Consider the following 72,089-nt stretch of genomic DNA (forward strand, 5'->3'; position numbering starts at 1 on the left):
GCACTGGGATCCAGGATCAGCTAAGCAAGCATCCTGTTGGAGAGGAGAGGGCAAGGGGTCCTTCTCCAGTGCAAAAATTCAGTTTGTAAATATTAAATCTTTAAATGACCTACTTGCACCTTTTGGTTACTTTCTGGTAACTTCATCTCACATTACTAATTAAAAGCCACTTTTTTCACACTGGAATTCCTTCCTGGTAAAGAGAGGTTTCTCTGCCAACCTTAAACCAGCACTATACCAGTGTGTGATCACAGCCAACTTAGACACCATCCTGGCTGTTCAGCAGCTCAGTGGGGTGAGTCACAGGTCTCATTCTTAAGGAGGGATAGTTTATCCCATAATAATCTCTAAAATAGGCATGTGATGTTTAGCAGAAGGCAAATAATATCACCAAAAAACTACTGTCACATGCACTCACTTTGTATCCAATAGTGATGTCCTCTTGTAAAATTATTTTATGAATAGAAAGAGTTTCTCATCAAGTGGAACAGAGCTAGTGGGAGTATCTCCTGATAAAAATCATGCTGTTATCCAGTCTCTATACGTGAATGTAAACATGTCAGCCATCTAGCCGAATAAAGAGTTGGATGATGTATTGCAATAGATGACTGGTGTAACATCTGTGGTTCTATTCAGCAACAACAGGAGATGTGCCAAAAATTATGCACAGATGTTTGCAAGACAACTCAGTGTTTTTTGTAGTATGAGAAAAATACTTCATTTATTCAGCTATTTACTCTCAAGACCACTATGACCACAAATTCTCTTTGTGAGTTTATACAACCTTTCTAAGCATGTCCTCAAACATTAAAGTTTGAGGAAGTGCAACTGATGGATCTGCTTGGTTGTATATTTAGTGCCGTTGTACTAAATGTGCATTACAATTAATGCATGTGCTAACTTTAGTTAACATGCTATGTACAAAGGACTTCAACATTGGGGGAAAAAATGCACTGTTTAGTTAATATGCCAGCACAATGTAAGTTAACACCCATGTGACTGAAAATCTTAATTTACTGCTGAGATAGACAGGACACTACCCCTTGAAAGTTTAGGATACAATGTTATAGTCACTCATGTATGAGCTGATTAGGGAGGTAAGTGGGAGGAAAGGGGATCAAGTTGAAGGGAACAGTCATGAATGGGTGAGGAGAAAGAGGAAAGTAGCAGAAGAGTGTGAGATGAGAATGAGATGAGCAAAGAAAATAAGCCGTGGAGAGAGCCTGCTCCAGTAATATGCACATTGAGAACAGAAAATAGAAATGCTAAAGAAATGTGAAGAAGAAAGGAAAAGATATTTTAAAAGAGAAAAAAAGAGACAGAGGAAATTAAAAGAAGACCAAGAGCAAGCAAAGCAGAGAAGAGAAATCAAATTATAGACAAAAAGGCTGGAAAACACTTTCATGAAGATTTCCATGCTTAGCTGGTCTGCATCTAGTACATAGGGCAGCCAGTATCTACATTTCTCCTCCAGCCCTGTGGTCACTGGGATAAATAAGTTTTGGGGGTTTTTTTTGGATAGACAGAATGGGGGAAGAGCCTGCAATATCCTAGGCCAGTGGTTCTCAAACCTGTCCTGGGGAAACCTCAGCCAGTCAGGTTTTCAGGATATATACACAATGAATATGCAAGAGATAGATTTACATACACTGCCTCCATAGCATGCAAATTTGATCTCATGAATATTCACTGTAGATATCCTGAAAACCTGAATGGCTGGGGTCCCCCGGGGCAGGTTTGGGAACCTCTGCCCTAGGATATAAATTGCTTCTTTTTGGCAGCTTTGTATTGTAAAGGGGGCAAGGGCCCTTTTATAATTAATACACTTGTGAAAGAATATTTTACAGCAGTGAAGGGTCAGAGAGATGAATTTTAAAAGGCATTCCACAGTATAAGTCATTATTCTTAAGCTTTTCATTATTCATAAGTATTATATTGCAAGACAAAAGTGGCATGAAAAGAATTCTAGAAAACAACTAGTGCATCATGGAAAGTTACTGCAATTTGTGAAAGCATACCAAAGACCAATGCCAACATTCCAGCTTATCTGTATGTTCCTCTTATACGCTGATAGCATTTGCATACTGAAAAGATAAGGAATTTACATTTAGCCAATTAGAGAAATTGTTTCCATATAGTAACCAGTTAAAAGACATGTTTTGCTAACTAATAAATGTTATTGGTGTTTAGGTTAGAGGTGGCGACCTATTTAGACACTGGTATCAGTAAGTGATCTTTGAGAGAGCCTTTCCTGTTCCATTGCATGGGTAATCTGTTGTTCTCTCTCACAAGATATATCTTATTATTTTATTATTTGCTGTGCTGAATAAAAGGATTTTTCTCCTCATGCTGTTGGTTCTAAGCATTTATTTCCACCCACAACAGCAAGTGTGACCAGAAATGATTAGACTCAACCAAAATAGTGCATTATTTTGGTTTTAAGATGTTAGAAAAGTACTTACATTATTTATTACTGTTACTATAGCCTGTCAGCCATTCTGAAAACTGTTTACAAAAGATTTATAAACTTATATGTCATATGAAAACTTTTGGAGGGGAAACTGTATTAGTCTGTAGCAGGAAAATCAACAAAGGAATATGTTGAAAAATCATATCCTAACCATTATTCTGGTATTTAGCCCGATGCCAAGGCTGAGGCAGCTGCACTCCAAACTTGTAAATAATGTGGGAAAATCATGGTTAAATTCATTAAAAAAAACATCAAATATAAGCCTGATTGCTACCACAACCTTGGAAAAAAACACAAACAAATGGGCAGGGTTTATTATTGGAATCTAGAATTGCATTTTTTAATTTATTTACTGTATATCTAATAAAGAACCTGATAAAGAGGACTTGCCGACTTCTATGAAGCTGGCAGGTATTATGGTAATCCCTAAGGAGGGTAAAGACTATAGACCAGCATCATTACTTATTATTGACATTAGGCTCTTAGCAAAAATACTAGCAAATAGACTAGCATGACTTTCATCTAGTTTGGTATATGAAGATCAATTGGGATTTTGCATGCTATCGATGCTGAGAAGCACTACTTCTAACACACACTCCAGGCATGCTGTAAATCTATGCAAATACAAATACAAAACCAACACCAAAGCCTTATATCAATAAATATAGTGAGACACAATTCCTCAAATCTTGCACCTCAACAGCCGAAACCGCTGTGGGGAAACACTTTCATCACTGAAATTGTATCATTAAAGTCCCATCAGTTTTATATTATTTTTTTTATTGCAAGTAAAACATTTTTATTTTCAAGTCTTCTTTTATATAATAAAAATTCCTTAGCTTATATAAGCGAAGAATACAGTCAACACCCAACTGCTCTCTGCTTCAGGGGAGCTCGCCATCTTGTCCAATTAAATCCTTATTTCTACAATAGACGAGTATTGTAGCACATTTATTCACTGCTTCAGGGTTTCAAAACAACCAGAGTCACTATGGCCACAAGATGTCAATCAATCATATTGAACATCCAATCACACAATCCCCCATCACAAAGTGTCACACCAATCGATGCAGGGTTTTTGATTTAATTTAAAAATTAAATTGTTTTTTCACGGGGAAAGAATCTAAGGGATGCTTTGGTACATTCCATGTTAACTTCAAATGGTCAATGTGAAGAAATAGTGGGGCATTCAGTATGTGGCATGTGAGATTTTGCAGTACATACAGCGTTGACTGGTATTCAGTTATATATTGAAAAAGTTAACATCACAAATGAAAGACGTTTCAATAGTAATTGTCATACTGCATTTGCCATTTATATGATTAAATGCCCATGCGATCTTTTGTATATTGGTCACACCACTTGACCTGTGAAAAAATGTTTAATGGAACATAAGAGCCACATTAATACTGAAAAAATGACTGTTCCTTTAGTGGCTCATTTTTTAAATTTTAAACATACATTTCAGCAAATTACTTGGACTATTATTGATCATGTTCCAAAGTCTGTAGGGTGATCGGGAAAAAAGATTAGCCCTAAAAGAACAGATGTGGATTTTTAAATTAAATTCAAAACCCCCCCATGATTTAAATTAAGACCGATTGATGTGACACTTTGTGATGTGGGATTGGATGTTCAGTATGGTTGATTGACATCTTGTGGCCATGGTGACTCTGATTAGTTGTTTTGAAACCCTGAAGCAGTGAATAAATGTGCTACAATATTCATCTATTGCAGAAACAAGGATTTAATTGGACAAGATGGCGAGTTCCCCTGAAGCAGAGAGCAGTTGGGTGTCGACTGTATTCTTTGCTTATATAAGCTAAGTAACGTTTATTATATAAAAGAAGAACTGAGGAATTGAAAATCATTTTTTACTTGTAACAAAAAAATAATATAAAAATGATGGGACTTTAATGATGCAATTCCAGTGATGATAGTGTTTCCCTGCAGTGGTTTCTTTCTTTCTTTTTTTTTTGTTTAATCTTTTTATTGGAATTTTTTCAACTGTGATACATATGAACCGAACCATATACGTATACATATATTGTCCACAGTATAACCATTAGCCAAGACAACTTTTTGATAAAGCATATTGTATATAATGGGTAAACAGCTCATGTAACCTTTGATAAGAGGAATCACAATAAACACCATAAAACAAGAACCGACCCAGAGTCATTTCTACCCGCAGCGGTTTTGGCTGTTGAGGTGCAAGGTTTGAGGAATTGTCTCACTATATTTATTGATATAAGACTTTGGTGCTGGTTTTGTATTTGCATCGATGCTGGGAAGGCATTAGATAAGTAATTTCGATGTTGGCTTATGGATTGGTCTTGTAAGAAGACAGTACGTGGCTGCTAGTGGAGGTAGAGGAGCCATCATTGTAACAGATTTTGGGTATGCTTAGGACAGATGTGGAGGGCAGTGGTAGGAAAAGGACTGCAAGCTCAGGCAAAAGAAAAAAGGATGAGTTGGTGTTGGATTGTATATGGGAATTTATAAGTACATCTACCCAAGGTGGACAAATCGTAACGGGACAGACTAGATGGACCATTTTGGTCTTTATCTGATGTCATTTACTATGTAAGAACAGAACTCAAGTTTTGTATTCTTCTTTTACTGGGAAGTAACTTCAGTGACTTAGGAACTGATTTGTCAAAATCTTTTCCCATAAACACAGAACTGGGAGAAAACTCTTAGTGAATCTGGACCTTATTGTGCAAAGAAAGTGATTTTAAAATGGGCTGGAAATCACAGTAATGATACATAGGGTATCCATAGATGCCATTTTTGTGCCATAACTTTTATCACCCCTGAGGGATATTTTAATACCTCGGGTACCTTTTCCTGTAATCTCTCCTAGGTTTGGCTGAATATCAGACACAAGGTTATGGTAAAAGGTAGATGTGCAGTGTTAGGAAAGAGAGAGGTCTCATATTCAATCAGAGCAGAGTCAAAAAAAAAATATATTCTCTTCCTTTCTCTTTAAAATTAACAAACCTCACATAGGTAATTAGTTTTGTCATACTGAAAACCAAAATATTTCTTTAAAAAAAAAAACAAAACAACAACAACAAACGAAACTTGCTTTTGTACATTTCAACGCTGCCTGTAGAAACACATTGCCAGCAAGCAAATAGCAGCATTAATCAGAAAGCCTGAAGACACCCAGGGAGAACTTGCTTCTCAGGCCGTTTGCTGAAGTCAGAGCAGTTCATTTACAGGTCTCTGTACGTCTTGGAGAAAATTGTTTGCTGACAAAACCAAACTGATGTCCAAGTGTCTCCCACTCCTCTGTCACACTTCACTACATTCCTCTCTTGCTTGATCTGTGCATGCACGAGAAAAAGAGAGGCACCTTAAATGTGTCCCTTGTACACTGCTAACTGGAGTGAATCCCCACATCGGGGCAGTGCATGTGGTCAGCTACCCGTGGACTTGGGACATGTGTGGAAGGAGACGCAGGTGGGTCGGGAATATTTCTCCCGAGGAAGTTTTTTCCGTGTTCTTTTGCGTCTGTGGATGATGAGGACCACCAGGAGCAGGCTGAGTGTGAACAGGAGGCAGAAGCCAGAGAAGATCAGAGGTTTCTTCTGCACCAGGAATAAGCAGATGGTGCACTGCACCTTTTCTTCCAGCAAGCGGCAGGAGGAAGCAGCATTGTCTGCTGGGAAGCCGTTCCTGGCAATCAGCGCGTTGTAAGCCTCTACAGAGGACTTGGCAGTAGAGCTGTACAACGGAGAATTGAAGAAGCCATACTGGGGTTTGTAGTGGTCACTTAGTTTAAAGGCATAGTAACCTTTAATGTTGATTTTATCAAGCTGAAATGCTGGAAGGAAAAAATTAACATCAATTAGCAAAGAGCAAGGCACTTCTTTTACAGTGCAGCAGACAGTCTGAAAGCAGGATTATTTTACAAAATATGCATGAGTCTACTTTTTTTTTTTAATTCCACTTTTTTTGCACTTTTTTTTCAGTACTTCAAAGTGGATTATTTTGTCTATTTCAGTCAGGGCCTGATTTAGGATTTGGTCGCTCATAGGCAGGGTTGGAGAATTGGGGGGGTTAGGAAATGCTGGAGATCAAATAGTGGGTGAAGTCTGTCTACCTCCTTTCCCCTCCAGAGTGCTACAGCAGTGCCCATTTGAAGTGGATTGCTAGAGCAGGCTCCTCCTTGGCACAGTTGCATTCCTCTTTAGCCTGAGTATTGGGTGCCTTCAAAATGTGGCACCCTAGGCAATTGCCTATGCTACTTATGCCTAAATCTTGGCATGATTTCAACATATCTAACTCTGAGCAGATTACAAAAACAAACTGTATAAAAAGAACTTCTGCTTTTCTTGTGTGTTGAGATATTACTGTTTCAAAAACAGCCTCCTATGTTAAGGGCAGCAGATCCAGTACTTTGGGTGCTTCTGATGTAAAACTACATTTATTTTGGGTGGCCAGAAATAACTGCATTTGGCAAAGATGTAATTTCTGTTACGTTGTTCCTATTCTGTCCATGTCTGCCATGAGATGTTGATGCCAACATGCAGCAGCTCCCAGCAGAAGCTAACTTGCAGCTCCAAGCTAGATAGGACCCTCCCACCACCCAGAGGGAAGGATGTGAAACATGCCCCTCTTCACTTTAGGCAAGAACATCACTTTCAACACGTCAGTCCCCTGACAGTCAAACAGCAGGTACCAGGCCTAGACATGCTCCTCCGAAATCTGAAAATATATATAAGCCACATACCAAAAACTTGGCTTTTGTCCAGCTAACTCCAAAAAGTTAAACCACCAAAGCATTTGAATATTAGCTTCTTAGATTTTATAATCTGTTTCTTTGTATTTAGCATGCAGTCTATATTTTAATATTATTTTGACCTATACTGTTTTATATTTTATCCTATCACTATTGTTGTCCACATTGAGGAAGTTTACTTGAAAAGGCACAATATAAACTTAATAAAATAATATTTTATTTTGAATTCTGTTACTGTTTTTGCCTCCACAGGGAGGTTGTTCCATGTATTTTCCACCCTTTGTATGAAAATAAGGAAGATCGGAGTAAGATACAAATAAGAAACACCAGGTATATCACTAGGCTGAGTTTTTTTATATGGTTTGTCTGATGTTTGTTCTGTTTTTGAGTATTTATTTTTAATCTTATATTTTATTTGACCTATTGTACTTTTACTGCTTTTAATAACTAACTTATTTCATACTTTTAACAGAGTTAGTTATTACTATTTATAAATGTATTGTATTTATTATATGTTTTATTCTCTGTAAACCGTTGTGAAGGCATGTCTGATGCGACGGTATAGAAATACAATAAACTAAACTAAACTAAACTATTATATTACTTCCAGCTGTGGGTTTATCTGGGATGCTTCACTTCTCAGTGAGCTTTTTGGAAACTACAAAACTTTTATCACTGATTAATTTACTATTTTTCGTTTTATTTACAAAAACATCTTCTTTTGGCCATTTTGCACAGTGTTTGTGCTATGTGCCGAGCAGTTTCCCTGCATCAGAGCACAAACATCTTCTCATCATTATTTCTGGTCACAGCAAAAGTAAATTACTCACCCTTGTAAACTTCATGGGTATATTTTTCCAAATAATATTTGCGAAGCTCATCATTGCTGGAAGATTTGTCCTCTACCCCATTTGCTGTGATATAAATTGCTACGTCCCCATAGTTGCTCTGAATCCAGTTGAGAACCTGGCGTATGCCCCGGGGAACCACTGCCAGTCCTGAGGGTGAACTCAGGCAAGTAATGTCTGACAGCAAGTGGCTGTCTCGGTCTGAATCATACCCGCTCCTGTTTTTGGCTTCATGGACCACAAGCCTGGTAGAAAAATGATTCAGGGCAAAAAAATCTGCCGCTCCTTTCACCAGGATCCTCTCTTCTGGAGTGAAGTGAGGCAAAAAGGAGTTGGAGAGGCCTTTTTGTTTTTTAGAGGCAATGTATTCTCTTAACGTTGCTGGATAGTCCCCATTCCCATAGATTGGGTCTGCCAACCAGGCAATTTCAAACTGGAGAAACCTTTCGGCGGCTTTCAGGTGAGAAGGAGAGTAGGGGTTGGCAGCCTCAGCCCAGTCTGCATGCAGAGATAAGCTTACGAGGCCACCCTGCCAGGACCGATAACGCTCATCATAAGCTCTCCAGGCCAACGCGTGCGCGATCAGCAGATTGTGTGCCGCCCGGTAGGTGGCATTGCTACTCTTGTCGTAAGAATGACTCAGTCTATTCGGCTCATTTATGGTGATCCACAGTTTAACAAAGTCGCCGAGTTGTTGAAAACATAACTTTGCATAGTCTCGGAAGGCCCCAGCAGTGGACTGATTTAGCCACCCTCCGGCGTCTATCAGTGGCTTGGGCAGACCTATGCAGGCATGAGTTGGATAATACAGAGTGACCATGGAGTGAATGCCGAACTTTAGTGCCTCGCTGATCATGCATCGGTAATATCGGAGCACTTCCCTGTTGATGACTGACAGATCCCCATTAGGGAGAATTAAAGACCAGTTGAGGGCAAATTTGTAGTGTGTCACTTTCATTTTTTGCAGTAGTACCAGTTGTTTTTTAATGCTGACAAAGTCTGTGCATTGAGCTGGTCGGGTTTTTAGCTTCACTCCTGGGACGGGATACAATGTGCCATCTCCAGTGATGTTCCATATATATAGATGAGGGTCAATAAACTGAGGAGAGGATGGTACCACTTCTGCCTTGGTGGGAAAAAACAAAACAAAAAGATATTAGGAAATTAATTACAATTCACTTCCCTTTAGATACCCATCTAGTGACATGGAGGAGGAGGGTTCCCGGGGACTCTCGGGCATCCTCTCTCAAATTATTTTATACAAATTCTAAAGTCTTACTGAGCCGGCAAGACCCTTGATAAGACCCTTGATAAGAAATGTACAGTATATTCCTGTTATTTACCTGCTCTGTGTGCGAAGGAATATATATTTTCTTTCTTCCAGCAGCTATCTCAGATCAAATTCCCACTTCCTATATTTGCATGCAAGATCCACTCTTAAGGCCTCATTTTTAAAAAGCATTTACACACTTAAAATTAGATTTTACATATGCAAATGCACTTTACTCAAGTAAATGTCTTTTGAAAATTGCTACAATAGTATGTTACATTTACATGTGTAACTCCTTTTGAAATTATCTCCTTACTCTACACTAATCATAGGGCTGAAGAGCATTCCTGGGAAAGGTCACACAGACTGAGAGAGACTCGGGTTTGTTCAATGCCTCAATCTGGAGGCAAAAGTCAAATCAGCCACAAGTTAGAGGACAGCATGTCAGGGTGCAGAACCCTGCTGAGCAGTCTCTTTATTTCCATCTGAAATGTAACTGCATTATTAGAATCGGTTCCTACGATTCCTGTGCCCTGCCCTGTCCTCCAGCTTATGGCAGATTTTAATTTTGCCACAAGCAGAAAGAAACGCTGCCTTTAATTTCCTTTACTTGGGTATGCTTTCATTTTCATAAAATAAAGTGATTCCTTTCCCATGCAGAGCATTTTCCATTTAAAGGTACAATGACTATCAGTCTGGGCTTCAGAACTTGTGTCAGGCAAGCCTATCACAGGACTCTATCTGAAGACACCAAGTACATCTGGGTAGTAATTGGTGGGTCTGTGTCTGCACAAAATCAGATGAGCTCCCTGGTGCCTGGTTGATACAGACAGATGCCTGGTTTTGCCTATTCCTGTGTGGATGGAAAAAATGCACAGTCACCTGAGACAGGTGGATAAAGGTATTTCCCTGGAAGAAAGAATGAATCAGTAGACTTCCAGAGAATGTAATTGTACACATCGGTCACTTAAGTGTCACCATTTGGAGCAGTAAGAGTTGAGAAGGGTCAGGGTGCAGGATGGGGTTTGGTTAGAAGGGAAGAGTTTATTCAGACTTATCTGACATTGCTGCCACCATAAACTGAATCTAGCCAAGACAGAACTCCTTATGTTACACAAATTCACTTCCCCTCTTCTCCCTTTCCTTATTTCTGTGAATAACAAATTTATCCTCCCAGTTCCCTTAGCCTGAGTCCCCTTAGCCTGTAATCTTCAACTCCTGTCTTTTCTTCTCCACACACATCTAAAACACTGCTAAAATGTGTTTTTTTTTGTATAACACTACCAAAATCTGCCCCTTCCTTTCTGAACTCACTACCAAACCTTTTGTCCACTATCTCATCACATAGTGCTTAGACTACTGCAACCTGCTCCTCACAGGTTGTTAGGGTACTTTGAAAGGATTTGTCCCTATGAAGCTATTACTGTACTCTGAATATACATTAATGACATGCTGAAATGCTAACATGTAGGTCAAAGATCAAAACGTTATGAGCTTAGTTTTAAGTTTCATTTCTCTTGTTGCATTTCTAGCTCTGGGCTCAATTTACAAGAAATCACATGATTTAAAACAACCCTAGCTTCATTAAAATATAAGTGAGATAGAATTATAAAGCTCATAATGCTATCCTATCAAGGGGATGTTGTGTTAATGTTAACCAATTAGGAAAGTGTTATGAAAACAAACAAAAAGATTCATTGGCTTAAGAAATTAGAGGTGTGAAGCCTTTTGAATGTCTGGTAACAGTAATTCATTTCTGAGAGAACTGATCCTATTCTACTGTATGGCAACTTGTTGTTCTCTCCATAACATATACAGTATCTTATTATATTATAGGTTTGTGTTCAATAAAAGTTTCTCTCAGCTGCTGGCTCTAAGAATTTATTTAAACCACAACTTTCTCTTCTATAATCTATCCAAAATTCAACCACACAACTTATCTTTTGCCAGTGTTGCTACAACTATATAATCTCTCTTATAATCAATGGGACAGTGCAATACCAGGGTATAAAAGGGTATAAATTATATTGCAATGATAGGGAATATCAGCTTGGTGGTGGTGGTGGTGGTGGGGAGGGTGCTTTAACAGGATAAAGATCCTTCCAAAGACTAAATGCATAGTAGAATTTTTAAGGGTAGAAATCCCATGGGCCAGATTTTATAACATGCGCGCGGGCGTAGATTTGTTCGCGCAACCCGGCGCCTGATTTTATAATATGCGCGCGCAGCCACACGCATGTTATAAAATCCAGGGTCGGCACATGCAAGAGGGTGCACAATTGTGCAACTTGCACGTGCCGAGCTGAGCAGCCTTCCTCCGTTCCCTCCGAGGCCGCTCCGAATGGAACTTTCCTTCCGCCCCCCCCCACCTTCCCCTCCCTTCCCCTATCTAACCCGCCCCCCAGCCATAACTAACCCCCCCCTGACTTTTATCGAAGAAGTTACGCCTGCCTCTGGACAGGCGTAACTTGCGTGTGCCGGCTCTCCATCCCCCGGCCTGGTGGCTGTTCCGGAGGCCTCGGTCCTGCCCCCGGAACGCCCCCGGGCCAGTGCCCCGCCCACGGCCCCGCCCCCAGAATGCCCATTTTTTCAAGCCCCCGGGACTTACGCGCATCCTGGGGCTTGCGCGCGCCGCCGAGCCTATGCAAGATAGGCTCGGCGCGTGCCAGGGGAGGCAGGGGTAGGTTTTCGGGGGTTACTCGCGTAACCCTTTGAAAATCTACCCCCATGTGTCTTGGAGAAGAGTGTAACAATTGGAATATATTACTATCCACCTGCCAAAATGATAAGATGGATGATGAAATGCTAAGAAAAATTAGGGAAGCTAATTTGGCAGTGCAGTAATAATGGGAGATTTCAATTATCCCAATATTGACTGTGTAAATGTATCATCAAGACATGCTAGAGAAATAAAGTTCCTGGATGGAATAAATGACTGCTTCATGGAACAATTGTTTTAGGAAATAAACAACGAGAGAAGGTGCTATTTTAGATCTACTTCTTAATGAAACCCAGGATCTGGTGAGAGACGCAACAGTGGTTTGATCACTGGGCAATAGTGATTATAACATGAACAAATTTGATTTCATGACTGGAAGGTGGAAATAAGTAAATCTACAGCTCTAGCACTAAACTTTCAAAAGAGAAACTTTGATAAAATGAGGAAAATAGAAAAAAACCTGAAAGGTACTATTACAAAGGTTAAAGAGTACAACAGGTATGGACAATGCTTAAAAATACCAATCTTCAAAGCACAGACCAGATGTATTCCACACATTAAGGAAGGCCAAACAATTGGTGGCATGGTTAAAAGACAAGGTGAAAAACTATATTTTAGCCAATAGAACCTTCTTCTAAAACTGGAAGAAGGATCCATCTGAAATAAATAGGAAAAAGCATAAGCATTGGCAAGTAAAATGTAAAACAGTGATATGACAGGAGAAGAGAGAATTTGAAAAGAAGTTGGCTGTACAGGCAAAAACTAAAAAAAAAACATTTTAAAAATATATCTGGAGCAGGAAGCCCTCAGGTTAGTCAATTGGATCGTTAGATGATTGAGGGGTTAAAGGGGCATTTAGGGAAGATAAGCCAGCATGGAAAAACTAAATGAATTCTTTGCTTCAGTGTTTACTAATGAGGATGTTGGGAAGATACCTGTTTCAGAGATGGTTTGGATGAACTGAACCAAATCACGGTGAACCTAGAAGATGTAGTAGGCCAGACTGACAAACTGAAGCGTAGCAAATCACCTGGACCGAATGGTATACATGCCAGGGTTCTGAAAGAACTAAAAAATGAAATTTCAGACCTGTTACTAGTAATTTGTAACTATTGTACCTGAGGACTGGAGGGTGGCCAATGTAACTTTGATATTTAAAAAGGGCTCCAGGGGTGATCCGGGAAACTATAAACTGGCGAGCCTAACTTCAGTTCTGGGAAATATTGGAAACTAATCTAAAGATCAAAATCACAGAGCATATATATATATAGACATGGTTTAATGGGTCATAGCCAGCATGGATTTACCCAAGGGAAGTCTAACCTCACAATTCTGCTAGTTTTTTGAAGGGGTTAATAAACATACGGATAAAGGTGAACCAGTAGATGTAGTGTATTTGGAATTTCAGAAGACTTTGGCAAAGTCCCTCATGAGAGGCATCTAAGAAAACTAAAAAGTCATGGGATAGGAGGCAATATCCTTCTGTGGATTGTAAACTGGTTAAAAGACAGAAACATAGATATGATGGAAGAAAAGGACCAAATAGTCCATCCAGTCTTCCCAGCAAGCTTATGGTAGTAACTGCTGGCCATAATAGCCACCTTTATAATTATCAATTTCCCAGACTGTCAGTGTCAGGGCCTTGTTGGTCGCTGTTTGAGTCCAATTCCTAAATACTTCTTGCCACTGAAACAGAGAGCAATGAGGGAGATGCATCAATAGCATTAAGGCTTATTGATTAACCTTTTAGGTACCAATGTTCCACAAGTGGAACATTTTTTCATATACTTTTAATTTCTTGCAAATTATTTTATACCATATTTATTCCATATTTGGGTCTAGTTAACTAAGATATGTAAAAAGGGGCATCAGGAAATAATTCCTTCAATGAGCAGCATCTAAAAGGTTAAGCATATCAGCAATATACTCCCATGCTTGTTTTCCCAGACTGTGCAATTCAATGTCCTTGTTAGTTGCTGTCTGAATCTAATTCCCCTTTTCCCCCTGCCGTTGGCGCAGAGAGCAATTATGGTGTTGCATCAATAGCATAAAGGCTTATTGGTTCAGGGTAGTAACCACCACACCAGCAAGTTACTCCCATGCACTCTTTTCTTCATTTCCATCCTCTAGTTTTTAGGGATCCACAGTGTTTATCCCATGCCCCTTTGAAATCTTTTACTGTTTTTGTCTTCACCACTTCCTATGGAAAGGCATTCCAGGCATCAATCACCCTTTCTGGAAAGAAATATTTCCTGATATTGGTTCTGAGTCGTCCTCCCTGTGGTTTCATTTCGTGACCCCTGGTTCTACTGACTTTCCAACAGAAAAGGTTTGTTGATGATTGTGCATCATTCAAACCTTTCAGGTATCTGAAGTTTGTATCATATCTCCCCTGCACCTCCTCTTCTCCAGGGTATACATATTTAGTAGGGATGTGAATCGTTTTTGAACGATTAAAATTATCGTCAGATAATTTTAAAATCGTCCAAAATCGTTAGATACGCGATACAATACAAATGCCCCCAATTTATCGTCAGGGGCATTTGTATTGTATCGTTAAATAGGGCGCGGGAAAACCGGCACACCAAAAAAACCCTAAAACCCACCCGAACCTTTAAAACAAATCCCCCACCCTCCCGAACCCCCCCCCAAAATGTTTTAAATTACCTGGGGTCCAGTGGGGGGGTCCCGACGCGATCTCCTCCAGCTCTCTGGCCACCGCTGCGTTGAGAAATGGCGCCGGTGGCCCTTTGTCCTTATCATGTGACAGGGCAAAGGTAGCGCCGGTGCCATTTTGTTTCCTGGCTCCCGACGTCACGCGTGCGGGAGATCGCCCCCGGACCCCCGCTGGACCCCCAGGGACTTTTGGCCAGCTTGGGGGGGCCTCCTGACCCCCACAAGACTTGCCAAAAGTCCAGCGGGGGTCCGGGAGCGACCTCCTGCACGCGGGCCGTATTGCCAATCTTCAAAATGGCACCGGCGCTACCTTTGCCCTCACTATGTCATACGGGCAACCGTCGCCCGTATGACATAGTGAGGGCAAAGGTAGCGCCAGTGCCATTTTGAAGATTGGCAATACGCCGGCGCTACCTTTGCCCTCACTATGTCATACGGGCGACTGGTGCCTAGTAAGCCCCTCCCCCTCAAACCACAAAAGGACAATGTGGTGCCACCAGCCCTCTACTTCCTCAAAGTATCATTGCTGACTCAGCACTGATCCAGTTGATGTTATCTTTCAAAATGGCACCTACTGACCTTTTCCCCATAGGGCCAAAAAGCCGGTTGGCACCAGTTTGAAAGTTGGAGTCGAGGGGTGCTGGTGAGCACCAAGGAAGATGGCTACCTAGTTCCTTAGCTCCTCAGCTTTCCTCATTGAAATTCAGCCTATCATTGCTGTTCGGCTCCACTGCACTCCTACAAATACTTTGACAGTAAGGCAGAATGGCTGCGGCAAAACCCGGGAAGCTTGAGGTGGCTTTTGCTCTTGCAACGGGGACCAAACAAAGCAAGCACGATCTCCTTCACTGGAAAAATCCCCCATGGTAAAAAGGGCCATCAGCCTTGGATCTGATTCTTGCCGAATTACAACAGCTCAAGGACATGCTGCACCACAACACAGAAACAACCTGCACCATTAAATTGGAATTATCAGACCTGCCTGCCAGTGTGGCTGCTCTTCCACCTCATTTGGATTCCCTAGAAAATAAGATGTTGCGGGCTTGAGCTTAGCTACTGAAACAGCAGTAGCTAAGCTCAAGCCCGCAACATCGAAAGTCGGCGTGATCTTCCAGCATAACTTCGAAGATATGTCTAACCGCAATGGCACAATAACATCAGCATTGTCGGAGTACCCTAAGGTAGGGAGGGCTCTGATATCTTACCATTTCTCAGGCGACTGATTTCAGCGAGCCTGAACTTGCAATTTGAGCAACCTTTGGAGACTGAATGCACCCATTGCGTGCCGTCTAGGCCAACGCCCCAAGCCAGCACCCACGACCAATAATTCTAAAAATCCTACGTCACCATAAGGTCTTAACAATTTGGCGACAGCCAAAGCAGAATCATCGGTCTCTTATAATGCCATGTGACTTACATTTGGTTCCTGATTTGGCAAAGGCTACTGCTGCCTGAAGGAAAATATTTCTGGGCCTTCAATCGCAACTCAGAAAAGCCAGAGCGCAATAAGATCTGCTGTGTCTGCAAGGATGCGAGTAACATATAACTCTTCTCCCTCCTATGAAGCCCTGGAGGAGCTGACCACAAGACCATAGACCTCATTTCTTATAATTACTGGAGTAGAGGAATAGCTTAGTGGTTAGAGCAGCAGGCTATGAACCAGAGAAACCAGGGTTCAAATCCCACTGCCCCTCTTTATGATCTTGGGCAAGTGACTTTACCCTCTGTTGCCTCAGGTACAAACTTACAGGCTGATACAACCCGCGATTGGACGTGGGTTTTGGACGCATGTTCACAACCCCTTATACACCCCCCTCCCCCCATGAAACTAATAGTGCTCATCACATGCAAATGCACAATGATGAGACTATTAGCTATTCTCCCCAGATACAAAAAAAAAAAGTGCACCTGACCCACACATTTTTACGCTCAGAAATTAACGCCTGCTGCCCAGAGCAGGCAGCCCAAAAAAGTGTGTAGAAAAGCAGAAAATACTGCTTTTCTGTACATCCTACGACTTAATATCGTGGTGATATTAAATTGGAGGAACCAAAAGGTTAGGAAAAAAGGACGCTCAATTTTACAGGCGTCCGTTTTCTTAACCTGTGCATGGCCATGGATGCTCATTAATGACCGCTGGCACACTTTTTTTTTCCTAACCCGCTGACAGCCACTTCTCCTGGGCACCTGCTGCCAAGGAGGCACTAGGGGGCGCCATTTGTCCCCTCATTTAAATATTCTATCATGTGCTCAGGAGAGGTGGCTGGGCGCATGTTAGGAAAACTTAATGTGACCTGAAATATATGACATGAACACAATTTTCCTCTCATTCCCTCAACGGATCACGCTCTCTTCCCTTTCTCCGGTCATTAATTCTGAATTTAGGTTTGGAAATAAGAATCTGTCCTCAGATACCCATATCAGTTTCATTCATTTGGTAGGGACAGGGAAGGGAAAGCTTTATCCTTCCTTATGGCTCCTATGACTACGCCTGCTTCAAAGGACAATGCAATGCACTGCAATTGCAGTACTGCAGATGATCTAAGCATGCTTTTAAAATTCATTATTGCCAGTGTCTGAATGATTTTTTTTCTGTTGGGGTGCAGAGTTTAGTGCTTGGGCAGTCATTAGAGGGAGAGTAACTGGCCAGGAAGAGACATTTCCCACTGGGAGATTATTTTTCCCCTAGTCACAACCCAGTACCGTGCTCCACTAGTAACCAATGTGGCAGACTACCATTTTTTTCACTCTGGAGAGATGAACTGTGATCCTCCAGGCAGGGCCATCAGAAGAGGTGGACAAGACGGGTGTCAGCACACCTGCGGAGGTAAGCTCTGTGCCGCCATTGTCATTGCCCAGGGTGTGTCTTCAGAGGTGGACACTTCTCCCTCTCCCAGTGCCATTTTGCTTGGCAATGGTCCTGCTCCAGGGGATACATTTGAGTCTGGTTCTCTGGATAGTCACAATGAAGTTCATATTTAAAACCCACTGAGTGGGTAAGACAGTCAAATTACTTTATCCAGATATTTCATGATACTTATCTGGCTAAAAAGCTGCTGAATATATCCAGATAAGGTTATCCGGCTAAATTTAAGCTTGCTATTGGATTAGCCACAGTTACTCGAGTTGCTTTACTGAATATTAATGCTGAATGGCATTCCCGAGAATGTCCCCAGCGTCTCCTGTAATGATTTACCAGGACAAAAAACTGTGGTGGTCAGTGAGGAGAGAGAGGGTTTTGAAATGGCAAGATTTGTCCAGCTAACTCACAAAGTCAGCTGGACAACCCTTTTGAATATTGACCTCAATGAAAACAAACAAAAAAATGGTACTATTAAATAAACCAACTATGGCATCATTAAAGTACAAGGGTCTCTCGCAGAACTGTAAGAATATAACTGCATATAATCAATACCCACAGAATTAATCACAGGTCCCTGGTTAAATAACTGCATTTTTTTATTATCCAAAAGGATTTCTATGCATAAGTATAAAGCATGTTACAAAAATTCCGCATTCTAGTGTCAATTTCATGTAAGGGAATACAAAATGGAGAGTAAAGATGACCATTTTCGCAGCAGCTGACAACAGAGTGAACTATTCTCATCATCAGTTTATTTTCTAATCCCACCTTTTTGTTGCCTGGTCCATGTGCAATATTAACTGGTCTCTATAATCTGTGATACTGCTATTGCCACCATGAGAAACCATAAGATTCATTCCCACACAATAGCTCTAGCTTATGGATGATTTGCACATTTTGATTCTCCTTCCAGGACCATCCCTGGCCTAAGTACTAAACCGTAAGAATATAGAAAGTGCTCCTTGCCTGCCACTTACCTTCAGAACAGAGTCTGTGATGCCCCAGGTGAAGTCACAGGGGAAATGGCCATGCACTGCAGAGGTAGGATCCTTCTGAGGAAAGCCGTTCTCCTTTATGATTTGTTGGTAGAACAGAGCTGATGACTTGGGGACCCTTTCTTTCTCCGGGCTGTTGAAATCCACATAAAATAAGCCCCGCCTGGTGTTGTAGGCATCCTGCCATTCAAAGCCGTCCACCAGCGACCAAGCTGTGTAGCCAAACACGTCTAGCTCATCATATTTAATAGCTGCACAGGAGAAGGAAAGTACAATTTAGCTTTATGAATTAATGGGAAAAAAAAAAAAAAGAACATTCCAAATGGGAATGGCAAAGCGTATTCCATAGGCAGCATATGGAACCAGGCATTTCTCTTCTCATGAATTTTCAAAAATGTTGTGGCTGAGCCAAGTCATGTTTTGGGTGGGATTAGGAGGCCTGCTTGCCACCACTGATAATTCCTCAACACCAGAAACATTTTACAAATAGGAATGAATGAATGAATACTGCAACATGATGGATTGGCTGCTTTTGTGATGTTCAGGAAAATAAGAGCACATTTATGACATCACAGACAGTCACAATCAAGATCGATAAAAAAAAAAAAATCACAAACAAATGCTCTGTTCTGTAACACTATTGAGACACTCAAGGATGCTTCTCTTGGGAAGTAAATAATTTTAATGCAGAACATACAGTTTATCTACACAGAGAGAAGAACAAGACTGCCGATCGGCAACATATTAAACTATACCGAAATATTACAGCACCCCCAGTTTGCCAGAATCAGTGATGCACATCAAGGCACTTGATGGGCAGGCATCATACCCCTCAATCTCACTGAAGAAGGATGAACCTCAAGTGGGCAGACTGGGTGGGCCATTTTGGTCTTTATCTGCCATCATTTTCTGTGTTACTATGGTACTATTCTTTTCTTCAGCAGAGTCTCTTATCAATTTTCCTACCACTGAGGGAAGGCTAACCAGTTTGAAGTTTCCGTTCTCCACCTTGTTACCACTTCTGTGAAGAGGGACCACATCTGCCCTTCTCCAGTCCCATGCAACCATACCTATCTCCAAAATGTCTCTTGAACAGGGCCCACTGGAACCTCGTTGAGCTCACTTAGTATCCTGGGATGCATCCCATCCAGCCCCATTGGCTTTATCTACTCTTAGTTTTGCCATTTGTACACAAACGCTCTCTTCCTTAAATGGTGCTGTAGCTACCCCACTCCCATAATGTACCCTTGGCAACCATCAGTGGTCTTTCTCCAATCCCTTTCTTCAGTGAAAACTGAAGTATTTATTCAACTTATCAATACATCAGGGTTATGAGCACAGGCTACCATGCCTAGAGCAGTCTCCTGACAAAACAGTGCTCCCTTTGCTTTTTGTGCTCACAGACTCAGAGGCTGTCTCAAAAGGACAGCAAAGCAACCTTCCCTTCCCCATCCGCCCACCTTGCATCTGACTTGGCACTCTTGAGCAGTCACCCTTCTTGCAACAGCTCTGACCACATCCTAATAGTGTAGCAGTGTCTTGTGATCTGTTTGTATTTCTACCCTACTAACACAGATGTACTTGTACAATTGTTTTACTTCTAATATGATGATAATATTTTAGGATTAATTTGTGCACAATTTCTCTCAGTAGATGACAAGGTCTGTGAAAAACAGGCAACTGGTGACCTGATTCCATATGGTATTTTGTGGCTTAGAGGGGAACAGCACCTCTATACAGTGAAGTTTAACCCATGGGAATCAGCAGCTTCTTCTCATCATAGCTCACCAGTACTGTGTCAGAGGATAGTAGCTTCTTGGTAATGTAAAAGACATCTTCAAGAAGGCTCATGTGCATTCCATGAGGAGACTGCGAGACTTGGCAATTGTGACTTTGTACTTCAAGAAGCTACAATACATGTGGAGAAGTCCAAGGAAGGTTTGCCTGCCCTGTTTGGAACAAGACTGCTTATCAGACTGCGTCAGCATTAGATTTGAGTTGATATTGACATGCGAAGAGACAAGAATAAATATGGTACTAGTGATGTACAGGCCACCATGGACCACACACTATATAGTACTGCATAATCTTCCATCATTCATAAATAAAATCCACCCCTTGGGATAACTCTCCAGCCTCATAAGTTAAAATCATATACATGCATTTAAAAGAAGTCTCCTTCCCTCTCCTATGAGTTTAATTGGAAGCAAACTCAGTGTATGGTATCTTCCTTTCCTATGGGCATTCTTAATATTGTAGCACCACAAATTAGACATAAACAGGGGATTAAGTGATAGATAAATATAATTTAAAAAGAAACTTGTAAAATGTTTTGTTTAGAGGGTAACAATTTGTCAAATATTAACCCTTTGAACCCTAGGTTCCTATGGCAATAAACCCGTCAACCCTAATTTCCTCGGGAAAACCAATAATTTTTGTCAATGTGCTATTTTTAATATTAGTATTGGTTATTCAGTATGTGATTATACCGGTTTACCGGGATAATGGGTGTTGATATTGATATTAGGCCGTCCCTGAATTCAGAGACTATGGGTTCAAAGGGTTAAGAAAAGCAAACATTTTATCTTAAAAGAATTTTCCACTACTCCATACCGAAGATGGCGTCCTGATCAGATGTGCAAATTCTGAGCTCCAGAGTCTTTCCCCTTACATTTCTTGTTTAACTCGTTTTTTTCTCTTTTGGTGCTATGGGGAAGAAGAAAGGAGTAATAAGATCTTACCCCTCCGATGGAACCACGCGACACACCATCCTTGCCTGAATTCGCTGCCTCTTCTTCACCCTCGTTGGCAACCATCGACTTGGCCGGTGGGGCAGCCAGCCCATGGTTTGTGGAGGTTTCGCTCAGCCCAGTCACTCGATCATCGCCGGGTCCTTCTGATTTCGCCACTCGTGCAGGAGTGGAGGCGCAGGCGCATTTGCTTTTTTACGGCACTCCTCCCATTTTTTTCTGGCGGCATTCGTGCTCTTGCCGCAGCTGAGAGGTCGCAGCTGTCTGTTTTAAAAGCAGGTTCCACCATCTCAGGAGGCAGCTGGTTTGTTTGATGGAGCAGTTTCAGGTGCTTTGCCAGCGGGTCAAGCCTCTCAGCTCGACAAGATTTCCAGCTCACAGGAGATTCAAGATGCCTTCAACAATCTTCAGGTTAGAACTGCTCTAATTAAACCTCTTCAAGTGACTCTGGATAGTTTTTGGGGTGTTTTGGCTTCAGTTGAGAAGTCTGTGTCACCTTTGGTCACCATAAACATTAGACATTCATTCAAAATGTCTGCATCAAGAGCAACGGATGGCTACATGTGAAGGATCTATTTCCATTTTAGAAACATCTTTTTCTGAGATCAAAGAACTTCAAGCTACACAAATAGTGGAATTTACACTGGTATCACGTAAATTAGAAAGTTTGGAGAATGCTTCAAAAAATTTAAATTTAGTATTTTGAATTTTCCTCAAAGTACCATTACTGTTTCCAATTGGAATGTTTAAGCTTTACTTGAAAGAAGTTTTGCAAATTCCAGATTCAGCTTATCCACCTATTCAAAAAGTCTTTTACCTACAAACTACCAAGAAAACTCTGGATAAAACACCACAAGAGACTTCTTTAAATCTGGCTGAATTTCTTGAAAACTCAGGTTTTTCCTTCTCATAATACAACTACTTTATTAGTTTCTTTTGTGTTTTTGCATAACAGGGATAACATTCTCCATTTATTTTTTCGTAAACGTTACGTATTATTTAAAGGGGAGAAGATCTGGATTAATCCTGATCTAGCTAGGTCTACTCAGGAGCGTAGAAAAAAATTTCTTGTTATGCGACTTGGTGTATTAGCTTTGGGGGCTTCTTGTATTCTCAGATATCCATGTAAATGTATCATGGTAATGAATTCCAATAGATTTTGGGTTTTTGACCCTATACAACTGAGGGACTTTATCCAGGCTATAAGTACCGCTCCTCCTCATTCTACTTAAGATGAAATTTTATGACTGGATGAAGTTCATTTAGCATGCTGTCTTTTTTTCCTTTTCTTTTAGTTGTAATTGGTCTATTTGCCCATAGACCTTTTTCTTCCCACCCCTATATATATATATTTACCAGGAGGGGACTGTTGCGACCGTCGCTCCCGACAGCTTCACTCCGCCTACCTTTCTTTTTCTGCGACTCCTCTTGCTCCCTGTGGACGTCTGGCTGCCGCGGCATCTGCCCGCCGTCCTCTCCGGTGTCCCCGGACCGGCTTGGGCGCTGCCTCCCGCCATGCTCCTCAAGTATCTTAGGGTGCAGGCGCCGCGCGGCCCTCATTTTTATTTCCTCTATGGGGCGAACCTCAGGGGCATCCCCCTTTGATGACGTCACGCTGCCCAGATATTTAAGCCTACAACGTTTGCTAGCTGTTGAGTTAGCAAGGGTAATCCTACGAATGGGATTCGCTCTCCGTACCCAGCTACTCTGCCTCCAACTGCTATTGGACTCTTTTCTGCTAACGGGGTACCCGCTCCTTGGGGGCCTCTCAGCTTCTTTCAGGTCGCTATCAGGAACCGGTACTCGCTCCTCGAGGGCCCATGTTCCCTGACTCGTTGCCTATGTCCATCTCCTCGTCTAGACTTGGAAGAATTCTCTACAGATACCATCTGTGAGTGCTTCTACCATCTACTCCTCAGAGCTGTTTCCCTGGAACCAGGTACTTGCTCCTCGAGGGCCTGCCTCCATTCCAGCGCCAGTGCCATCTCCTACTGGGAACTGCTGCGTGAGTACTTGCCAACAAGTCTCTGCTCCCAGGGATCTGGTACTCGCTCCTCAAGGGCCAGCTCTCCCTATCTCGGGGCTTCTCCATACTGGGGACTCTGTGACTGATTTTTGTACTCATTCTCTCAGTTATTTACACTACAGCACTGCTACCGGAGGAGCTGCTGTTCTAGCACCCTGAGGAATACTAGCCCAGCCGGACTCCATCTTCTACTCACTACCGCCACCTCTGGTGGCTTCACAAACTGTCTAAATAAAGATAAAATCTGTGTTTGTGTGTCCAAAGCTGAGCCTGACTTGTGGCCCCTCACGGGACTTCCCCCCGTGGGTGTGGTCAGCTGCCACAGTGTCCAAGGGTCCACCCAAACCTTATAAAACATAACAGGGACTGTTGGAACTTTGTTTTCTTATTATTTCTATTTCAATGTATAATTTTATTCCAGCAATATAACTTCTGTTTTTCCTTTCAAATATGATTATGTTTGGATAAAGATAAATTTCAATTAAAAAAAAAAAAGCAACATACCAATATCAAAAGAATATGCATTTGCTTATACAGACCTTGCAAAATCTCATTAATGAATTTCTTCATCAGATAAATGATTGTGGTGTCCTCTGTTTTCACGTTACTGTTCGTGAACCAGCCGTTCTCTGAAATCAGAATTCTGGGACTGTCGTACTCCACTTTAATCCAATTCAATATTTCCCTCAAATGAAGGGACACTTGTTGTCCCATTTTGGGCATGCTGTTTGGGGGTTTAAAATTATTGGGACCAAAGGAAAGTGCAAAAAAGTCTGCTGTCCCTTTAATGTAATTCTTTTCTGCATCTGAAAATTTGGGTAAAAGTGAGTGGAACTTTTCCTTCAGGGATTGAGGGTAATCCCCATCCCCGTGTATGGGTTTAGCAAACCATCCTAGAACTGCATCCATGGACTGCTGACACTTCTCAAGATTCTCAGGTGTAATCTTTCCCTTCTCTGGTTCAATCCAGTGAGATCCCAAGGTCACAGACAGCAAACCCTTCTGAGCCGGGCGAAAGTGGGTATTGTAAGTGTGCCAAACTGTAGCATGGGCCTGATTTAACACAAAAGAAAAAGGAAATCGTTAGTCAATGTTTCTTTACGATGAGAAAAATTACAATTATTTTGTGGATGTATACCTTCTGAATCTGATTTTACATGAAAGGCTGCATGATAGGATGGGAGGTGAGAGATACCTGACCAGATTTGGTCAAAAGGAAAATAAGCTTTGCTGGTCATCTAAACCAACTCATTTATTACTGGAGGGCATGGCAGAAGGCAAAAGAGACAGGAAAACAGAGCAGTCTGGGGTGATGATATATATAAAAAAAAAGAATGGTCAAGATCTAGAAAAAAGGAGCAAAACAAGGAGGAAAGCTGAATGGAGAGAACTGGCACATTTCACCTGCCAACTTTTAGATTAAAGATGATGAACCAGGGAAATAATGCCAGTTCACACTTTGCCTATGTTGTGGATACCTTAACATGTAAATGTGCACATTGAATATGAGACGGCATTAACAAATGATATAGCAATATGAATGTTTTATAGAATTTTATTTCTGATTTTCTGTTTCAATTTTGAATGGATTTAATGCTCTTGGAGAGTGACAGATTGGCAGAAATAGTGCTATGACTGTTGGATTTAGGGTGACTGACCTCTAGAAATATTCCAGCCCCAGGTAGGAGTAAACACAAGTTGCTAATTGTCCTCTCTCTTTACCTTTCTTTTCTCCTACGTTGTTCTGAGTCCCCACTCCCAGCACTCTGAGATCTGCTCAATCCAACCTTCCCCCCATGAAAACTGCTTCAAAATGCTGCTCAGAAGGTTAGGAAACAAAAAAGGAGCACAAGGTTGTCATTTTTGTGGTTTTTATCCAAATCCAAACCACGCTTGTGATTAATTTACTGAATTTCTACCTTTAATGCAGCATGTAAATCTGATCCTTCTTGGTTTGAAAGAATTCAGATTTGAAAGAAAAAAAATATCATACCACGCTCTGCTTCAACCTGTTCAACTGAGTCTGCTGATACAAGCCCAGTTATCCCCTATCCATAATGATGGTTTTAGTGACGAGGTCAACTGGATTTATGTCACATATAGCCCTTTCCTCAAATGCTTTCAGACAGTAATACCTTTTGCTTACTATTAACTTGTGCTATCAAGCTTCTTCTCAGGCTCGGCTTGTTACCACACATATGATGGCATTCTCCTATGCTGGACCTAATCTGTGCAACACGTTTCCTTTAATTATTCAACAAGAAGGGGAGTTTCTTAAATTTATAAACTCCTCAAGGTTTGGTTATTTGAAAATGCTTTTGGAATGAAGTGATCTGGCTTAGGTTTTTTTGTTTTCAGATGAGTATTATAAAGTCAGGTTAGCCTGAAGGAAGATGCTATATAGTGAGTTATGTTAACAGAGATTTTGAGTTATTTCTCTTTGAGATTAGAATAGTATTTTAGGTATTAGACATGATGATGCTATGGGGGTTTGTATTTGGGTGAGGAATGATTATGATTTTATATCGTATACCACTCAGAGATGTAATTATGATAGGCAGTATATCAAACGTATTAACAATAATAATGAGCTCATCAACATTTTATTTCTAAATGGATGACAGTTTTTACAATATCTGCATTATTGTTTTATATTTAATATGTTGACTTTGTCTTAAACATTGTTTAAAAGGTGTTATAGATGTCCCTGAAGAAAAATGTTTTTGTTCAGTACTCTTGGCAATCAGCAATTCTCAACGTATTCCATTAGAATTTGAATTTTGAGTTGCAACAAAATCACAACACCCGCCACAAGATAAAATGTGGTGTTCTTCACAGCTTCAGTGTTATAAATGTGACACTGTGTGTTTAAAATTCTAGACATGCTGTTGTTTTGCCATTCTACTTTTCAGTTATTGATCTCCAGACTGAAGGACGACAATGGAGACTTTACCTTGGGACCTACTCAAAATTTTCCAGGACCTCCCAGTGCAGAGGTGGCAAACTCCAGTCTTTGAGCACAAAGAGTTCTGGCTTTCAGGATTTTCCACATGAACATTCTTGAAATATATTTGCATAGTTGGCTTTTCTAAAAGTCACACCTGTTCATCATTACTTCCGTAATGGGTCCAGAGTCACAGTTTAAGAATCGCTACTGTAAATCATTTTACACTACTGAAATTGGAAATGCTTAATTATTCTGTACCCTGCAATAGTGGAATAACTGAATTGGAAGCTAGATTTGTTAATTTAATGTGGCCATGGCAAACTGGACCGGAACTGCCCATCAGTGCCCTAGATGTCCTTCGTTGACAATAATGGGGATTCTTTGGCAGCCTATAGTGGAGGGGGGGAGGAGGGAGCTGGAGGTTTTGCTTAGGTGGAATGGGTGTGGATGGAGTTGGTGGATGTAGAAGGGAAGTAGATCATAAAGATCAGAGGAGTCATTCCTTGGGTTCCAACTCTAGTTTCAATTATTTTCCCATGGAAAATCCCAGAATTCTGTGGACCAACAGTTGAAAAACCAGGTCTGACTCAGTCTTCCTTTGTGACATGGAGTCAGGTGGTCACTTGGCTGGATGGGAGCAGGCCAACAAATTCAATGAAAAACATCGTTAGAGTAAAACTGTTTCTTCTGAAAAGGATATTACAAATTACTAACATAGATACCTACAAAACATTTGTAGTTAAAGTAATATCTTTTATTACAACAATACTGCAAATATAGAATAACCAGAAAGTCTTTCTCCAAAGACTTAAATAGAATCAGAACTTCAGGGGAGAATTCAGGTTGGAAGGGGAGGGAGGATCAAGATTGGCGGAGGGAGCGGGAAGTAGGGAGGAGGTGCGCTTCTCTCAGTTCCAGTACTGCTCCCCCTTATATCTTCACCCCTTCTCCCCTACTTGATGCCAGTTCTCTTTCTCTCCCTTCATCCTTTCCCTGGTATCCTCTCTCACCATCCATCTCTGGTATGCTCTGAAATACACACTCCCCTTGATGACTTACACATCCCTGATACCAAGCCCATCTCTTTTTTTCTCTCTCTCTCTTACAACCACACACACACACACACACACACACACTCTCTCTGTCAATATCCCCTCACCAAGTGGATCCCCTCTAACCCTCCACTCTCTCATCCCTAGACAATCCCCCCAGCCAACCTTCTCACTTGCATTTCCTCAAACACACAAATCTTTTCTTGCCCCTTCCAATGCCTCCTCCTACTGCCCAGCACCCATACCTTGTGCAGTTCTCAAGGCACCTGCCACTACCCCCCGTGGCACATTGGCCATGGCTCTATACAGCCCCTGAAGCAGAATGTAGCCTTCACCACCACCGCTACTGCCCAAGTACCAAATCCATCACTGCCACCACTCACTGCAAGGCACACCTGATGTGTCCTTCCAATGCTGCTGCCACTGGGAGGCCTGCCTCCTCGGTGACACAGCCAACCTGGGTATCTGTGACACGCTACTGACACACCTGCTTCTGATGTGGCCCACTCTGGTGCCCTGACCCTACAGCCTGAGTCAGTGCAAAGCCACAGCCAGATTCTCTGTGCATCCTGCAGTCCAACCCTACATGAACACATGCATGTTCAAGACAGACAAAAACTGCTGATTACTGTAATAGAAGATACTGACACCTTGTGGCCAAAGCAGATACTGCAGCCTCTCACAAGTCTAGGGCAGAGAAAAAGTGAGTATTATAATATATAGGCTGCACATCACCAAAACCAAAATGTGCACCAGGGTTTCAAGCTCAGTTTTAGCCACAAGACAGTCAGGTTGAGCAATTTGTGACTGTAATCTCCTTCCAGTTACTGTGCCTTTGATTGCACAGGAATAAAGGGCAATAAACAAAAAGGTTAAGTAAGGCGATATCTTTACATTGGACTAAATTCATTTCTTGACTAGCTGTCAGGGCCTAATATTCCCTTCCTCAGGTCCAGACAGAATGAATAGGTAAGAACAAAACATGATTACATTTAATTTGTTTTCGGATCAAGGTTGCATGTGACAAACACAAGGTTGAAGGAGAATTTAGATCGATGCTATACATTGTCTTCTAGTTTTCTCTGACATCAATTTCACATTTTCTTAATGTTAGCAAAGCAAACACCTCAAATAACAGAAGTGTAATATTTTACTAAAGGTAGTTAATATCAACCAAAAGAGAATGCCAGATTGTACTAGGGGGAAAATTACACAGTAAGGCGAGTAAGGCGGTGCCATGCTCACTTATCTTACATAGCAACGGAGAAAATGACAGCAGAAAAGAACTGCAAGGTCGCCTCACCCTTCGTGATTTTAGCTACACTGCTGCCTCCCTGCCTGAAGGTCTTCATCGGCCACGATCAGCTGTTCTGGGGCTCTCTCGTGCCTGAGTCTCCCTGAACTGCAGAGACTGCATGGAAGAGTCACAAAAATTAAAGGTTTCACAGCAAATACTATATTTACCTTTCAGTGCAATATGTGGGAATATTTTTCAATTGGTATTTAACTGCCAAATGCACACACACACACGCACACACACACACGCACACACACACGCACACGCACACACACACACACACGCACACACACGCGCGCACACCAGACCCTGATGCTGTTGAATTCAAATTGAGTCTAGCAGGAAGTGGCCTTAGTGTGGCAGAGCCAGCAGTAATGAAATAGCTGGAGGCATATTTTTTGTGGTGTAATCTTCTCCCTTCCTAACAAACTGGTGCCAGTATAAAGCTCAGGCATGGAATAGAGGGAGCTGTGAGAGGGGAAGGAAGTGCAAGACAACCCAGGTTTACAATGTTCACTTCATGGGGATGAGGGAAGGAATATTACAAGTGGGCTACCTTACCCATTTCACTTCTCCCTACATCAAAAATACGGTATTTGACAAAAAATAATATATGATGTATTTTAGGCACATACACTGCATTACATTACAGAAAATTGAGCCAATAAAAGTACAGCAGCAATATTTGTAAATTCTTACAGAATTTACAAAGATACAAATAAATTGCACTTGGACTATAAAATAATCAATTACTTAAAAAGATCCTACTCTAATATCAAAACTGGGTATAAAATGTGTTTTTCTTGCTACCTTGGTTGTTTTAAGTGGTTTTTTTCTTTTCAATCTCTTCTCTGCTTTCATTTTGTCTACCTTCAGACTTTGTTTCCTGGCTCTCCTTTCCATTTTCTCCTTTCCTCATCCATCTCTCCCTCACCTGTCTCCCAGATAGCTTTCTTTAATCTCATCTAATCTTTCTTCAATTTTTTCTTCTCCCTCACCCCATCTCTCTAATTTCAATCCTTCCACTTCCCTACCTCTTCCCTCATTGACCCTCCTGAGTCTTCTGTCTTTTCATTGCTGGCTCTCAGCCATCCTTCTTCCCAGCTCATTTTCCCTGACTCTTTCCCCTCCCAGACTTCCAGCTTTCTCTCTCTTCTCTCTCTGACTCTCCCTAACTCCCAGGCCTCCAGCTCCCTTTCTTTAGTGCCCCAACCACCTTTCCACATACACCCCCCCCCCCCCCCCCCCGTTATCCCATCTAACTGGCCCCCACTTCTCAGCCTTCCATTCCTGGTCTCTGTCTTTCCTCATCTCCCCCATCTCACTGCTTGCTCTCTCTCCTCCACTTGTCAGATCCCTATCACTCCTGCTTGCTCTCACCAACTGCCAGCCCGGTCTCTCTCCTTATTTTTTGCCCACCTTTCACCTCTCCATCCTATGCCAACTAAGGGGCACAATAAAGTGCACCCAGCTAAACACACAGGTTTATTATGTGCACTTGGATGCGCTAGACCAGTACCCAATGCAATAAGGAAATCAGCGCGGCCATAACGTGCTTCCAAACAAATGCATAGCCGATAGCGCTCATCACATGTAAATTCCATGTAGAAGAGGCTATTGGCTATTACCCCCCCCCCCCCCCCCCCGATGCAAAAAAAAAAAAATTCCCTGGTGCCCAATGCTCACTTTTTAACACATTAAATCTAACTCCAGCCCCGGAGGTGGCGTTAAGTCAATCCGCGAGGCAAGGACTCATGAGAAATTTAAAAAATACGGTCTTCTGTGGTATCTCCTAGTTAATATCGTTCTGACACTTAGATTTACGGCTTAGTGTGTTTAAAAATAAAGATATGTGGGCTTGATTTAAAAATAAATAAAATTCCGATGCGCAATGTACACGAGCAATTTACATGCACAATAGCAAAGGGCGCTTAGCAAAGGGTGTCCAGCGGCCTCAGCAAGATCATCCAGAAGCGGGATAAAAAGGGACGCTCATGCTGAACGCCCGTTGCAAGCGTGGGCGCCCAATGCATTCGAACGCTAGGGGACGCACAATTCTTCCCTAGCACGTTCTTTTTTTTTTTTTTTTTTAACGCAGCCCCCTCATTTCCATACTGCGTCGGGCACCCAGGGGATGCGGCTGTGCACGCACTAGGAAAACGGACGCTCAATATGAGTGCCCCTTTTTAACGCGCCTCTTATTGCATCGGTCCGTAAGGATGTACAGAGTGGGAAAACAGAAAGAGGAAAGAAGGGTGAGAAGAGAGGGAAGAAGGAAAAAAGTAATGCAGAGAGGGAGAGAAAAAGAGAGAATGAGCCAAACCAAAGGACCTGGAGAAAAAAAAAGAAACAGCTGATGACTGTTTTTGTCTGTATACTAAAGATGATAGGATTAATCTAACCTAACTTTAGTAATCAGCAGATGCTTACAAAGATGTAGAAAGATGCGGAATGCTTTGCTAGAGGCCTTAGGAGATGAAACACTTAAAAAAAACAAAAACAAAAAACTAAAACTAAAGGTGGTTCATTTTTGGAAGTATTTGCCACATTTCAAGACTTGATGTTAAGAACTTAATAGCTGATACTGATTTGTAACAATTAAAGCTAAGATCCTCTAAAATAATAAAAATTTAGAAGAGACTGACAGCAGGAAGTAATGGTTATTTGTTTGAATTAGATAATTTGTATGTCAGATTTCATGTATGTATACTGGGACTTCCCTGGGATTTTAGATAGCATGAGTAAGAAAAATAGTTAAAATAAATAAAGATACAAACAGGCTTTTTCTTAGGATTTCTGTATAGGGGGCATACTTATTTTCACAACTAGAATGTGAGAGATTGCAGGGAGAGGCAACCCCAACAGGCCAGATACAAACAGAAAAATTGTCTCTTTCCTTCCCATTTCACATGCTGAAACAGAAAATATAGTCACATACCCCATTAAAATGACTGCATGTGAATCAAGGCATTGTGTCAGTCTCAGGAAGGAGTGACAGAACTTTTATTAGCCATTACCAGATCTGATTCTAGGATTTTTTTTATTGGGAGGAAGGGAGCAAGAAAGCATAGGTGCAGCTATGGGGTTGGCAAGAGGTGACAAGTGCCACCTAAAAAAATGGCTTTGAATCAGATAGGGATAAACCAAATCCCCCATCCTAGGCAACAGGAGTCTCGTTTAAGCCTACATCATCTCCTGCTGCCATGGGGCCAATCTCTCAGCTCTTACTGCTAGACCGGCCCTGCACCAGCACGAGATGACGTCCTTTAAATGTGACTCCTGCTGTCACACAGGCTACAACCCTGCGGCCACCAGCAGACCCTATCCCACTGGTAGATGAAGATGGAGACGGTCCTGGCAGGTCACCGCAGAGCCCACCCTGCAGCAGCTGAAATAAAAATAGGACATCTGACCTAGCAGTCGCCAGCACACCCTGTGGCGGCTGAAGATGAAGGGAGGCCTGTCAGGCTGCTGTGGAGCTCATCCCGTGGCATCTGAAGAGAGAGAGAGAGAGAGGCGCAACAAGCCACCAGTAGACCACCACCATATCTACTGGTGACTGAAGAGGAAACCCAGAAAAGGTGTGTGTGTGTGTGTGAGAGAGAGAGAGGATGGGAGTGTGAGAGTGTTTCTGTGTGTGTGTGGGGGGGGGGGGGGGAGAGTGTGTGCGCCTTACATAACATAAGTAAAGTATAGAAAGAGGGAGAAAATATACTTCACAATTTTATTATAAATTCAATTTTGGACACTTCATTTTTATACATATTTTCATAACTTACCAAAACTTACAAAAGCTCTGGGTCACCACCCTTGCTTATTTTTAATTTAAAACCTATTACACTCACCTAATAATTCACCCAACAGAACTGTGATCATTTAGTAATTTTGTGTGTTTGGTTTGTTTGGGAATGTAGTTGGAGTGTAATGTGTGTATGCTTGTTGGGTGAATTATTAGGTGCGTGCAATAGGTTTTAAATTAAAAATAAGCAAGGGTGGTGACCTGGAGCTATTGGGAGTTTTGGTAAAATGTCTTTATAATGAAAATATGTATAAAAAAAGAAGTGTCCAAAATTATATTTATAATAAAATTTGAAGTATATTTTCTCCCTCTTTTAATACTTTATTTTTGTTCATCTCCTGCATATACCTTCTTTCCTTTACATGACATAAAAACATAAAGCTTGCCATACTGGGTCAGACCAAGGGTCCATCAAGCCCAGTATACTGTTTCCAACAGTAGCCAAGCCAGGTCACAAGTACCTGGCAGGATCCCAAGGGGGTAGAGAGTTTCTAAGCTGCTTATCCCAAGAATAAAGCAGTGGATTTCTGCAAATCTACCTTAATAATGGTTAATGGACTTTTCCTCCAGGAACTTGTCCAAACCTTTTTTTAAATGCAGCTATACTAATAGATTTTATCACATCCTCTGGCAACAAATTCCAGAGCTTAATTATTCATTGAGTAAAAACAATATTTTCTCTTATTAGTTTTAAATGTATTAACCCAGTAACTTCATTGTGTGTCCCCTGGTCTTTGTAATTTTTGAAAGAATAAACAACTGATTAACATTTACTTGTTCCATTCCACTCATTATTTTATAGACCTCTATCATATCTCCCCTCAGTCGTCTCTTCTCCAAGTTGAAGAGACCTTACCTCTTTAGCCTTTTTACTTAGGGGAATGATTCAATCCCCTTTATCATCTTGGTCATCCTTCTCTGTACCTTTTCTAATTCTGCTATATCTTTCTTGAGATGTGGTGACCAGAACTGAACACAATACTCATGATGAGGTCACACCATGGAGTGATACAGAGGCATTATGATATTCTCTGTTTTATTCTCCATTCCTTTCCTAATAATCCCTAGCATTCTATTGCTTTCTTTTCTGTTGCTTAACACTGAGCAGAAGATTTCAATGTATTTTCATTGATAACACCTAGATCCTTTTCCTGAGTGGTAACTCAGAAATCCTAATGTGGAACCTTGCATTTTGTAGCTATAATTTGGGTTACTCTTCCCTACGTGCATCACTTTGCACTCGTCTACATTAATTTCATTTGCATGCCCAGTCTCCCAGTTTTACAATGTCCTTTTGCAATTTCTCACAATCCTCTTGTGATTTGACAACTTTGAATAATTTGGTCATTGGAAAATGTGATCACCTCACTTGTTGTTCCCATTTCCAGGTCATTTATAAATATATTAAAAAGCATCAGTCCCAAAACAGATCTGTGGGGCATTCCACTATTCACCTTTTTCCATTGGGAAAATTTACCATTTAGCCCTACTCTCTGTTTCCTATCTTTTAACCAGTTGGAAATCCACAATGGAACACTACTACCTATCCCATGACTTTCTAATTTCCTAAGAAATCTTTTGCGAGGGACTTTGTCAAATGCTGTCTGAAAATCCAGATACACTATGGGCCGGATTTTAAAAGCCCTGTGCGCTGGCGCACATATTTTGCATAGGCCGCCGGCGCACGCACAGCCCCGGGACGCGCGTAAGTCCCGGGGCTTCGTAAAAGGGGTGGGGAGGGGCGTGTCCGGGGTCAGGGGGCGGTTCTGGGCAGGACTGGGGGCGTGGCGCCGGCCCGGGGGCGTGGTCGAGGCCTCCGGACCAGCCCCCAGGTCGGGTGATGGTGCGCGCAGATTTACACCTGCTTTCGGCAGGCGTAAATCTGCCAACAAAGGTAGGGGGGGTTTAGATAGGGCCGGGGGGGGGGGGGGGGGGGGGGGGTGGGTTAGGTAGGGGAAGGGAGGGGAAGGTGCTGGAGGGTGGAAAGAAAGTTCCCTCTGAGACCGTTCCGATTTCAGAGCGGCCTCGGAGGGAACAGGCAGCGCGTGCCGGGCTCGGCGCGCGCAAGTTGCACAAATGTGCACCCCCTTGTGTGCGCCGACCCCGGATTTTATAAGATACGCGCGGCTACGCGCATATCTTATAAAATCCAGCGTACTTTTGTTCGCGCCTGGTGCGCAAACAAAAGTACGTGCTTGCGTAAATTTATAAAATCTACCCCTATATCAACTGGCTCACCTTTATCCACATGTTTATTTATGCCTTCAAAAAATGTAGCAGATTTGTGAGGCAAGACTTCACTTGGCTAAATCCATGTTGTTTTGTCCTATTAAACCATACTTATCTATATGCTCTGCAATTTTGTTCTTTATGATAGTTTCTACCATTTTGCTTGGGACAGACATCAGACTCACTAGTCTGTAATTTCCTGGATCACCCCTTGATCCCTTTTTTAAAATTGGTGTTACATGCGCAACCTTCCAGTCTTCAGGTACCATAGATTATAGTTTACAAGTTTCCAATAGCAGGTCTGCAATTTCATTTCTCAGTTCTTTCAACACTCTGGGATGCATACCATCTGGTTCAGGTGATTTGCTACTCTTTAATTTGTCAATTTGCCCTAGTACATCTTCCAGGTTCACTGAGATTTGTTTCAATTCCTCTGAATCATCACATTTGAATATCATTTCTGGCATGGGTATATCTCTTATATTTATTTATTTATTTATTTATTTATTTATTTATTTAGAGTTTTTCTATACCGGCATTCGTGATTAAAAATCACATCATGCCGGTTTACATATAACAGGGGGTGTGAACACAGAAATGGAATATTAACAACATATATAATAACATATATCTTCCTCATAGTGTCTCTGCTATGGTTTTGTCATGCCTAAGTGCTCCTTTTACCCCTTGATCATCTAATGGTCCAACTGACTCCCTTGCAGGCTTTTTAACTCGAATGTACCTGAAAATGTTTTTGCCTTCACTCTTCTCCCCCACTAATCCACGACAATATCAGAGCATATGGAAATCAAAATTTCCCGGGTATAGAAAAGGATGTTTTAAAAATCCTTATTTATTTTAATTATTGCTTAGTGTTTAATGTGTCTGTTTTGAAATATTTTATTGGCATTTGGGAAATTTGTGATATTCTAGTCATCAACTGTTTTGAAATACTTATTTTTTAGTATGGTTTTACATTTCTTGATTTCGTTTGATGTTTTATGAGGAATGATGATATTTATATTTTTCCATTATTGCACTGCATACAGAGTCTGGCTTATTGTGGATTCCAGTTTAGGTTGTCTGTATGTTTCTGTTCATATTTTATGGTCACTTTATTTTGAATTAGTCTCTATTCTGCATGTGTGACCAAAGTGAGGGATTCTTTAGTGTGTAGCCTCTGTAAGGATCTGTTGTAGTACAGCTTATTTTGTTTTCCACATAAGAGATGTATTGTTTTACCAGACCCAGTGTAATATTGCAGTGTTGTCTTTTCCTAGGTAGGGTTTTTGCTTTTTGAATTCTCGGAATTAGTGCTGTTCTAGAATGGCAGGGTTGCTAAACAGGTTCTGAGAATATTTTTCACATAGATTTGTGTTATTTCACAAAAAGGCAGATTTTTAAAAAGTACGCGCATGCGTACTTTTGTTCACGCACCCGGCGCAAACAAGAGTACGCTGGATTTTAATAGATACGCGCTTGGCTGCATGTATCTTTTAAAATCCAGGGTCGGCGCATGCAAGGCTGCGTGAAATCGGCAGCCTGTGTGCGCCGAGCTGCGCAGCCGGCCTCTGTTCCCTCCAAGGACACTCCGAAATCGGAGCGGCCTCAGAGGGAACTTTCTTTCCGGTGCCCCTCCACCTTCCCTTTCCTTCCCCTAACTAACCTGCCCCCCGGTCCTAACTAATTCCCCCCCCACCTTTATTTCAAAAGTTACGCCTGCCCAAGGCAGGCGTAACTTGCACGCGCAGGCCGGCTGCCGGTATGCCATGTTCCGGTCCGGGGGCTGGTCTGGAGGCCACGACCATGCCCCCCGATGACGCGCCAGCCGCGTCATGCCCCCGACACGCCCCCCCCCCCCCCCGGAAAGCCCCGGGGCTTGTGCGTGCCGCCGAGCTTATGCAACATAGGCTCAGCGCGCGCAGGGGGTGGAAGGGGCAGCTTTTCGGGGGTTACGTGTGTATCTTACACGCGTACCCCTTTGAAAATCTGCCCCAAAGTATCTTGCAGTGGAGGTTGTTTGTGTTGCTGTTACTGAGGTGACACCAGAATTTTAATTTTGTAGTTTCAACGGTGAGTTGTAAAGGGAAATATCAGAAGTCTGTTTGGAAATTTTTCTATGGATGTGAAGTGTGTTACAGAACTGGAGGTGCAGGATTTCATATTGAGATCCTGTCCCTTCATGTATAGACTCCAGACTTCACTCTTGTATTTATATTGAGGAACTGGTTGAATGAAGATATAAAATAATTGTAATCTTATTTTTATTAGGAAGATGAAACTGGACAGGCTTTTTAGAATTGCTCTTTTTCTTATTGTCTTTTATACCCACTTTAAAGGCAGGGGACTGTTCTGTGGGGATGGGCATGATTTGTGGAAATGTCACTTTGGCTTGCCACCCTGCATACTTAATTTGCCCCCCATTATTATCCCTCCCAAGTAATCCAATCTAGAGATGCTATTGCAAGAGAGGATCTTCTAAAATTAGCAATAAAATCACTTTGAAGAACAGTTTTTCATAGACATTCCTAACTATTAACTTTTAAATATTGATAAATAAGGAAGGTTTATCATTACTGCAGTTGAGCAAAGAAATATTAAAAATAAAAGTACAGGATTCGTTCAGTAAGTGAGTAGTTTTTAGGCAGTTCAAGGAGTCTCCCCCAGGAATTAGAAAGCCTCCCCTTGATAAATCCTGTTTGGTCTGTTCTGGCCCAATGAGTGAACTCATTGGGCCAGAACAGCTGGCAACCATTTAATGTCTTGGTTAAAGAGAAAGATGGGCTTATAGACTGAGGTAGGGTGGGGTCCTTCCCGGCTTGGGCAGCAAAATTATAGTAGCAAGATTATATCCACTATCAAACTCACCCCACTCCCAGGCAACATGAAACATTCTTTAAAGGGATGAGTGTATAATCGCACAATATTTTGTAGAATTCTAGCCCGAGCCCATCAGGCTCAGGCACTTTCAGTAACTTCAGCTGCCTAATAGCCCTATGTAATTCTGCCTCTTGAATGGGCATGTTTAACAATTCTCAGGCTCACATACTTAGCTCCAGTAATTCCAAGCCCCAAAAAAAAGTATGATAGGCCTGTTCGTTAATGGGCCCAGCTGTATACAATTACTTGTAATACAAGACAAAGGCTCTAGATATCAAAGGAGTAGTAGTGAGATTCAACAAATTTTCCTGAATATGGGTAATGAGCCCTTTGGGTCGACCAGTAGAGTTTACCAATCTAGCCAACAATTTGCCAGACTTACTTCCCCATTGATAAAGTCTATACTTGAGATATGTTATTCTGTTGTGCTTTAAGATCTAACAGGTTATTTAGGTCTCTACGGGCCACCTCCAGGTGTTCTGTAGTGGCCTGGCCAAGGTCTTTCACATGGACTCGATGCAACGACATGATCTTTTTTGCTAGTTCCAAAATGGCAGTATTCCTATCGCGCTTTGTGAGAGATTGATAAGATAGAATATGGCCTTGCATGACAGTCTCAGCTGTACTCCAAAAAAGGACAGGGTCAATTCCAGGTGTTAGACTGAATTCGACATAGTCCAGAAGAAAAACATAGTCCAGAAGAAAAACAGCAAAATGCTTGTCAGTATACAGATAAAGTAGCATGGACCAGCAAAATTGACCTAAAGGCATAGGGACCATGTCAAGTGTGGTGAACACCATGGCATGATCAGAAAAAGGGATATTGTGAATCTCACTATCTACTAGCTTACTTATTAAAAAGGAACTCAGAGATAAGAATGTAATCCAGTCATGAGTACACATTATGCACATGAGAATTAAAGGTGAATTCTCAATCCTCCAAATGTAAAGTATGCCAGGCATCTATTAATTGCAACTCTTGGGACAGGAAACCCACGCCCAGGTTGCCTTGATGTTTCTTAGGAATCTTGACCGGTTTACAGTACACCAAGGGACTTACATCCACGTTGAAATCACCTCCCATAATTACCGCATATCCTTCCCAAGCCGAGACTTTAGCTACGAAAGTAGAGAAAAAGTTGTGAGAATAAACATTAGGTGCATATAAGTTGACTAGAAGCACCTTGATCCCTTGTAATTCCCCCACGACTATAACATAATGGCCATTAGGGTCAAAATACCATTTTTCCTTCATAAAGCTGACCTTTTTACTAATCAAAATGGTCACTCCCTTCTGCCTGGAGGTGAAGGTGGAAAAGAAACAGTGACCAACCCATTCTCACTGCAGTTTCCGATGTTCCCCATTTTCCAAATGGGTCTCTTAGATAAAGGCTACATGAACCCCACATTTTTTCCATTTAATCGGGGAGTGCAAACCATCAATGTTAACGGAAGAGAAAACAAAGTTAGACATAAAAACAGACATTAGCATATATCCAAAACATGATGCAACCTACCATAGAAGGAGGGATCCCCCAGCATAGATCCACTCCTCCCCCAAAGTGTCGCAGGTACCCAAAAACAAAGAAGATGCTAATCTCAAGTGCACAAACAATCATACACAATCATTCACACCCATACCAACCACACACATTTCCCACCCCCCATCAAGATATTCAACCCAATCTCTCAGACCCTCGATCTGGAGAGACACCCCTGAAACACCAGCAAAGAAGTGGACTCTTCCTCCCTCACTGGCAAGAGGCACCCACTATCAATCAAGGTCTCCTGGAGCCAGCAAGGTCCCCAACCAAGCAGCCCAGCTGCAAGCCATGCACCAGACAAAAAAGTCACGGAAACACAAAGTCACATGTGCGGCGAGATCCAGATCAAAAAGAACGACACTACTGGCTGAGAGCATGCAGGAAAAGCTGAGCGGGGGCCAAAAAGCTTGTAGGCAAGAAGTAGTCTTGTTGCAGGAGACAAACCTAAAGCCAGGGCCATCGTGAAAAATAAAACAACACAATCCAAACAGCCAGCTTCCAAAATAGCCGGTCCAAAAAGCGCCCATTGTCCCATATCGATTGACATTAGAATAATGATGGAACCAAATGTCGCAGGACCATTACGTGAAAACAAATTGGCAAGTATAGTCCCAAAAACCGCTAGCACAATGGAGAAGTAAGAAAATGATAATGAAAATAAAAAAAAGAGCTAGGCAGTTCCACACTGGTATTAGCCAAGGATAAAAACAGAGGCCATCATAGGCTGCCGATGAAAACAAGTGTGAGATGAAAGATCCGATAAAAAACTGCACCATCACTCTGGAAGCTGGTCCATAAACACCTTAGTCAGCTTAGTCACCCCACTGAGGAAAACCCTCAACTTCGCAGGGTACTGAAGGGAGAATTTAATCCCGCGCTGATACAATTGTATGCGGTACGGGGTAAGCTCCCTGTGCATCGCCTGCACTTTGCTGGAAAAGTCCGGGAAAAGCAACAGTTTAGCATCTTGAATCATAAGTTCCTTTTTGCTTTGATAAGCTTGTAGGATTCTTGCTTTATCCATACAATTCAGGTAGTGAACAATGACCTGGCGAGGCTGCTTCTGGTCCGGGCGTCCGGCCCCCTGGCTCCCAATCAGTGTGCATGCTCAACCAAAATTGGCCTGTCCACCATGGCAAGCTGCAGCTGCTCCAGAATCCATTTGTCACATAGCTGCATTAATTTTTTACCCATGCACTGCCTCGGGGAGACCTACGATATGCAAATTATTTCTGTGGCTGCGGTTTTCCAGATCCTCGAGTTTGTCCTCGAGGAACCTGTGTCTTCTCCCAAGCTTGGTTGTGATGGATTCCATGATCACCATATGCACCTGGTGTTCAGCTAGCTTGCTGTGCACCCCATTCATAGCAGACGCATAGCCCCCACTTTGTCGCAAATCTCATCCATGGAGGACTGAATACGTTGCAGTTGATCCGCAAGGGCAGCAGAGACAGCCCAAGTGAGATCTTTTATCATTGCCTCAGAAAAGCCCTCCATAATTGGGCCTTCTGCCACGGTTTTGTCTTCCCCTTCGACAATTTTCTCCAGACCAGTGCATTTAGGATGGCCCGCCATCGCCTCCCAATAGGCTCTATAAACTTCTAGATCATTTCACCTCTCCCTTAGAACTTAAACTTTGTCGATTGTGGAAATCAAATTGTAGTTTAGGTGAAGGAACCTTGCTGGGTCCTAGGGAGCAAGAGAGAGAAGCGTGCGCTCAGGCAGATGGCATGGACACACCCCCGTCCCTGTTTTTAGTGCATGCTTTCTGCAATTGCATTTAGTGCACACATAGTAACGACGACACTAACCAAATGGTCTATCCAGTCTGCCCAGAAATTTGCTTATAGTATTAACTGCTGCTCTGTGCAGGTTACCCCCATGCATTCCATTAAGGGTAGTAACTGCCCCTCTGTGCAGGTTACCCCCATGCATTCCATTAAGGGTAGTAACTGCCCCTCTGTGCAGGTTACCCCCATGCATTCCGTTAAGGGTAGTAACTGCCCCTCTGTGCAGGTTACCCCATAAGGGTAGTAACTGCCATTCTGTGCAAGATACCCCCATGCTTTCCGTTAAGGGTAGTAACTGCCATTCTGTGCAAGATACCCCCATGCTTTCCGTTAAGGGTAGTAACTGCCATTCTGTGCAAGATACCCCCATGCTTTCCGTTAAGGGTAGTATCTGCCATTCTGTGCAAGATACCCCCATGCTTTCTGTTAAGGGTAGTAACTGCCATTCCGTAGAGATTACCCTTGATGAAGAAATGTTACACCATCCCTTTTTTCAAGCCTTTAGGGATTCACAGTGTTTGTCTCGTGCCCTTTTGAATTCATTAACTGTTCTTGTCTTCACCACCCCTTTTGGGAGGGCATGCCAGGCATCACTCCAAAGGGGAAATAAAGTTTAAACTTCCAGTTACTTTAATGGAAGCATAAGTAAATAAAAATGTAAAAAAAAAAAAAAATTAGCCTCATCCCATGTTTTATCCCATCTAACATCCACCCCTCACCCAGAGGAGGAGGTAGCTCTGTTTCCTTCCATGTCCAAGAAAGCATTTCTACAAGTGCCAGGGACCAACCTTCATTCAGAATCAGATTCTGAAAAGGGTTTGCTCCCTTCTTTGAAAGTGCACTGAATACATTAATAATAAGTAGGGGAGGTCAGCTGTAAAAATGTCCCACCCTCCAGAGTTGGGAGGAGATAGGGATACCTACTCCTGCCGGAGGGGTGATATTTAAATGGGCTGGAAGGTAGGAGGCTGGGAGACAGTCCCAATGACCCAGGCATTTAGAAAGAATAAAGGAAGGTCTACGCTAATCTACTTCAGCCCCAATCCCAACTAATCCACCTCATACTCCAGCCCAACCATCCATTCACTAACTCATCACCTTTTCTAACTACCTCCCCATTAACCCTCCACTATGAATCATACACCAACTCACCCACCCTCTAGTGTCCTACCCTGTAAACCCCCAGTCTTCCACTATATCTCCCCAACCCCCAAAACCTCCCTCCTATTAATCCATGCTTACTCTAACCCTGTCAAATTCCAGCCTCCCACTAACCCACACCTACTCTAGCTCCTGCCCACCCACTAACTCAATCCCTTGCCATCCTCTACCCCAATTATGATCCAACACCCCTAAGCCGACCCATTAATCCATCCTCCACTCAGCTGACTCCATCCCAATACCCCACCCACAAACCACTAATGCACATCTAATGCTCCTCAGATGACCAATTCACTCCTAATGCTCCAACCCACCAACACACCTTACTGTGCCCACTGATGCACCCTATTGTGCTCCCCGAAATCTTAATACTTTTCTATGCCCCAACCCACTACGCATTATCTGCCATCTTTTAAAAATATCTTCTCTACCAACTGGTTTATGTTTAGCGAAATGGTTAATTAATTACCTCAGCTGGGATTTGTGTTTGATCTAGACAAGCCACACTTGCTATTTGGGGAATGCATCAATTAGTTCAATTAATGAAGGGGTTGCTGTGTTTACTTTAATAGAGCAGGGTTAAATAAGCAAAGCTAATTTTCAATATTCCTAAACTAAAAGATGCATTTCCTAGGCAACAGTTGTTTTTTGTTTATTTTATTTCCCCATTTATTGTCCTCCTTTTCCAAAGAAGCCCAGGGTGGAGAACAACAGAACAATAATATAACTAATAAATTACACAAATAATAAATAAAATAAATAGGTAATAACATATCATAATTAATAATACAATTAAGAAAATATATATATTAAGAAACAAATGAACAAAATATAAAACAAAATGAATATATGTACTTTATATTAAAACAAAGAATCTCTTTAAAGCAGTATAGAACTATAAAATAAATCTCATGGAGATATAAGATAAAATAGGAACTGGCTACTTAGACCCTCCAAAAACAGCTACAAAAAGAGAGGACTTCAAAGCCTTTCAAAAACAAGGCAGATCATCAATAAAATGCACATCAAGGGGAGGGTATTCCATAATTAATGACCTACTAGTTGAAAACTTGCTTGCAAGTATTCTGTATTTCTATATCTCTGGGTGCTGACATTTTCAATAGATTACTCTGAGAGGAGCATAGAAATTGCAAATTAAGAGGGTCACTCAGTTTATATTTCAAGTAATCTGATATGTAAAAAACTTTAAAAGCTAATGTCAGTAATTTAAACTGGTACCTAAATCTTATTGGAAACCAGTGTAAGTTCTCAAGAACAGGAGTTATATGATCTCTGTGCCATTCACTTAATATTTTGAAAGATCTGAAGCCCCTGAAGCTGGATTTGAATAAGTCCTATCAAAACTGAATTACAATAGTCAAGTCATGACAGCATCACAGCAAGAATCAATACAGACATATATAATTTTGACAGAAAGGTCTTAACTGCCTAATAAGTCTCAACTGAAGGAATCATCCTTTCACTACTGAAGAGATATGTGCTTTCAGCGATAGTCCAGGGTCACTGATAACATCCAAGCTATTTACTACAGCACTACAAACTAAAATTTTGCCTTCCAGCTCTGGACCGAGCTAAATAAGAACTTTCAGAGAATTAGCCAAATATACAAAACCTCTGTTTTAAGAGAGTACAGTTTGAACTTACTTGCCATCCATTCATTGACTATAGACAATCGGTGATTTAACTTTAAGAATGTTTCCTGATGGAAGGGAATTAATTGGAGATAAATCTGGACATCTTCAACATAGATAAACTAATGTACCCATTTCACACAGAACAGTTTCAAATACATTTTATAAAAAGAAAAGGAATAATGAGGAGCCCTAACAGGTGAACTGTAGATAAGCTTTCACCCATCCTAACCTGAAAAGACCTCTGCATTAGGCTAGACTGACCACAAATCCCAGCTGAGGGAACTGATCACCATCTGTGTTTTTATTGTCTGTGGCTAGACTAAATACAGCTGGTATAGAAAACAAAGGTTTTGAGAAAGGCTGTCATAAAATGAATAGAAAGGATGGACACTTTAATGGATTGTTGGACCCAATGGGATGCGTTGACGGGTTGGGGGAGGGGGGCACAGTAGGGCTTGTTAGTGGATAAGGGAACATTGTGGTACCTTAGGATTTTGGAGGAGCACAGTGTGGTGTATTGGCGATTTGGTGGATGGAGTGGGATGTGCTGATGGGTTGGAGGACAGATCAAGTTCTGTTAGGATTTTGGGGGGCACAGAGAGGTATACTGGTGGGTTGGGAGCACGTGAGGATCATTAGAGGGTTGGGGGCACATTTATTTATTTACTTTATTTATGCATTTTGTCTTGATAGCCCAGATTTCCCAGAAAGTCACATGGCAGGTCACATTATTATTATTTTAAACACACACAATACAAGCTATACAGAATACAATAATAACAAAAGCATAACAATCTCTCACCCACTCTTCCTAAACTCAATTCCAGGGTAAGGGGCACAGTGAGGATCATTAGTGGGTTGAAGGCATTTTGGGGGAGGGTAAAATGGTTGCACTGATGGGAGGGGGACACAATAGGGATCATTAGTGAGTTGGGGTGCTTTGAGATGTGATACTGTTTTGAGGGTCACAGTGGGGTGTGTTGGTGCATTCAGGAGCACAATAGACTGTGCTACTGGGTTTGGGGGAGCAATTAGGATTGTTATTGAGAATGGGTGATCAGTGAGCTATGTTACAAGGTTTAGGGATTGAAGGGCATATTACAAGCTTTGAGGTCAATGGATTATATTACTGGTGGGTTTGGTATAATACAATATAATATATAATATAATATAATATAATATATAATTTTGCCTCCCCCCCAGCAGATGGAGACAGAAAAAGACTTCACGGACTCTGTCCTATACCCCTGAGGTGCCACCTAGTGTCTGCCAGTAGTATATTGTACCCAAGCAGAAATTATATAAAAACCAGAACTGCCAACTAGAAAAACTACCTCCCCCCGAAGAGCAGAGGATATGAAAACACCAAAAAACCTCATGAATGAACAAAACATGCCCAAAACCTTTCCCTAAAAGGGAGGCAGTCAGTAAAACTTGCAGAAACGTTGACCAGCCACCAGCCGAGCGGACTCTCCATCTTCTCCCCGGGCGGGTGTCTGGACTGATCCATGGTACTACAGGAACAAAAATTAGCAGGTAAGAACCAATTTTCCTTTCCCTGTACGTACCCGGATCAGTCCAGGACAGCTGAGATGTACCAAAGCTTTCTTAACCAGGGTGGGACTGAGAGAGTCCCACTCGGAGCACACTGGCCCCAAAAGAACCGGGCTCTGGAGCCCTGACATCAAGCTGATATAATATATAATATAAGCCTATCCCGCCAAGAATTAACCCTCGCCACTGAGAACCAACCCCAAACAACCAGCTCTATAACCCCACACATAACCCACTAGAGATCTCAATACATCTCCAACCAAAGGCCCATACTTTTCACAATAACGTTAGCCGTCATAATGTTAAGAATTAAGTTGTGTTTGTTATTCAATGTAATAATAATATTATAATTGTTAGAGCAATACATAGATGCAGTTTTTTACTATGATACAATGTAAAGATATGACCGGTTGTCACACTATCACTTAAGTTATTATGTAAACCGATGTGATACTTATGTTTGAATATCGGTATATAAAAACAAATAAATAAATAATAAATAATACAATGTTTGAAGGAGTCAATGGAATACATTACTAGGTTTATGGGGTTAATGGGTCATGTTAGTGGGGATGGACAGTCAATAGTGTACATTATTGGATTTAGGGATGAATGTGGTATGTAACTGGGTTTGGGAAGTTAGTGTTGTAGCTTTTTACATTTAAGAGATCAATGGTATGTTACTGGATTAAGAGAATCAGTGGGGTATGCTAGGTTTATGGGGGACATTCGTTGGTTTAGAGGGCCAGTGGGGTATGTTACTAGGTTTAGGGGGAAGTGGAGAATATTAAAAGGTTTGAAGAGTTAGTGGGGAATTTTATTTCTTATTTATAAAGAAGTCTATATTTAAAGGAATTTGGATAACTTTTAAACACCCCAAAACTCCCCCCTTCCAAAAAGAAAGTCCTATAGCCATTAGGAGCATGGTACATTCCTACCACTGCCAGTGGCATCAAGCATTACTACCAGCCTTATCATTAGAGTATTATGTTTGTATTTGATTGTTTTGTACACCACTTCATAGCCTTTTTTTGGGGGGGGTTGAAAAATATGAAAATAAATAAATAAACTGAGTAATATCTCATGACCCCCAAACACAGTATATATCCCACTGACCTCTAAACCTCGTCACACACCCAACTGATCCCCTAATTCCACTAACAGACCCCAATGACCTTCTAATCCTAACAACATACTCTATTGATGGTGACCCCCTAACTGTAGAACCATATCCCACTGACCCTATATAACCCTTTAATATACCTAATTGATCCCATAAACCTAACAGTGGACATCATTGAGCAATAAACGCTGTAGCATATTCACTGTTCCCCTAAACCCAGTAATAAAATTGTACCCCACTGACTCCATAAATCTAGTAAAGGACACCAAATACCCCCCAAGCCTACTAACATACTCCATTGAACCTCCAAACTTAGTAACATACACCACTGATTCTCCAAACACAGTAACATACCCCATTTACCCGAAACCCAGCAATATACCCTATTAACCCCCTAAAACTTGAAATGTACCTAACTCACCCCCTAATTTTGGTAACATACCCCATTGATTCCCTGAACCCATTACCATACCTCACTGAATCACCAAGCCAAGTAATGAAATTCACAGTGCCTCCAATACTCTACTGTAGCCCCCAAACCATAACACATTCAATATGCCTCTTTACTCACTAATGATAATCATTGTGCCTTAAATCACGTCATAATCCATGTTTCCCCTGCCCCCAAAACCCTACCACACCTCAAAATGCCCAACCCACTAATTATTATTATTTTGTATTTGATATACTGCTTGTACCCAGAAAGAAATCAAGTGGCTCATAACCTAGATCCCCTTTGTGTTCCCCAACCCACCAGCACATCCCACTGTATCCCTAACTCACTAGCACGCACCATTCTGCCTACCAAGCCACCAACATACCCCACTCTGCCTCTCAAAACCCTAAACATCACAATATATTTCCAACCCACTAACAATCCCCACTGTGCCTCCAACCTATCAACACACCCTACTGTACCTACCAACCCAATAAGCTCTCTAGCCCCCACTATTCATTCTCTGACAAAAAAAAACCACTTCTATACCAGCTGTGTTTAATTTTTTATTCATTTCATTTATTTATATTAGTCTAGCCAGAAGCAAGAATAAACATAGATGGTGACTTAATTGATAGTTCCCTTAGCTGAAATTTGTGATCAATTTAGACAAACAAGTGCTACCTGGGGAATAAATCAATCGGTTCAAAAATTGAAAATTAGCTTTGTTTTCTTAACCCTTTGCTGTTAAAGTAAACATAGCTATTCTTTAATTAGTCGAACTAATTGATGTATTCCCCAAATAACAATGGTGATTTGTCTAAGGGGTATTTCTACAGCTAAGGGGTTAGCCTACCATATTTATTATTCATTTATTCATTTCACTTTCAAAGAAGGGACCATACCTCCTTTAGAATCAGATCGGTGAAGAGGGATTGGTCCACTAATTTTGAACAGGGATTTGTCCCTTCTTTAAAAATGCAGTGAACACATTCATAATGTGGGTAGGCTAGCCCCACTATGGGCACTTGTAAAAATGTCCCCCTCCCCTGAATCTGGGAGGAGGAACTCTTCTTGCCTCTGGGGAGAGATGTTTAGATGGAATGGTGGGTGGGAGCAGACTGAGTTTTTGTGCTTCCATTTGCTTAAATTCCTATTAAATTAAATGGAAGTTAAAACTTTTCTTCACCTTTACTGTGCTGTAGTGCTCATTATTTGCATTTTGTGCACACAATTTGCATTCAGCATGCACTAAAAGCAGGTAATGAAACAAAATTAAAGGAAATATATTTTAAAATGACAAATGAACCCCCTTTCTCCCCTCAGTAATAAGTGAGGATCATTGTTTTAAGGATTTCTTTTATTTTGCAAGGCTTGAAATCTGACAGCATCCACTTCCTCCGGCTGCCAGTAGCTGCAGCAGCACACTGATTTCCAGTTTATCACAGTGCTGTGACAGCTACTGTTAGCAAAAGGAAGCTAGAACTGCTGGCAGCTTGAAAACCCTGTTGAGCCTTGCAAAATAAAAAAAAATCCTATAAAATATAAATCCTAGTAATAACATGCAGATTTACTATCATAAGGTACATTAGCCATAAAAGACATTTTAGGAAGACTAGATACTAGTGCATCAAAAGATAGCAAATTCCACAGCAAGGGTCAGACTCCCTATAAGTTTCTGTAGGAAACAAATGATTTTCCCCCATTATCACCACCACCAACGCATGCACACATATCATCTCTTTACTGTTAACCTGCATTTCGACATACGTTTGACGCGCTAGCTTTACCCCTTATTCAGTAAGGGGTAAAGCGCGTCCAACCCCCCCCCCCCCCCCCCCCCCCCACGAGACTAATAGCGCCCACAACATGCAAATGCATGTTGATGGCCCTATTAGTCATTCCCGCGCGATACAGTAAGTAAAATGTGCAGCCAAGCCACACATTTTACTTTAAGAAATTAGCGCCTACCCAAAGGTAGGCTTTAATTTCTGATGGTGCCGGGGAAGTGCACAGAAAAGCAGTAAAAACTGATTTTCTGTGCACCCTCCGACTTAATATCATGGAGATATTAAGTCGGAGGTCCCAAAAGTTAAAAAAGTTAAAAAAAAAATTTTGAAATCAGCCCGCGGCTCGTGGGTTGAAAACCGGACGCTCAATTTTGCCAGCGTCCGATTTCCGAACCCGTGGCTGTCAGCGGGCTCGAGAATCAACGCCGACAAAATTGAGCGTTGGTTGTCAAACCCGCTGACAGCCGCCGCTCCTGTCCAAAAAGAGGCGCTAGGGACGCGCTAGTGTCCCTAGCGCCTCTTTTTACCGTGGGCCCTAATTTAAATATTTTGTTTTACTGTATCGCGCGCACAGGACACTGGCCTGTGCGCTCGCCCACTCTCCCGCAAACTTTACTGTATTGGCCTGTGTGTGAGGTGATGTTTAACATTTTTTTTCTGTTGGTTCATAGAGTGTGGAACTTGTCAGTGCTATTTTTATGCTTTTCAACATAGGGAATGTTGGGAAAAATTATGTAAATATAAGGGATCAAAGCCTGTCTGCCTGTTGGCACGATAACTGTCCAAACTAGGGATCTCCAAATCTGACATGCAGGGAAAAATCTGAAAATCTTGGAGGAGTTTGAAAGCTCAAAATATTAGTATTTTATCGGACCCAAACCCCCATAAAAATTCTCCATTGATTTCTATGTGGAGACAGATACAGGCTGCGGAATGTTGATGAAGACTGCACTTCAAACAATCCCATATCTCACCCTTCCAGCAGTTTCACCTGAAGCAACACAGGCAGACACATAATCAGGGAGAAATAACTGAAACAGCTGGTGAAAGATGGTACCAAAAGGCAAGGCCACCTCCCTCCACACTTCCAAACTCACATACGCACACCTAGGGTCAGTGTTGGGGTGAACAACCTGTGCAGCTGCAGAAGGTGCCATCACTTCAGGGGCACTTCAGCGGCTTCAAAGGGGTGCTGCTGCTTCATATGTGCTCTGGTGGCTCTCAAGCATCTCCAATTGTAGTGTTCCTGATGTGATGACTTTAAAGAGACACCTTCAGTTTCAGTGATCCTGAGGGCCTCCTGTCCAACCACAAAAGGCACTATTTCTGCTGTTTGCACAGAGCACATACACTCCGGCATACATTATACACACCACACACATCTCCATACCCCCTCCCCCCACACACACACATCCCATCCACACATACAATTCTACACATTCCCATACCCTCACAATGCACATTTACACTCCCCAAACATACAACCCTCTAAATACCACCCTACACACCCTACACTGTACATACACCTCATACCCCACACCCACTCACCCTAGATATTGCACTCACATCCATCATACCCATGCACCCACACACCCATGCTCACATATCCTATGCCCCCATACCCATTCTACCAAATACACTCACATCCCTCACACACCTCCAACTCACTCCATCCACATATACACTCCATGCTCACCTCTCACACACCGACTACCCCATAACTTCCCCAAATCCACCTATATATCCACATCACCCCATATTCAGGGCTTAATTTGTGGGGAGATCAGCCTGGAACCCTGATCTGGCATTTCTTTTCAGACTCAAATGGCAGAGCAGCAGGGGTGCTCTGCTCCCGCCCCCTTCCCTTCTGACAGCCTGCAGGGAAGAGGAGAGAAGGGGGTGAGCTGGAGTGGACAAAGCAGAAAACAACCACGCTGCTCCCTAATTCAGCCCGTCTCTTCATGTTCTGCAGGGAACAGAAGGGAAAGGGGTATTATCAAAGCAGAACCTGTAGAGCAAAGAAGACACACAAAAAAGGTTTGAATAGTTTGAAACCTATGAGCTATACTGCCCGTCATCAAACTTCAACCCTGCCCTTGATGATTGAAACTTGAGAGCTCTAGTGCCAAATTTGTATTAATTAATCCCCTTTTGGTGTCTGTTACCTAGGGTTTAATTTCTGGAGGAACAACCAAGAATGGCGTTCTGTAACCTATTTTTCCGGGACCTAAGGAAGGAGAGGAGAACCGGTGGTATAAATCAATTCTAGTTCCACCTCAGGAACGGAGCAGAGCTGTTTCGGCTCCCCTGCAGAAAGCGAGCAGAGCTGGTGGTGACATATCATTTCTGGCCCCTCAGGACCCTAGAGGAAACAAAGCTGAGTGTGTTTGTATGGTTTACCCTGAGATGGGCAGCTACATGGCCTTGATTTTTGTGCAATTTGCAATTTCCTGGTACAATTGGCTAAGGTCAAAGAGACATGAGGTGAATGCCTGTAAGTCCAAATGCTTCTGTCACTACTGGGTATATCATCTTTCTGACCAGGTTGTTGCTTACCATGCTGGCTTCTCAGGCCCCTCTGCCACTGGTGACCACACTAGTGGAAGGGAAGGGGCAAGAGAGTGAGTGAGGTAATGCTGGGGAAGATGATGGGAGAGTGCAAGAAGGGATCAGAAGAAAATGGAGCGAGGGTGTGTGGGGGGGAGGGGGAAGGGCAAGAGTTAGTGAGAAGATGAAGGGGGCAAGAGTGAGTGAGGAGTTTGGAAGGAAGGCAGAGCAAGTGAGTGAGGGGGATACAGGGCAAAAGAGAGAGTGAATGAGTGAGCGGACTGGTGGGGCTGTCAGTTGTGTGGGGGCAGAGTGAGCGAGGGGATCAAAGATGTGGGGTTTGAGTGAGGGAATCGGCGGGACTGTGAGCTTTGAGTCAGATAAGAGTGGGGTAGTCTGTGAGTAAGGCAATTGGAGGGGGAAGGGAAAGGGATAGGAGTGTGTGTGGAGTGGGGAGGGAGAGAGTGAGTGAGGAATGCACATGGTGCTGCTCCCTTACTTCCTGCCCCGAGGAGGCAAAGAGCAGGATTCACTTTTGATTTCCAGACCTTCCCCCACTCTGAGGAGGCTGAGGAGAGTGGGTGGTGCATGCCAGTCTACCTCCATCCCCAAGGCAGAGGATGCCCGGCCATCAAAGAGGAGGCCTGTGCCCTACTGGGAGAGGAGGAGAGTTTCTGGAGAGGATAATTTTCCAGGAAGGGGAAATTAGGGATCATTGTGAGCTCAAGACCACCACGGATAGGGGGTCAGACTCGGAGGGCTTTAGGATCACTGGAGGAGGAGATGAGGACCACCGTAGAAATCATTTGGGGGGGGTGGGGCTTGGGATAGAGAACCAGGATCACCAGAGCAGAGAGGATAAGAGTAGAGAGAAAGGGTGACATTTTCTCTGCCCTCCTCATCCTTGCTTTAGCGATCCTCCATCCACAGCTCCCACCAGTGCTTACTGAGAACTGGTGGGTGAAGAATTACTGGGGGTTGAGCACTGTTGGAGGATCACTGTGATAAGGAGGAGGAAAAGTGCGAAGAGTATGTTCACATGAAAATGCATGTTTAAGAAGTGAGAGAGAGAGTTCACATTGCCCTGGCCCTGCTTCCCCCTCCATCCCCGTTCCACAGTTCTAGTTCCTTTTTGTCTGCAAATTAAGCACTGCCCATACTACAATCATATCACTAAAATCATTTTAAATAATAGAGGCATCTCTCTAATATGGTCATAAATTTCATGATATCATTGATACACAAGACTTCCCCCCTTCCCAGTGCAATCTCCTAGCTGCATTCAAATGTTTATTTTGAGGAAAGGCCCCCTTAGAATCAGCTTGGAAACCAGTGGGTAGAACGCGCACAGACCTAACGTTATGAATGTTTGCAGGTTAAGCCGTGCCTCAATGCAGTAGTAATATCTGTGAGAGGAGAGGGACTGTAGGATAATCCAAGCAGCGGCTGGGGGTTAGAGAACTTGGAAAGAGTTGCATATTCCTCTCTCCCCCCCGTAATAGGATAGCAAACTGTAAGATATCGGGGAGGGAGAGTTAGCACTGATATCAGGCTCTTCTACAGATCTATGTTGGAAAGCATTCCCAAAGCCGTGCCTCTGCATGCGTCCCCTACTTAATGAAATTAATACCATTACAGGGCAGCTCTGCGAGTCCCATGAGGCATTTGAATATATGGCATAAAATATAAATGTTCTAAAAGAAAAACTATGAGGGCAGTTTTTAAGGGATTTACATTCACAAAACCCGTATAAGCAGCTCTGTGACAATAGCCCCATTGGGCATGCATGTAAAACAGGTATACCTTTACTTGCTTACTAAATAGGCATTCTGGGGGGTGGAGATGGGCCGGGATCAGGATTTTATTTTTGCATTAAAATCCACATGCACAAAGCTACACCTGCGCTCCAGCAGGTGTACCTGTGTACTGTACACTGCAGGGGTTCCTTCGCCCTGCAGTCTATTTGAAAAAGACTCTCTATAAATTAAATTACAATCACACTTTGATTTGGTGCCATCCCTAGTTAAAGACTCAAATGCTGGGGAGCTGGGTGGTATGACACTGCCATGCACAACCTGTTCTATGATATTGCTTATGTGCTGTAATCCTCAGCAGTAAAATCCTAGCTATGTATTATTGCAACTTCACATTGCACCTGTCAGTGATTTACTGAACATGGACAATATTTTAGATCAGTTATTTGTGCTTAACTTCCCAGTCATCTCACTCCTGTGCCATATCAGACCCATCTAAGCCAGCTGACTCCAGCTGTTTGTGTTTGCTATAGCATTAGAGCTGATTGTGGTAACCTGCAGGATCAACAAAAACGATTGGGCAGTACCCGAGCTTCCGAGCTCATGCAGGTCCTTTCTACAGTTGTGACCTCAGAAACCCATGTACTGCAACATCTTTTTGTTTTATTGCTCTTACAAAAGGATATCAGAACCAGCTAAAACTCTTGGTTTCTCTAGGACCAATTCAGCTACTGAAAACGCATTATTTTCTATAGAATTTACCTTATTCTGCTGACCACAATAGATGAGATGTAATCAACCCGCTGACTAAAGCCTACATTTATGATGAAAATCACATCGTAATTAGTTTAGCTGTTGCTTTTTCATAATATGAAATTACCTCGGTGCTAGACTTTGGTTAATAAGTATCAGACAGCAAACTCGCTTTTATCTTCATTAAGAAAGCATTAGATAAAGCAGCCAGTGTTACACCGTGCGGGGCTGCCGAAGAGGTGGCTCCTCTGTCCCCATATCCCGGCACTTCTCAGGCTCAGTATTTCTGTCAGGCTTAGTATTTCTGTCAGTGTCTAGTGTAGGAAAGTTATCTACCCCATAAGGGGATCCTGCACGACACCGATCTTATAGTCTGCCTGCTGTTTGGGAGCGGGGACTTGAGTGCGGAGGGGGCGCCAGAAATCGGGGTGACAGAGCGCATCTGTCACCCCGATTACTAAAGCTCTGCTACCACCACCCTCCGAAACTACGGTCCCCGGGGTTAACCGGGCAACATCCGTTTAACCTGCTACCTCTGGGCATGAGAACCACCAGCCTCTCCCCCCCCCCCATATCTGAGAAGGAGGTGGGGGGGGGAACATGCATTTTAAGACCTCAACTGTATTAAAGTTGCTCCAATAATAATAATAAAAAGGGACACCTCACCTCGCCTCGCGCGGCGGTCGACTTCGGGCTCGCGCCTTACCTACCTTGAGGAGATTGTGCGCCACGCGGAGGGCGGCGGCCGCGCCCCCCCGCTCGCCGGGCGCGTGCAGCCCCGTGCCGTAGCCGTGCCAGGCCGCCAGGTACGGGTTGTGCATGCTGAGCCAGTACTTCACCCGGTCGCCGAACTCGCGGAAGCAGAAGCCGGCGTAGTCGCCGAAGAGCCGGACCACGGCGTCGCTCCTCCAGCCCCCGAAGCGCTCCTGCAGGGCCCGGGGCAGGTCCCAGTGGTAGAGGGTGACCACCGGCTGCAGCCGCCGGGCGAGCAGGGCGTCCAGCAGGGCGTTGTAGTAGCGCAGCCCGCGCGGGTCGGGGGCGCCCACCACCCCGTCGGGGAAGAGCCTGGGCCAGGAGATGGAGAGGTGGTAGAAGGCCACCCCCAGCCTCTGCAGGGCGGCCAGGTCCTTGGCCGGGGTGGGCGTAGCTGTCGCCGGCCGCCGCGCTGCTGCCGTTCCCCGGGCGCTGCCAGACGGAGGCGCCCTGCTCGCCGCCCTCCACCTGCAGGGCCGCGCTCCCCACCCCCCACAGGAAGCCCGGGGGGAAAGGGCCACCGGCGAAGAGGCGCCTCTCGTCCAGGGGGCTGAGAGCGGCCCGGGGCGCCTCCCAGACCCGCCTCCCCTGGCCGGGGGCCCCGGCGGTGGCCCCCAAGTAGGCGAGGGCCAGGGCGGCCAGCAGCAGCGCCCCGGGGCCCCGGGCGGGAGGAGAGTGCCCCGCCGCCGGCGGCCAGCCTGTCGCCTTCATGGCAGGGGGAGCCAGGACTGAAGCGTGCGGGGGGGATCGGCTGGCGATGGGCGCCCTCCTGTCAATGATTAGCCTGAACTGTGCGCCCCGGGAGGGGCGAGGGGGGTGGAGGCGCGGTGAGTGCAGGAGCCAGGACCTCACCCGGGGGGGGGGGAGAGCGAGTCCCAGGCGGAGCTCCTCGCACAACTGATCCGCAGCGAGAGGGCTGTGTGGGCGCCGATCGCCACTTTTTTTCCAACCCCCCCCCGGTTAAAGAGTTCGGAGATTTAGTAATGTTTGTTAGCGTAGGCAAAAAAATAGTTTTATATCTTTATAGGGGGAGGTTCCAAGCGTTTCCATCAAAATCCTGCAGTGATGCAGTCCCTGTAAAGGGCCACAGGTCTTCGGCTCTTCTCTGGAAAGGTGCCCTCAGGAAAGGGGCTTTGGGGAAACGAGACCTATGGTATTATTGACCGTCAAAGTCGGAGGAGAACTTGAGAGAATTGCTTTTTGCCCATCAGGTCCCGTCTTATAAAGGCTTTTGAATAATGAAAGATAAATCGGCAAGCGGTTCTCTCGCTATTGAATGATTCACTTTGCCTTTGCCCTCCTCCTCGGTGGAGGTGCGTGGTCTCCCTATGGGATCCGAGTTTGCTTTCACGGATAATCGCAATAGCGAACGGGTCTCCGAGGGTGAGGGGCTGGTCCAGCTCCTAATATAAATATGGACGAAAGTTGACATCAAGGAAACCTAACCAGCGGCTCATACAAGACCTGTATTTAACACAAATCTTTCCAGCGGTTCACTTCAAGCCAGGTTTCTTTCACTGGAGACACGAATGAAGTTCAATATCTGTCATGAAAATCACTCAAGCAGATTCAGAAATAATACTATGGTTAAGGATGTGGCTTGAACTATCTTGTAAGCATAAAGGTATAGATTTTACTAAAACTTCAGAACACAAGGTTCAACTACATTTAGAAGAAAAAGTTCTCAATTAGTGTTGGAAAATGGGAAAATGAAGTAGAGAAAAGGAATATTTGGGCTTCATGTTTACTGATGGTTGATAAAGAAGGATTTAAGAATGACAGGCAAACTCTTTTTGACAACAATCTGATAAACAGAGAAAGGTAAAAGACCCTATTGGAAAATTTAATTTCTGATGTCGATTCCATCTTTTGTGCTTGATCAACCACTTCAATGCAGATTACATTCAGGTACTGTACTTCCCTGTCCCCAAAGAGCTTGCTATTTATTTATTTTTAAAGAACTTGTTAATCGCCTGCTTGACCAAACATAAGCTGTCCAAAGTGATGTACAATAAAAAACAAAAAAAAACATTAAAACCAAACAGCAGAAACAATTAGCCAATATGACCATAAGCAATAAATACCTCTTCACCTGACCTATTAGTTATCCAAAGGAAACAACCATGCTTTTAGCTGCTTTCTAAAGGTCAGGTAATTGAGTTCCAATCTGATATGAAGGGGCAGCTTATTCCACAGCTGAGGCACTCCCCTGGAAAACATTCTGTATACAACTTGCTTTTATTTGCAGATTTACCTGTAGGGATTTCTAACAGCCAACTGAGAGGACTGAAGCTCTCTAGCAAGACTATACCAATTTTGCCTCTCTCTAACAGGCCGATACAGTAGCTGATACAGTTAGCCAAGGTTTGGACACGCGTTTTCGACGTGCTAGCTTTACCCCTTATACTCAGGTCAATACAGTAAAGTGTGGCCGCGGTTACCCCGCTCCTAACCCGCTCTCTACTCAATTTCCGGCCGTGTTAGCCCTTCCTGCAATACACAATCCCCTTTAACCAATTCTTACCGCCTCTTTAAATCACCGGGTAACCCCTTCCACCCGCGGCATGTATATTAGATGTAAACGATCGAATTAGCTATTCCCTCCCATACAGTAACGCGCGCCCGACTATCGCTTTTTTACCCTGTTGTTTTGCCGCGCATTTAACCTGCTAACTTACCGCCTACCCTTACCCCTGCATTAGAGGCAGGGGTAAGGGTAGGCAGCAGCAAACTTACCACCAACCCCTGCTTCACCTGCACTGGCCACGTCAATGGGTGCTGGTTTTCCGGGGCAGCCCCAGTCCTCTCCCCCCTCCTCCCGAAGCAACGAAAGCAGTAAAAATGGAAAAAATCGAAAAAAGCCAAAAAAAAAAAAAAAAAGTAGCAACGAAGTGGACGGTTCTCCTATGCTCGGGATTGCCAGTCCTCTCTCCCCTCCTCCCAAAGCAAGGCTACTTTTCACGCCTTGCTTCGGGAGGAGGGGAAGAGAGGACTGGCAATCCCGAGCATAGGAGAACCGTCCACTTCCTGGTATCTGTCATTTCAAATGACATTTGAAATGACAGATAGCAGCGTGTCCGTGAAGCGTTAGGCCAGCGCACCCAGGATACTGTATAGCGCTCTATACAGTAAAATGGGTTGCGCGGGCCTAACGCTTCACGGACGCTTCTTGGACGCGGCTTGCATTTGCAAGCTATTTACATACAGTATTGAGCGGTAGGTGAGCCAGACTATGCGTGCGGCAACCGCGGGTGCGCCCGGCACTAACACAGCTCTTCCTACCGCTCCTTACTGTATCGGCCTGACAGTAAGGGGTAATAGCCTGTCAAAAACGCACATCCAACCCCCCCGAAACTAATAGTGACCACAACATGCAAATGCATGTTGATGGCCCTATTAGTTATTCCCGCACGATACAGAAAGTAAAATGTGCAGCCAAGCCGCACATTTTACTTTCAGAAATTAACGCCTGCCGGCGCCAGGGAAGTGTACAGAAAAGCAGAAAATACTGCTTTTCTGTACACCTTCTGACTTAATATCATAGCAATATTAAGTTGGAGGCCCCAAAAGTAAAAAATAAAAATAAAAATCTGCCCGTGGCCCGCGGGTTGGAAGACGGATGCTCAATTATGCCGGCGTCCATTTTCCGAGCCCATGGCTGTCAGCGGGTTTGAGAACAGACGCCGGCAAAATTGAGCGTCGGCTGTCAAACCCGCTGACAGCCGCTGCTCCTGTCAAAAAGGAGGCGCTAGAGATGCGCTAGTGTCCCTAGCGCCTCCTTTTACCGCAGGCCCTAATTTGCATAGGCCACCCTCCTGAATCGCTCGCCCAGGAGAGTGGCCTGTGCTCACGCTGGGAAAGCGGGCGCTCGCCTGGTCTCCCATGCGTTTTTCTATATCGGCCTGTAAGACAGGAAGAGCCATTCTCTCTCTAAACTCTAAATGTAAGGGTCAAGACCTTAAATTGGGCTCTAGCTACCACTGGAAGCCAGTGCAACTTACAGAGCAAAGTTCTTGCTGATGTCTTGAGAGAGCAGTCCTAGATGACTGGCAAGCACTCCTCTTCCCCGAGATACAGGGGGGGGGGGAGGGTCAATTCTCAGCCACTTATCTAAAGTGGCATTGTCCTGATCCTGCAGTCCTGACAGTAGCAGCAGCAAGCTTAACAAAATTTAGCACCGGACCTGCAGCCCAAGGCTTACACAATCAACATGGAAGCCGATCCAATGTAGCAAAGTAGCAACCAAAAGACGATGATAGGTAAAAAAAACAAGGATTCTTTATTATTACAATGTGTGGTAACCTGTAAAGCCTGATTCTAGCCGAGTTTCACTCATGTGATCGAGCTGCTTCAGGGGCTACAGCAATCATAAAGCTAAATATTAAGTATATTTCAGCATGCGAAAGCTCTTTCAGCAAAAATGTTTTATGTACTATTAAATATTGGTGAGCTAGGGTGATGCAGCCTTAGTTCTATTCAATAATTCACTTTAATGTTGTAGTTCATTAATGGCAAAAGCGGCTTGAACTGAAAAACTTACATGAGCAACCATCTTTTTGATTCTGAGCAGCAATTTGACATATTTTTTATGGATTAAACATGTTTCACTTGAGTTAATGGCACATTAAAGAACTAGTGATTCAAAGGAGGTATATGTATTATCCACCAGGGGATAAAAATAAAAAAATTGAATATTCAGCTGTCTTTTTCCACACAAGAATACATTTGATATCATTGTTTAAACACAATTTAGTTGTCAGTGCACTTCTATGTGATTGTATATTTATTTTTGTTTTTGTAAATTGTTTTCTATCGTTTCAAATTTTTCATTTATGATTTTATAATGTGCAAGTATTTATGTTTTTATATGTTTCAATATATATGCTTTATGAGTGTTGTAGCCCCTGAAGCAGCTTGGTCACATGAGCAAAACTCGGGCCAGTGTCGGGCTTTACTGGTTACCACACATTGTAATAATAAAGAATCCTTGTTTTTTTTTTACCGATCATCATCTTTTGGTTCCTCCTCCAACATGGACTTTCTGACACTATGGAAACCCATGCGAGAGGCAGGGCCTTGAGCATACGGCAATGGGATACAGGTCTCATGCTGAATTACTTTTAGGTTTCTACTGTTGCCATTGTGTAGGATCAGGACAACACTGCTTTAGGTAAGGTTTTGGGAGGCAAGCCCCAACAGAGCATAGAGGCAGCAGCAACGCTCTGTAACCTCTTACATTGCCCTTTTTCTTGATCTTTTCACAGCATTCAACACCATTAATCATCAAATTTTATTAACCCGCCTCTCTCACATATAGGCATCTCAGGAACTGTTCATAATTGGTTCAAATCATATCTGCCTAACCGATTTCAACAAATATTCATCAACCGCAATCTTTCCATTCCTTTTTCATTAGAAACTGGAGTTCCACAAGGATCTGCCCTCTCCGCAGCATTATTCAACATTTATCTAACCCAGTGGTTCTCAACCGGTGTGTCGCGACACACCAGTGTGTCGCCAAGAACACGCAGGTGTGTCGCCACACTTCCTGGTCCCCCGCTAACCCAGCTGCTCCCCTGGTCCTCCTCTGGGGGAGCAGCTGTCAGCCCGGGCAGAACGTGGCAAGACAGCTGGAGTCAGTGGCATCGGCACCGGCATCGGCATGGTCTCTTCTTCCCGCCGCCCCCCCGCGGCCCAGAAGAGGAATTGGTGAGCAGCGGGTGCGTGCGCGGGAAGAAGAGACCATGCTAGTGTGGTCAGAATCGGCCTGAAGAACAGAAGAGAGGCGCGGTCCGAAGAATGTGCAGCACGGCTCGGAGGAAATGAAGAAGAGCGTCAAGCCCCACGGCCGATGGGACTCCTCCTCCGCGAGGGCTGAACCTGAAGGACGTTAGGGTTGGGAGGAGGCTGCTGCTGCTGCTAGTTCCGGGAGGGAGGGAGAGTGAACGAGCAAGCAAGCATGTGTGTATGTGTGTAAGTGAGAGCCTGTATATGTGAAAGAGAGTGTGTGATTGAGAGAGAGAGCATGAATGTAAGTTTACAATTGGGAACCTGTATGTGTAAGTTTGTAATTGAAAACTGTTTGTGTGAAAGAGTATGTGTGTATGATTGAGATCCTTTGTGTGTGAGAGAGATCATGTGTATGTATTAGAGATGTGAATCGTGTCCTCGATCGTCTTAACGATCGATTTCGGCTGGGAGGGGGAGGGAATCGTATTGTTGCCGTTTGGGTGTGTAAACTATCGTGAAAAATCGTTAAAATCGTGAGCCGGCACACTAAACCCCCCTAAAACCCACCCCGACCCTTTAAATTAAATCCCCCACCCTCCCGAACCCCCCCCCCAATGCTTTAAATTACCTGGGGATCCGGCGGTGGTCCAGAACGGCGGCGGTCCGGAACGGTCCCCTCAATAGAATCATGTTGTCTTCAGCCGGCGCCATTTTTCAAAATGGCCGCCGCAAAATGGCGGCGGCCATAGACAAAAACGATTCGACGGAGGAGGTTGTTCCGGACCCCCGCTGGACTTTTGGCAAGTCTTGTGGGGGTCAGGAGGCCCCCCCCAAGCTGGCCAAAAGTTTCCTGGGAGTCCAGCGGGGTTCCGGGAGCGATTTCTTGCCGCGAATCGTTTTCGTATGGAAAATGGCGCCGGCAGGAGATCGACTGCAGGAGGTCGTTCAGCGGGGGTTCCAGACCGCCGCTGAACGACCTCCTGCACTCGATCTCCTGCCGGCGCCATTTTCTGTACGAAAACGATTCGCGGCAAGAAATCGCTCCCGGAACCCCGCTGGACTCCCAGGAAACTTTTGGCCAGCTTGGGGGGGCCTCCTGACCCCCACAAGACTTGCCAAAAGTCCAGCGGGGGTCCGGAACGACCTCCTCCGTCGAATCGTTTTTGTCTATGGCCGCCGCCATTTTGCGGCGGCCATTTTCAAAAATGGTGCCGGCTGAAGACAACACGATTCTATTGAGGGGGCCGTTCCGGACCGCCGCCGTTCTGGACCACCGCCGGATCCCCAGGTAATTTAAAGCATTGGGGGGGGGGGGGTTCGGGAGGGTGGGGGATTTAATTTAAAGGGTCGGGGGTGGGTTTTAGAGGGTTTTAGTATGCCGGTTTTCCTGCCCTCCCCCTTCCCCCGATTTACGATTTTTTAACGATAAATCGGGGGAATTGGTATTGTATCATGGCCCTAACGATTTTTTGACGATTTAAAATATATCGGACGATATTTTAAATCGTCAAAAAACGATTCACATCCCTAGTATGTATGGGAGAGAGCATGTGTGTCTGTGTGTGATTGAGAGCTGGTTTAGGTGAGGGAGCACGTGAGTATGTGATTGAGAGCCTGTGTATAAATGAGAGAAAACATGTTTGTAAGCACGTGAATGAGAGTCTGTGTGTGAGAGAAAAAGACAGCATATATGTGTGTGATTGAAAGCCTGTGTATGTAAGCATGAAAAGCTAGCATGTGTGTAAATGTGTAATTAAGAGCCTATATAAGTGAGAGAAAAAGCATGTGTATATGTGAGTGACTGAGAGCATGTGTGTATAGGTGCGTAATTGAGAGCCAGTGTGAGAGAGAGCGCTGGTATGTGACTGAGAGGAGAAAGTTCCAAGCAAACCACCCCTCCTCCTGCTAATTCAAAACAATCTCAGGACACCTGGATATCAAACGTTTCCAGGTATGCAGAGCAAAAACATTTTTGCATCCTTATTTTTCATTACTTGGGTCTTTGTGTCTGCTATTTTGAAATATTTTATTGGTATCTAGAATTTTTTATGAGTTTTTAATTATTGGATATTCCACTCATCAGCTGTTTTGAAATAATCTGTTCTTTTTGTTAGTATGGTTTTACTGCTACTGATTTTATATTTCTTGATTTATTTTATAAGGATGGGTGATGTTTCTTTTTTCCTTTATTACACTGCATACAGAGACTCTGGCTTGTTGCAGTTTCCAATTCAGTTTTTTCTGCATGCTTCTAGTTATGCGTTTTGGTCTCTTTATTCTTTGTTAGGTGAGGGTCAGCACATGTGACTCAGGTGAGGTTTTCTGCTGGCGTGTAGTTTCTGTGTAGGGCTCTATAGCAGCCTGACTTGGTCAGTTTTCCTAATAGGAGATGTATTGGTGTCTTAAGGCCTGGTGTAATATTTCAGTATTGCCTTTTCTTAGGTAAGGTGATTACTGTTTAAGTGCTGGAAATTGGTGCTGTTTTGGTGTGGGATGTTTACTATTTATTCAATTTCTGTTCACACAGAATATGTATCTTTTCCTTGTGTCATTTTAAACAATAAAAATAATTACCGGACCTTTACTTTTTTATTTTCGCCGTGAATTGTAATGAGCAGCAGTGTGTCACACATGTGAGCGTGGCCTGCCATGTGGAGGGACCTGGATTCAATATCCAGCTCAAGTCCTCTGCTTCCACAGAGGCATCACTCACTGCCCTTGGGAGAGGGAGCCATCACTATCACACAATGGATGCATCTGGTGGCCAGATTTAGGGCCCATGATAATTGCAGGGATCTAAAAGGAGCAATGGTGCATGGGGCCCTGACCAAGGACTGTTAGTGCAGTGTCTGGACTAGGTGAGCTGGAAGGGGAGATACAATAGCAGAAAAAAAAAATCCTCTTAGGTAATTGCAAATTAAAACTCATGGCTCCAGATTCCACCCCTGATTTCACTGAAAATGTAAGGCCAAAAGAGCAAGAAGAAACTGCCAGGTGGAAAAAAATGTCCTTTGTTCTATTTATTTTAAGTGAGAAACAACTAAAAACAAATGCAAAAGTAAATGTGAGAGCATAGACTATACATACTTTATTTTTAATAAATTAACTTTGAAACTTATTGCCTACAGTAAAACGTTAGCAACCTAGCAGTGAGCACAACTGACAGATTATTACAGAAATCAGCCAGTAGCAATATTCTAAAGCATGCCATGTAATCTGCTTATAATTAATCAGTGCTCATGGAAAAAAAATCTAAATGTAATAACACATCAGCATTCTAAGTCTATGCCATGTATTTAGGCTACATAATTCAGAATTAATAGAAAGTGGTGGCTAAACTAATCCTCTTTCTGTTGGAAATAATGCCTAGGGTTTATCAAAACAGATGCTCATGACTTTCTAGCAAAAGTGACCTCTTATTACCTTCATGTTTTCAAAACACAAGGTACTATATCACAATCTGAGTAACCTTAGGGAAAGGTAATAATTCGATGTTGTTTATTAATGCCCTCAAAGCAGGTACTAAGAACTTAGTTTAAATTGGTTATCTGCCTATTTAGCAGCCTTTTCTTTAAAAGAACAAAAAAATACAAACCCAAAACTGATTAATCTGTTTGGCATATTTTGACTTTTTACCTAATAAAGTTCAACATCTGATCACATATTACAAATATATCAATAGATTCTATAAGGATCTTACAGGTGATCTTTCCGCTGAAGCAGCTACAAAAAGAACACCAAACAGGTAGATTTTAAAAGTGTTGCCTGCTCAAGTGTGGGGCTTACAGGATGAGGAATCAGAGGGGTCCTGAACAAGGGGTCGGGGGTAAGAGGGAGAGAGAGAGAGAGAGTGCCTCTGTTACAGAGACAGTATGACATTCTATATATCTCTCCCACTGTAAGAGGGGCACTTACAACTCAGGGTGGGTTTGGGGGGGACGGTGTTACATTGTTCTGCCTAGGCTGCAAGGGTCTGTAAACCCTTGTAACACCGCCCCCCCCCAAAAAAAAACCCCCACCCTGAGTTGAAAGTGCCCCTCTTACAGTGGGAGAGATATAAAGTGACAGATTCTCTCCCTAACAGAGCTCTCTCCCCCTCATGTTCACTTATATAAATATGTGTATAAAGGCTACACAAATACGCACAGCAGGGATATTTTAAATGGTGTGCATGTACTTGCACACAGGATATAAAATTAAGCATATCTCTACATGTGTTTATGGGCACACACATGCTTCCTTTTAAAATGTACCTGAAAGGATTATCCTCTACCATTAAGGGATAATAGACCATCTTCAAAGGAAGGGATTCTTTTATTGTTGGAGGAGCTGAACTACAAATAGAGGTAATTGTTCTGGCTTGAATTCAACTATTGAGACCTTATTTTGAAAAAGGATATATATACAGTATATTCAGTATTTTTTTTATTGCTTTTGTTTATTTTTTAAAAAGGGATATTTTGCATTGCTTTTAAGTGCTGAAAAGTGGAATATTAATCATATAACGAAATAAATATTACTACTTAGCTTTGTTGAGAAATAGTAGAAGGGAAAGGATTGCCTTGCTGTAGATATTTTTTTCATCTGCCTTTAGATTTAGTAGTTCAAAGGGAAAGTTTTCGTTGGAAGATTTGGGAGTTGGAAGAAGCTCATTACCTGTGTTAATTGTGTAACCCCCACTCTGGTGTGCCTATCCCGCATGGGGAGGGCCATAAAAGAATTTGTTACTCTTCAGGGCCGGAACCTCTCACCGACTAGCTCTTCCACATTCCCTCTTACTCCCAGGGCCACATCCTTTGCAGGTGGGGGAGAAGATATACTTCCAGGGCCCAATGTGATGGGGTGACCTTTTTACACATTCCTTTATTGACCTTTGAGTTCCCTTGGGGAGGATATTTGTCCCTAAGGTGGGTGCAGTGAGTGTGAAATAAATACTCTGGAGTCACTGGGTTAGTGGGCAAAATTAAATTCTTTACTGTTTAATACTGGTGATGATAGCACAAAACTCAAACTGTTCTTCTCAATTTCTCACAGTCTCTTCCCTCTATCTGTGCAGGACTAACTTATATGATAGACAGGAAAAACATCCATTCTCTTGGATTAAGACAAATGGAACTCCCAGATAGGCAGGGTCTTTTAGGATGGTCAAAACCCCTTCCAAAACTGATACAAATGTTAGAGTCTATGACAGAGAAAGTAAATACTCTCTCTCTCTCCCAGGGGCGATGCAATAAATTTGCGTAGAAAGCAGGTGCTGAACAGTCAGTGCCCGCTTTTTAACACGCCATGCAATATTTAAATTAGGGGGTCGTGTTAGTAAGGAGGCGCTAGGGTCACTTGCGCGCCCCTAGTGCCTCCTTGCTAATGCGACCCCAATCAGTGATCCTAACTCGGCCATTTGCCGGCTAGGAAAACCGATGCCGGGGGTTCAGGAAACTGACGCTTGTCAGCTGAGCGTCCGTTTCCTGCACCCGACTTTCAAGTGTTTTTTTTTTTAAACTTGTTTCTTTTTAATAAAATTTCTTTTTAAGCATTTAAAACAAGTACAGAAAAACTTTTTTTTCTGCTTTTCTGTACTTGTTTTAAATGTGCTCAGCTATTAATGCCTGCTCCAGGCAGGTGTTAATAGATGATCGCTAAATGTGAGATGCACATTTTTTTTTTTTGGATCAGAGTGAATGCCTAATAGCCTCATTCACATGCATTTGCATGTGATGAGCGCTATTACATTCACTCCGCATGGATGAGCGTTGAATAGGTGGTAATCCCCTTATTGCACAAGGGGATGGATTAGCGCTTATTCAACCTGCATCTGACTGTGGGTTATACAGTGCACTGGGCTGAGCGCACTGTATTGCATCGGCCCCCCCCAGGGTGGTGAAACATTGGTTAGTGTCCCCAGTGATGTTTGCTTTTCTTTACTGATGGTTAGCAGATCTTCAGGATTTCTACAGATCTTACACAGTCCCTTTTTGTTTCTTCTTGGATCCTTGTTGGGAAGGATACCCTTGGAACAAGCAGCTCTCTTGCTTCAGACAGGAAGGAAGGGCAGCCAAAATTTCCTGCTGGACCTTCTAACAAAATACTTTTTCCCCCCCAAAAAAACTGATATTAACACAGGAGTTGTTCCTTGCAGCGGGTCAATATCACTTCAGGGGCAGGTCTTTCCTATCTCTGGGCGTCCCAAATACAGGGTTCCCCAATCCCTGTGTCCATGAAGGCCCAGATGTCTCACAAGGCTCCTACCATGAAAAATCTCAAATGCCTCAAAAATAACCCAGAAGGATATTCCAACCAACTAGTGAGAAGACTGGAAGGGAAACCCTCCCGACCCTGGTCAGTATCCCCAGGCTGGGTTAGCCTGCTTTCACTGACTGAGCCTGAAAAAATAACAAAAGCAAAAACTCCTGTATACTTCTGAACTCTTTGCAAACCTAAAGGGACTGCCTCTCAAGCTCTCTCTCTGCAAAGCTGCTAAATAGACTTTCAGGGGTCCAGGCAGCCATCCCAAACTCCTCAAAGGGAGGGGTTGAATTTGAATGGTAACCACCCCCCCCCCCCCCCACACACACACACAATTTAGGTCAGCCAGGCTGAGAAAGATCTGCCATTCTTGGAGGAGCTGAACCTCAAAGAGGTAATTTTTCTGGCTTTAATGCAACTACTGAGACCTTATTGTGAAGAGATATAAATATATTTTTTTTTCTTATTGCTTTTGTTAAGCTTATTTTTTAAAAAGGGATATTATGCATTGCTGTAGTGTTTGTTGTTGGGTATTATTACTATTTAATTTTAGAAAGAAATAGTAGAAGGAAAAGGGCTCTCTCTGTTGCGGTCCCGGGCCGTGCCCCGGTCCCTCCACCTACCTTGGGGACGGTCCGGGCTGCTACGGCATCTGTTCGGCCTACAAAGGTCTGCCTGGCTTCGATCCGCGGTGCTCCCTCCTCGAGCAAGACGCCGTCGATACTTAGGAGCTAGCCCCGGCCCCTAGGCGCGCGCGCAGGGGCTCAATATTTAAAAGGGCCAGCGCGGGAAAGCACTGCACCGCCCAGGGCTGACGTCAGATGCTCTCAGGGTATTTAAACCCTGCACCAACTCCACTCCTGGCCTTGCAATGAGGTTCACTCTTCCTAGTTGCTGCTTCTGGCTTCTGACTTTGGCTTTTGTCCACTGGCTTCTGACTTTGGCTTTCGTCCACTGACTTCAGCTTCCGTCCACTGGTTCCTGACTTCAGCTTTCGTCCAGGAGGTCTCGCCTAAGTCCAAGCGGCTAAGGTCCTCATGAGCTCGTCTCGGGGGGACCGCGGGCTTCCAGTGGTGAAGTTCTGGTTGGCCTCTTGGCTCCAGCTCTCCTCTCCTCTGGAGAACTCCTCCTCCGACATCTGTCCACAGGAGACCGCTCGTAAGTCCAAGCGGCCCGGGTCCTAGTGGGCTCCTCCTGGGGGGACCTCGGGTCTCCAGTGGTGAAGATCCTCCTGGTCTCCTGCCTGTGCCGCCTCCTGGCTTCGACATCCACTGTGGGCCTTCCTACAGTGCATCATCATCTGTCCTAGTCGGCTCAAGGGTCCACGAATCCAACACTCTTTCCCCCACCCCAACTCCCACCCACTTGTATTTTTCATTCTAAATTTATAGACTAACCCACTAATTAGGGGATTTGACTACACAAAATAACTTGATATTGGTTGGGAGAAAAATACAAGGAAGTAATTTAGTTAAATTCAGTCATTTGTAAAATCAGAACAGTTAAATAAAGTTAAGTAAAGTTCAGGGGGAGTATAATTAGTAATACCATAGTAAACCCTTCAGTTAATTATTTTTAGTTGCTCTGATTTTTAGTAGCTAAGGCAGCTGGATTCTTTATAGAATACACACTTATTAGATAGAAAAATAAATTTTATAAACTAAAAAAAATTGTGTATAACTGTATCTATTAATAACCTTAGACAAGTACAAAATTAACCCTAACCAAAATTATAAGTAATAGTACATCTATTAGAGATAAACAGAGGTAAACAGAGTAAGATCATAGATTAGGCTAAATTACCATTTCTCAGTTGGAGAGAGCACTATTTGTACTAAGAGGGATAGCAAGTGATTTAGGTCATTTTGTGTCATCTGCAAACAGAACAAATTATGTACATTTTTGTAGGCTTGATTGGTAGCATCATATTTGATCTTTGTAGTAATAATTTCTAGTTGCTCTGGTATACTTTTTTACCCTCAGCTACAAGAGTCTACAACGAGAGCATCACGAAGCTACATACTTCATGGATTTTTAATTATATTTTGTAGTCTGAAAGAATAAGATAAGACACATCATACATCTAAGCATCAAGTAAGCAAGTAAACAGGACTACAAGCAGGGAGTGTGGAAGTGGAAGTTAGCTTCCACAGGCTAGCTAATTTTATGTGCAGGATAGTTGAGGAAAAGGCTGGAGACTTTGGTAGGTCTTTCTCATTTCTTTCAATGGGTACCAGAAGTTCCCAACAAGTGAAGGATGGCAGGAAAACATTATATTGCCAAAGCTGTTGCCACTGTTACCACTTCTACTGCTGTCCAGACAGATGTCCTGATCCACAGTGAAGAACCGGTTCAGTGTGAAAGATATCTGCAGATTGACTCCCTCAGAAAACAGGGGGCAGAACCCAGAGAGGATGTGGCAAGACTGAGAAGCATCCAGGAGAATGAGAACTACATCAGTGAAATACTTATCAAAGTGTCAAAGATGGAGAACTCAAGCAGAGGGGAAGGTGAAATTCTACTATGAGCTGGACTCGGATTACTACAGCTACAAGACCTACACCATGACTCCAATTCCCCTTGAGTTGAAGAACCAGTGTGCAGCCCTAGAAGCAGAGGACAAACCATCCCAGGATGAGGAAAAACGAAACATGCAAAGTCCAAATCTGCAGGCTCAACAACAACTGCACCTAGAAAGTGGAGGGTAGTGATGGTCGGTGACTCACTTCTGAGGGGCATGAAGGCATCCATCTGCCAATCAGATATTTTGTCCCAGGAGGTGTGCTGTCTGCCGGATGCCAAAATCCAAGATATTACCGAGAGATTGCCAAAAATCCTTAAGCCTACTGACATGTTGGCACAAATGAGACTGTTAGGTACCACACAGATCATATCAAAAGTGATTTAATGGCTCTGGAAGAGAGGGTAAAGCAGATAGATGCACAGGTGGTATATTTCTCCATCCTTCCAGACGAGGATAAAGGCTCAGGTAGGGAAGCTTGTATTCTGGAGATGGCTGCATAGATGGTGTTGACAAGAGCGTTTTGGCTTCCTGGACCACAGGATGATGGTCCAGGAAGCCAGAGATGGGGTTCACCTGTTGAAGAAGAGTCCCAGTGTCTTCCAACACAGACTGGCAAACTTGTTGAGGAGGCTAGCTTCTTTCAATGGAAAGGAGGCTCTAGAACAAGGGATGAGGATGAAAGGGGGTAGACTCAGGAGTAATGATAGGAAATATTTATTTAGAGAGTAGTGGATGCATGGAATGGCCTCCCAGTGGAGGTGGTGGAGACAAAAAACAGTTTCTGAATTTAAGAAAGCAAGGGATAAATATAGGGGATCTCTGAGGGAGTGATAGGAATTGTAATGGCTACATAAATTGGATGGATGGGCAGACTAGATGGGCCATATGGTATTTTTCAGCTGTCTTGTTTCTATATTTCTATGTTTAAACTAGTATCATCAAGGATGACTGAACAAAACCCTAAAGTAAGTAAAACAAATACATTTCTAAAAATGGGAAAAAGGGCAACATCTGGAAAATTATGTACACAATGCTCATAGTATGGGAAATAAATTCCTGAATCTAGAGACAGTCATGGAAGAAACTGACTTGGATGTAGTGGCTCACGTGGAGATGTGCTACACAGAAAACCATAATGGGGATATAATTATACCAGGTTACAGTCTATTTGTGAAGGACAGGCCAGGAAGGAATGGAGGAGGTGTGGCACTATATATTAAAAAAACAAAAAACTATATTAAAGCAACAGAATTGCAGAGTTTACAAGGTAAGGAGGAGGCACTATGGGTTAATCTGGAAAGAAGGAATGGAACATCTATTTATATTTGTGTAATATACAGACCTACATCACAGGTAGAAGAAATGCATAGAGATTTAATGGAGGATATTCATTATTCACCAAATTGCTATGAAAGGGAAGATGCTATTGCTAGGGGATTTCAATATGCCAGATGTTGATTGGGAAATCCCGGCTGTGGTGTTCTCTTGAAGCAGGAAGATCCAGGATTCTCTGCAGGAAGAACTGCTCTGTCTCTTTGTAACATAATCCACATGGGAAGGATCAATACTGGACCTGGTGCTTATCAATGGAGACAGTATCTTTAATGCTGTAGTAGAGGATCATCTAGGATCCAGTGATCACCAGATGGTATGGTTCAGTATTAGAGCACAGGAGATGTAGATTCATTTTAAGGCAAGAGTCCTAGACTTCAGGAAAACTAACTTTGTTAAAATGAGGGAGTATCTCAAGGAGGTCTTAGTTAGTTGAGGAATCCAGGGGAAGTAAAAAAGCAGTGGGCAAAATTAAAAGAAGATATTATAAAAACTAACATTTTGGTTAAGAATGTAAATAAAGATAAAAACAAAAGTGCTATAGTTTTCTAAAGAAGTAACTGAAAAGATACAAAATGTAAGGTTAGTGTTCATAAACTACATGAGATCACAGAGAGGAAAACAGGCAACAATATAAAGAAAAATGGCTAGGAAAAAACTGAAAGGAGCAGTTGCAAAGGTTAAGAGTTTACATCAGGCATGGAGGTTGTTTAGAAATACTATAGGAGAAAGGTCCACACTCTGTGTGCAATAATGAAGAGAAGGAGAGCAGAGACTCTGATTGTCTTTTACAGAAGTTAATATTGTGCTTGCAAATCAGATATAATTTTCATTTTTAATAAATGAAGGAACTCCTGAATCTTTAGAACATTCATATAACACAGATCAAAGTGACCCCCGACACAAACAACTTGTTTCGCCCAAGAGGCTGTGTCGGGAGGGACAATAAAGGCTGTAGCTCATCCACTATAAAAGAACAAGATAAATCACTATTACAATATATAAAGGACAAAGCAAAAAGGGTTAAACAGCAAATGACATAGACAACATACCTTCTGCAAGTACATTCAATGAGTGCCAGGAGCCATTACAGACAGTAAACAAGAGCGGCATACTTAAAGATGCCGATCTTGGCGCCAAAACAAGCTGTCTAATCACACAGAGTCATGTGGTAAAAAGGTTAACCAATCAGAATAGAGAAGGTTTACAGAGCCTGGAAGGGGGGTTGAAAAAGAGAGAGAAACCACATATCCAATCATGTTTAGAGAGCAATGCTGTATAACACATACAACAATAATATACTAGTTGCAACCATGTAATAATTACAGTAATAGATTTGATTTCAGTGCTGTACCCACGTCACTCATCTACGTACAGAGTGATTTTTAAACAAAGTGTACTCACTCAATATCCAAATTGAGACCTTTGGGGGACAATGATTGTAAAATAAAAATCCATTTCTGTTACGAAAAATTGCTACCCCCTAGAGGGGTGGTGTCAGAACATCGATAACAAAAAATCTCAAATCGGATAGAGAGTGTGAGGCAAATGACCAGTGTGATACCAGAGGGACTTCATCCCGCAATGTTTGAATACATGATCAATGTTCTATATTATAGCTAAACAATGCAGGTTCAACATTAGGAGTCACCATTCAGGAAAAAGATCCAGCTATTATCATTGTTAATATGTTGAAATCTTCTGCTCAGTGTGCAGCAGCAGCCAAGAAAGCAAATAGAATGCTAGGAATTATTAGGAAAGGAATAGAGAATAAAAGAGAATATCATAATGTCCCTGTGTCGCTCCATGGTGCTACCTCATCTTGAATA

At 42.9% G+C, this 72,089-nt stretch overlaps 1 protein-coding gene across 1 annotated transcript; it reads right to left on the minus strand.

Moving 5' to 3' along the window:
* Positions 1-4,295: 4,295 nt before the first annotated feature.
* Positions 4,296-55,234, minus strand: KLB (klotho beta). Its single transcript, XM_029589317.1, is given in 6 exon segments — positions 4,296-6,302; positions 8,051-9,194; positions 18,574-18,842; positions 23,907-24,420; positions 54,389-54,814; positions 54,816-55,234. Coding segments are annotated over 6 exon segments (3,087 nt in total). The 5' UTR covers positions 55,143-55,234; the 3' UTR covers positions 4,296-5,895.
* Positions 55,235-72,089: the final 16,855 nt, after the last annotated feature.

Source organism: Rhinatrema bivittatum, chromosome 1 (assembly GCF_901001135.1).
Source record: "Rhinatrema bivittatum chromosome 1, aRhiBiv1.1, whole genome shotgun sequence".
Taxonomy (NCBI): Eukaryota; Metazoa; Chordata; class Amphibia; order Gymnophiona; family Rhinatrematidae; genus Rhinatrema; species Rhinatrema bivittatum.